The sequence below is a fragment of the Capsella rubella genome, unplaced genomic scaffold (assembly GCF_000375325.1).
Source record: "Capsella rubella cultivar Monte Gargano unplaced genomic scaffold, Caprub1_0 scaffold_4, whole genome shotgun sequence".
In the NCBI taxonomy this organism is placed as follows: Eukaryota; Viridiplantae; Streptophyta; class Magnoliopsida; order Brassicales; family Brassicaceae; genus Capsella; species Capsella rubella.
In genome coordinates, this window is record NW_006238920.1 from 4,575,617 (window position 1) to 4,647,705 (window position 72,089).

At 35.8% G+C, this 72,089-nt stretch overlaps 4 protein-coding genes, 1 non-coding gene and 1 pseudogene across 5 annotated transcripts; 3 read left to right on the top strand and 3 right to left on the bottom strand.

Annotated features, from left to right (window-relative positions):
• Nucleotides 1-6,710: 6,710 nt before the first annotated feature.
• On the bottom strand, nucleotides 6,711-6,817 carry LOC111831283. The gene has a single exon (XR_002834538.1). It is a non-coding gene; the product is annotated as a small nucleolar RNA R71 (small nucleolar RNA).
• A 30,144-nt stretch (nucleotides 6,818-36,961) lies between these two features.
• Nucleotides 36,962-38,236, top strand: LOC111831216. The gene is made up of 2 exons (XM_023785102.1): nucleotides 36,962-37,043; nucleotides 37,357-38,236. The coding sequence occupies exons 1-2, from the start codon at nucleotides 37,039-37,041 to the stop codon at nucleotides 37,808-37,810; spliced, it is 459 nt and encodes a 152-aa protein (XP_023640870.1). The 5' UTR covers nucleotides 36,962-37,038; the 3' UTR covers nucleotides 37,811-38,236.
• Nucleotides 38,237-38,290: 54 nt separating this feature from the next.
• LOC111831051 lies at nucleotides 38,291-39,791 on the bottom strand. Its single transcript, XM_023784561.1, has 2 exons — nucleotides 39,787-39,791; nucleotides 38,291-39,000 (listed from the first exon to the last, which is right to left on the bottom strand). Exons 1-2 carry the CDS (start codon nucleotides 39,789-39,791, stop codon nucleotides 38,409-38,411), a joined length of 597 nt encoding a protein of 198 aa, XP_023640329.1. The 3' UTR covers nucleotides 38,291-38,408.
• A 3,066-nt stretch (nucleotides 39,792-42,857) lies between these two features.
• LOC17888722 (heme oxygenase 1, chloroplastic) lies at nucleotides 42,858-45,194 on the top strand. The gene is made up of 3 exons (XM_006294697.2): nucleotides 42,858-43,396; nucleotides 44,475-44,698; nucleotides 44,773-45,194. Exons 1-3 carry the CDS (start codon nucleotides 42,973-42,975, stop codon nucleotides 44,971-44,973), a joined length of 849 nt encoding a protein of 282 aa, XP_006294759.1. The 5' UTR covers nucleotides 42,858-42,972; the 3' UTR covers nucleotides 44,974-45,194.
• A 210-nt stretch (nucleotides 45,195-45,404) lies between these two features.
• On the bottom strand, nucleotides 45,405-47,227 carry LOC17889887. Its single transcript, XM_006294565.2, has 2 exons — nucleotides 46,440-47,227; nucleotides 45,405-45,991 (listed from the first exon to the last, which is right to left on the bottom strand). The coding sequence occupies exons 1-2, from the start codon at nucleotides 47,034-47,036 to the stop codon at nucleotides 45,632-45,634; spliced, it is 957 nt and encodes a 318-aa protein (XP_006294627.1). The 5' UTR covers nucleotides 47,037-47,227; the 3' UTR covers nucleotides 45,405-45,631.
• A 146-nt stretch (nucleotides 47,228-47,373) lies between these two features.
• Nucleotides 47,374-49,126, top strand: LOC111830995 (annotated as a pseudogene).
• The last annotated feature ends 22,963 nt before the right edge of the window (nucleotides 49,127-72,089 follow it).

Genomic DNA, 72,089 nt, shown 5'->3' on the forward strand with positions numbered 1-72,089 from the left:
ATGCAAAGAATCGGAAAACTCACTCGATCTAGATGCAAAAAAACGAGTTTAACAGATCTAAGGTGGAAGAGATGCAGGCGGAAGCATAAAATACGACAAGACTCGAAACAAGATGCAAAAATACGATTTTTATGGGGTTTTTCTCGATAAAACATGCAAGTGCGCAGAAAAGACTCGATAAAAACGATAGAGGATACATACAACCTAACACGATAGAACCTGGCTCTGATACCAGTTGATGAACCCCCGGGTGCGATGGATATGATCGATGCACGTTCGGTGGTCGTTGACTGGGCTCGACAAACCGTTGGAGCCTTCGATGGAAGGTTTGGGGATGGAGAGTACCCTTCGTACAAATGAAGGAATACTCGGGCTGGGTGTGTGTGGATCGAGTGACGACACGTGAGCTATGGAACGAACTCACGATACGGTCGACTTGAAGATTAACGAAATCCGGTTCGAGAATCTTCAAGGGTTTTCGATCTCTAGCCTTCCCGGCTCGAGAAAACGAAGAGAGACTCGAGAAAAGGAAACATTTTCAGTAGTTCATTCAAGCGTGTCCTTTACAATCGAGAGACTTGCCCTTAAATAGACAAGTGATCGAGAAAGTGAGCTTAAAGTTGCCCTAGACACGTGGGTCTTTAAGCTCCACACAAAGGAAAAGTGAGAAAGCGCGTTTTCTAACGTCTCTCTCGGTCAAAACTAAAAGGATCGAGAAATTCTCGATAAAAAGGTAAAAGGATCGAGAAATTATCGGTAAAAAGTGAAATGACCGAGAATTCTTCGAGAAAATAGAAACGGATCGATAAGGATCAATGGAGAAGGCTTTATTGAAGATGGATGCCTTCTTGGAGATAGGATCTTCACTTCCTCGGCTCCGGAGCTTGTCTACTAACGTTTCCAAGTCATGAGTCGAGTGCGAAGTGGAGATGCATTAGACTTGCTGCCTCGTTAAAACCCCTTCGGTAAACCCATTGGGACAAACCCAGAGTTGGGAAAAAGAGTACAGCTCACCTAACCTCTTAGGGATGCCTTCACTTGGACGTGGAGGTGAAGGCACTCGAGCTAAGCTTCCCAAAGCTTGTCTTGATCGAAGGTTCCTCGGTGGTGATGCGTTCCACGAACCTTCGGTGAGAATAGTTGAAGTTCGGCTTGTCGAAAGGTTGAACGTTGAAGAAGATCATGAGATGACCTCGCCTTGCTCCTCTTGATGATCCTGAAGTCGTCTTGAAGTGTTAAGGCTGAATCGTTGTCGTCGGGATGATCTCTTTGTTGAAGACTTTGCCCGAACGATTGATAGACGCGGCCGGCCGGATGGTGCTCTCGGACGGATGGACGACGGCCTTGGTGACTCGATGTCCGGGGACGCATCAATGAAGCTTTTCTTGTTTAGATAAGATAATCAACTTCAATAAGAAACTTTATAAATGTATTAAGATTCTCTCTAAATATGCCAACTACCAACTCCAGATCAGTTTACCAATCTGATTGAAAATTCCAAATCAATCTCTTTCACCCTGCAAATAAAAAATAACAATCATTAGAAACTAACACGGGACATAAGTTCTAATTCATGTGTTTTACGATTAACATAAAATTTACGATTATTTATTTATTTTAACATACACAACAGATTTCCCTTGTAATATATTTCCAACAATTAATCCATTCTTATTTCTGAAACCGAGACAAGGCACTAAAGAAAGCAACACGGGACATAAGTTGATCTATATGTAATATAAATATATATATATATTTTTTATTTGTCTCGGGAATGCACGAGATAATAAATTTTTCTTTGAAAAGACGTGGCCCGTAGCCTCGGGAAGGCGCAGGTATTTAAACAATGTTTGACAGGAATTGTTTAAGCGTTCAATACCTAAAGTTTTTTTGTTGGAAGAATGATTCCGAATAAATAAAAGTGTGCAACTTATTACCTTGTAACAATAAATATTGTTATTTACATATCCGCATTCTCATAACAAACAAAAAAAATCTGATTTTACCCTTACTCATTCTTATTAATTAAGTATATATATATATATATATATATATATATATATATATATATATATACATATATATAATACAATTTTCCTTTTAAATAATAAAAGGAAATCAATTGGGACTGGTTCAGATTACAAACTAAAATCAAATATCTTATAATACACCACATCTTTTGCTGGAAAAGCTTTCAACATATCACTTTGTCCAAAGCGATGTGTAGAAAGCTTTTCCAGCAAAATATGTGGTGTATTCCGGTTTAGGTTGATTTTGTAAATATTTGATTTTAGTTTGGTGAACAGGAGTGGACCACATATTTTGCTGGAAAAGCTTTCACCACATCGCTTTGGTGAAGATCAAAGCTTTCAAACCCAGAAAGATGATATACAGAAAATCATCATTAGAAGAGTCTTAAACCGACCTGAAGCATTTGAATAGTTAACACGGGAATGTTAAAGAGGTAATTGAGATGACCTCATTTTATATACCCATGTTCGGAAATGGGTGGTGTCGATCGCCACAAACATTTTTTGGTTAGACCAGTTTGATTTGCAAAATTGATTGGGGTTGGGTTGGTTAACCCTAGGTCGTGTTCTAAAAGGAGGAGAAGTCGAATTTTGTTCTTTTCAGCCGCTTTTTAACATTCCAGAGAGAGTGAAGAGTTCTCAAGGTTTCAAAAGTTTTCTGAGGGTTCTGTATCGCTTTTTGGTGGTGTTTGGTGGCTGTACTGTGTGGTGTTACGATAGTCAGATCCATGTTTTTCCTTGTTTTCGTTAATGTTCATTCAATCTCAAGGTGAGTGCATCTCTTTTTGTGATGCAGGTAAAGGAAATGTGTGACCGTGAAATCATGGCGAGGAGAGAAGAATGATCTAGGGGCTCGCTGGTTGTTCTGAATAATTTTAGGAATTGTTTAGGAATTGTTTAGGAATTGTTAGTTCTGGAACTTAGAAACATGATAGGTTGATTATTTTGTTTTCTGGAATGCTTGCTGGATATTTGGTTAATGCAATTGTTTTGCTGGATTGTTGTTTTACTATCTTCCGCTGGTTATATTGTTTATGGTTGGTTCAAATTTGAATTGGATGAAATAAATTAGTTTAGCTAGTTTAGTGGTTTAATTATATGGGTTAATTTGGTTGCATGTTTAAAAATTAAAAAATTTTGGGTTGGGTTTTTTCAATATCCAAGAATTCATCATGAGAAGAGTCTAAAACTGGGCCAAAGCAATTGAAAAGGCAACACTTGACATAATTTCTCAGCCATGCACCAGCAGCAATATGTTTCTGAGTTAGAGACTCATCATTAGAAGAGTCTAAAATAAAACCGAGGCATTTGGATAAATAACACGCGACATAATTTCTCAGTCATGCACCACCATCAATCTGTTTCCGAGTTAGTGACTCATCATAACAAAAATCTAAAACTGACCCAAGGCATTTGTATCAGTAACACGGGATTGTTAAAGTGGTAACTTAGATTACCTTGTTTCATATTTAAGAACTCATCATGAGAAGAGTGTAAAACCGAGCTGAGGCATATGAAAAGGCAACACGAGACATAACTTCTCATTCATGCACTACCAATAATCGGTTTGTATAAGTAACACGAGACATAATTTCTCAACCATGCACTACCATCAATTTGTTCTGATATAGAGACTCATCATTATAAGAATCTAAAACCGACTCGAAACATGTATATAAGTAACACGAGACTGTTAAAGATGTAGTTTAGATTACCTCCTTTCATTGACCAATTTCATAAGAAAAGGACCACCATCAATCTGTTTATGAGTTAAAGACTCGTCGTTAGGATAGTCGAAAACCGAGAGAGGAATTTGTATAAGTAACACGGGACTTAATTTCTTAGTCATGCATGCACTACCATCATTTTGTTTCTGATTTAGAGACTCATCGTTATAAGAGTCTAAACCGAGCCAAGGCATTTGTATAAGTAACACCGAACATAATTTCTTAGGCATGCACCACCATCAATCTGTTTTTATTTAGAGATTCATCGTTATAAGAGTCTAAAGCAAGCTAAGACATTTGTATAAGTAACACTGGTTTGGTAATCTTACGCACTAACATCTACCCATTTTTATTCATACGCTCAACATAAGACGAGTATTAAACCAATATGAGGCATTTGAAAGGCAACACATGACCGTTAAAGAGGTAATTTAGATTACCTCATTTTATATTCATGAAATCATCATAAGTAGAGTCTAAAACTGAGCTGAGGCATTTGAAAAAGCAACATGGGACATAATTTCTCATTCATTCACCACCAACAATATTTTTCTGAGTTAGAGCCTCTTGCTAGAAGAGTCTAAAACCAAGCCGAGTGATTTTAAAAGGCAATGTGGGACGTGATATTTCACTCATGCACCACCACCTATTAATTTCAGATTTAGAGACTCATCGTTATAAGTGTAAACCGAGCCAAGGCATTTGTATAAGTATCACGGGACTGGTAGTTGCATGGACAAACATCTACCCATATTTTATTCATAAACTCATCATAAGCAGAGTATTAAACCGATGAGAGGCATTTGAATAGGCAACACGGTAGTGTTAAAGACGTAATTAAGACAACCTCATTTTATATCCAATTAACTCAGCATGAGAAGATTCTATAACCAGGGCAAGGCATTTAAAAACGTAACACGGGACATAATTTCTCATACACACACCAATTTCAATTTTTTTCTGATTTAGACTCTCATCGTTTGAATAATCTAAATCCAAGCCGAGGCATTGATATATCATGGTTTATACAGGTTTTTAGCCATGATATAAGTCTTATTTATAGAGCTTTTATAGTGTTTTCGAGTCTTTTGAGTCATTTCAAGATTAGGAGCTATTTGGCATGGATTGGAGCTTTTTGAAGCATTTGGGAGCATTTGGAGAAGATGTGCTGAAGGAACGTACCGGGAGAGCATATTTGGTGTGAGTGTCGAGCGTCACAACTTCGGGTGACGATCGACACCAATATCTGACGGTAATTGAATTTCACTCTTAATTGAAGTTCAGAAGATTCGCAGATTCGGCCCAGAAGTTTCCCTTATTTGCAATTAAGCCCAGTTCGTGGTTAAGACATATATATTGAGTTTTTAGGGTTTTGTTAAGACCTAACCTTTATTTTGGAGAGAGAGATTTGTAAAGAGCCAGGAGAGAAGAATCAAAACCTCATTCAGAGAAGATTCATAACTCATTTACTTCTTCTATTGATTTCTTGAATGATATCTATTTTATTCATGATGTTTGTTTCAATCACCATGTCTGAGTAGATTTCTTGTTAGGTTTAGGGTTTTCAAAGGAATTCATGAATTGTTAGGTTGTTAGATTGTTATGATTGAATCAATAGAGTTCTTCATCTAGATTGTGGTTAATTTTTTCTAGAGTAGTGAAAGCAACTTAGAATCTGATCTTAGGTTAATTGGTAGACACGAAAGTGTTATTGATTTCCTGAAAATAATCTAGATGAGCAAAATACATATTCGCAAAGAGATTTGGTTTAGGGATTTTGTGAACTTATCAAACCTGAATTAAAAGCATGTCTTAAACTTATAAATTTGCAAAGAGATTTGGAATTTAGGGTTTTAGACATAGATAGTCTTTGCAACGAAAGTTGATTGATTATATTTTTGTGATTTGAGTTCAAGAACGGTGCTTTATAAATCTTGACAATTCTTTATTTGCAATTCTGAATTTCCTGAGAATATCCCTAGGCCTAGCGTTTCCCCGTTATTGTTTAAAAACAATCTTTATTTTATTTTGCTCTTTTATTTAATTTAAAATCTGCTTGCTTAGCTTAATTTAATACCAATTATTTGTTTTGTAATCGTTGAGTCTCTATGGATTCGATCCCTAAGTACTACAGTGATCTCTTAATTGAGAGAGTAGCTCATGGCAAATTTGAGCTGATCAAATTTTGGCGCCGCTGCCGGGGACTTAATTTTGATTGCCATTAGATTAAGGTTAAAAGTTTAGCCTAAGTTTTTTCTTTTATTTTGTTACTTACGCTTTTCTTTTCTCTTTTCTTTTTGGTGTTTCAGGTTTATGCCTAATACCAGAAGCCAGCAGAACAAAGAGTTAGTTGATCTCAACAATTCAGAAATAGTAGGTTTAGAAAGAGGAATTCGAAAAGCTAGGAAAAAGGCAGCAATGGCAACACCAGTGATTCTAATTCATGATGCTGAGGGTACTCTCAGAGATGGAGATGGTCATGTGAGGAATGCACAAGGGCAGAAGATGAATGCTGACGGGACTGTAATTCCTGAACCAGTCGCCGTCGGTGTCGAGCGACACCAGGCTGGTGTTGCGCAGCAGAGAACAATCAGTTGGCGTTGAATGCTGAAGCACAGGATGAGAACCGTACACTTGGAGAATACAACATGCCTGCTCTGTTCTATTCTAACCGCTCTGCTATACGTCCTCCTGCATTTCAGAGGAACAACTTTGAGTTGAAGCCTGGGTACTACACTCTTGTAGGACAACACTCGTCCCATGGCCACACTCATGAGCACCCGATGGACCATATGGTGTATCTTCGGATTTTCTGCTCTGCAAGCTTTTCCAGCACTCTTTAACTGGAGAAGCACTATGCTGGCTCAAGGAGTTGAAGCCTGCATCTCTTACATGCTGGGAAGATGTGAAAGTTGCGTTCTTGAACAACTTTTATGATGATGCAAGGTCCGAGGATCTGAGGAACAAGATTTCTACTTTCTCTCAAGGAATCTCAGAGACATTTAATATTGCTTGGGTGCGTTTTAAGGGGTATCAGATAGATTATCCACACCATGGGTACGACAAATTTCAGCCTTTGGGCATTTTCTACAAAGGATTGGATTGGAGGTACCAGATGGCTTTAGATGCTGCTAGCAACGGTAACTACAACACAAGATCTTCAGCTCAAGCCACCAAGCTGATTGAGAATTTAGCTGACAGCAATAGTACCAAAGTTGCTGATTTTGAGAGAAAGAAGCTAACTGAAAACATGGAGGGACTTCAACTTGCTGAAGTTAAGGCAAAGCTCGATTCAGTGCATAACCTTCTTATTACTAAGAAGAGTGTTAAGTTTGCTGCTGAGGTTGAGGCTTTTGAACCAGGTGTGGATGAAGAAGAAGGCGTGAACAAGTGTGGATGAAGAAGAAGGCGTGAACAGGTGTGGATGAAGAAAAAGGCGTGAACTACGTCAGTCAAGCTGGATATTTGGGTCAGACGTGTGGTAACACACAGGGTAACCGGTACGACAATGGGCATGGTCAGAAACGCACCAGCAGTTTGTCAGAACCTATGGAAATTCTTCTTACCAGTCACCTCCCTCTCCATCTGCAGACTCTGAGATGAAGTCAATGCTAGAACAGATTTTAGCGGGTCAGCAGAACATGACAGTGGATTTCAACGGGAAGATGGATGCCATGTACACTAACTTCAATTGAAAAATCGAAGCCATGAACACTTATACCAATAAGTTAGAAACTCTTGCTGCATGCACTACTGGATCTATGAAGAAACGAGAAGGGTGTAATGCCATATTGATTAAAGATGGAATAATGTGTGGGAGGAGGAAACAAGTTAAGATGATGAAACCACACTTGCACAGCAGGTGTCGCTCGACACCATCTCACGGTGTCGATCGACACTGACACCAGTTCTCGTGGATTCGGCTTCTCATAGACCGATATCGACCGAACTTGCCAAAAACGGATGGTTTTCGGGTTGATCTTAATGCTGCAAGCTTGAGCCCTGTTCTGAATCGGAAAGCTTCACCACCCATACTCCAGAGACCTCGAGAAAAGCAAAGGTACGCCAATTTTTTACCCAAACCTTCTCATATCATCAATAAGACTTTCAAAGGTACAAAGACTGTTTTGAAGTTAACCAAGCCACGAGATTATCGTAGAGCGCTTGTTGGCTCTTTTGATGATGTTGCAGGTAAAAGAAGTGTCCCACCCATACCTAGATCTTGCCCTGCTGCTGTTCCTCGTGTACTTGGTCGATCTCATACACCTAATGCTTATACACCACCTTGGATGATGAGACACTATTCTCAGAGGTATATACTGCCGCTTCCCGACCCACCGGATGCTTGAGCCCCGACAAAGTCAAGCTAATGACTGAAAACAAGCGCTTACTGGGAGGCAACCCACTTGTGAGTCTTTTTATTTCCTTGCATTTATTTCAGTTTTATTTTATTTTATTCGCCAATCTTAGACTTGGCAACACTGGAGACAATGTTGTTTAAGTCTGGGGGAGGTAGTTACTCACATTGTTTATTATTTTGGAGTTTTATAGAGTCTGTCCAAAATGTTTTTGTTTTATTGAGTCAAAATTTTTGTTGGAAACTATGAACTCAGTCTAACGGTTTCTCTGATTTGGATTAACACTCTTATGACTGTTGATTATGGTTGATCTCAGAACCGAAGTTTGGAATGACTATGAGCTGTATCAACAATCCTGAAAGCCTTTATTCATTGGATATCCAGTTGATCTAACGTTGTCTCTAATTTTAGCAGGACTTAATTGGACTTAGTCTCTTACCTTGGAAGTTGGAATACATTGGACTAGATTTTTTCTTCAAGCCGCACAAGACACTGCACTTCTTCAAAGTATGATTCCTTCCTTCTCTCTTCCCTTCAGCCTTTAAAAGAAACTGTAGAAAAGGCTATAGGTAGAAGTGATATGAGGGGTGTCGCGTAAATCCGTGCATACTTCGGATCTCATGGATACCCGAATAAAGAAAAAAAAAGAGTATGAAAAAAAAAGAAAATTAAAAAGAGAGAAGAAAAAGGAATCGTTGAAAAAATAGAATGATACCCTAGAAAATTAGGGAGATATCGATTACCTTAGAAGTGAGAAAAGGGAGAAGAAGTGAAATCAATCGATGAATGTCTTGGTTTGAGAAGAGTCCATATGCCATTGATCGATATTCCCTCGGTAAGAATTCACCTTTACTTGTGTTAACTTATGTAAAGAAATGACAATGGAGAGACTAGAGATTCCTAAGGATTGTGGGATTAGAGTAAGGAATGTTGATGCTTCTCATAGGAAAAGTACATAAAGTAAGTTCTAGAGTCAAGGCGATGAAGAGTGCAAAGAAGAGTTTTCTGCAGTCGAGTGAGTTCCCGCGTTTTCAAACTTCTTTCACATGTTAAGTTTCTGATTTGCTTGAGGGCAAGCAAAGGCTAAGTCTGGGAGAGTTGATATATCATGGTTTTTACGGGTTTTTGGCCATGATATAAGTCTTATTTATAGAGCTTTTATAGTGTTTTCGAGTCTTTTTGAGTCATTTCAGGATTAGGAGCTATTTGGCATGGATTGGAGCTTTTTGGAGAATTTGGGAGCATTTGGAGAAGATGTGCGAAGGAACATACCATGAGAGCATATTTGGTGTAAGTGTCGAACGTCACAACTTTGGGTGTCGATCGACACCAATATCTGACGGCAATTGAATTTCACGCTTAATTGAAGTTCAGAAGATTAGCCGATTCGGCCCAGAAGTTTCTCTTATTTGCAATTAAGCCCAGATCGTGGTTAAGACATATATATTGAGTTTTTAGGGTTTTGTTAAGACTTAACCTTTATTTTGGAGAGAGAGATTTATAGAGAGCCAGGAGAGAATAATCAAAACCTCCTTCAGAGAAGATTTGTAGAGAGCCAAGAGAGAAGAACTCCTTTACTTCTTCTATTGATTTCTTTAATGATATCTATTTTATTCATGATGTTTGTTTCAATCACCATGTCTGAGTAGATTTCTTGTTAGGTTTAGGGTTTTCAAAGGAATTCATGAATTGTTAGGTTGTTAGATTGTTAGGATTGAATCAAAAGAGTTCTTCATCTAGATTGTGGTTAATTTGTTCTAGAGTAGTGAAAGCAACCTAGAATCGGATATTAGGTTAATTGGTAGATACGAAATTGTTATTGATTTCTTGAAAATAATCTAGATGAGCAAAATACATATTCGCAAAGAGATTTGGTTTAGGGATTTTGTGAAATTATCAAACCTGAATTAAATGCATGTCTTAAACTTATAAATTTGCAAAGAGATTTGGAATTTAGGGTTTTAGACATAGATAGTCTTTGCAACGAAAGTTGATTGATTATATTTTTGTGATTTGGGTTCAAGAACGGTGCTTTATAAATCCTGACAATTCCTTATTTGCAATTCTGAATTTCCTGAGAAAATCTCTAGGCCTAGCGTTTCCCCATTACTGTTTAAAACCAATCTTTATTTTAATTTGCTGTTTTATTTAATTTAAAACCTGCTTGCTTAGCTTAATTTAATACCAATTATTTGTTGGGTAATCGTTGAGTCTCTGTAGATTCGATTCATAAGTACTACAATGATCTCTTAATTGAGAGAGTAGCTCAGGGCAAATTTGAGCTGATCAGGCATTTGTATAGGCACCATGGGATTGTTAAAGAGGTAATTTAGATACCTAATTTCATCTACCCAATTCATATCCAAAAATTTATTATTAGAAGTCTCAAACTGATCCCACAACTGAAGAACCAAAAGAAATTACTAAACCAAGAATTATGGAAGAACCAAAAAGTCAATCTAAGGTATCTCCTAATTATATTTACCTGAACCCATGTTTCTTAACTCAAGCACAAGAACATAAAAGAGCTAGTTATGAATGACAAACAATGGAATTAAGAATGGTAGAGACAGCCAGACACGACACTGAATCTAACCTTATCCATTAAATTGCTCCACTAGTTGTGAATTTAATAGTTTTCTGAATGCTGGAAGGTCCAATAGTACTATGTTTACATGTAAAATCCAAGAGATCATTAAAGCATTGAGCCATGTTTCAATAGAAAGAAAATTAGTTGAATTGCCATTAAATTACTACAAGAGAAAGCCTTCTTTCTTGACTCAAGCATAAAAACGTAAAATAGTCAGTTTTGAATGTCAATAATAAGTATTGGCAGAAACATCACCAAATCTAACCTTTTTTCCTCGATTCCAAGAGATCATCAGAGCACTGAAGATTAGTTGAATTAACACGAATTACCACAAGAGAAAGTTTCAGCACCCTGTATAATAAAGTAGTTTACGAAAAATACTAATACAGAGTCCTAGAAACAATATCATGACATAGGTAGAACAAACAAAAAAATTACATGTGTTGTGAAAAGGCTAACACTTTCTGACATTATATTCACAAACAAAGTAATCTATAAACACAATACTATATATATGTCATACGTAAGTCACGTAATCGATGAACATTTTTGTTTGCTACAGTATTAGTAACAAATGAGCATATAATAAAAATATAGAAAATGAAAAAACAACTTATTGATAAAGAAACATAAAATGTTTAGGTTTTATTTCATAATTTTGTTGGCTTATTAAATAATAATACTAGTAATAAAAAGAAAAGAAAAAAGTACTAATGATTTAAATAATAATAAAATTGTTTGTCACATATAAAATAGAATCAAGTTTCGTCGGAAATTGGACATAACTTTCCTACCAAATTCTATAAGCGCGTTTTCCTTCACTTTTCTTTTCCCTTTCCTACGAAAATATTATTTAAATTTCCTTCTTTTTTCCTACCTGTTGTTGTTTTTGTAATAAATGCGAAATGTTTTGGTAGGAAATTTTTCCTTCCAAAATATTTGTAGGATTTTTCGTAGGAAATCTCCATGTCTTCTTGTATAATTCTGCTTTCCCACAAAGTTTCCCTTGATAATTATTTTTGAATAATTTTTCTAGGAAATATCCTTTGAAATTTTCATACTATTCTTCGTAGGAAATTTCATTCCTATTTCCTACAAACACTGCTACACAAGTTATGTTTTGAGATGGTGACATTCACATCAAAAGATTTGAGCTTTCTTGATTAAAAAAAAAAGGAACGAAAGAACCTTGAACGAGGAGGTTTAATACACAAACTCGTCATTGTTTTGCTTACACACAGAATCGAACAATCACGCGTACAAAAGTACATTAATTCAAAACATCTGAAAGTACATTAATTCAAAATGGCCGATATGAATTGTCTGAGAGAAATCAACACCCAAATCAAAACCCACAATCGTAAGATTAGCAAAGCAATAGATTAGAAACATGTTAGTAGAGACGTAGTTGACGAATCAAATCCTTCATTGAGCGATGTAAAACGCGGAGGGGTAGAATCTCTTCGGGTGAAACAAGGCCAGAAATTTCATACATATAGCGCGCACACACACACACACACACTCTCTCTCTCACTCTCTCTCTCACTCTCTCTCTCTCTCTCTCTCTCTCTCTCTCTCTCTCTCTCTCTCTCTCTCTCTCTCTCTCTCTCTCTCTCTCTCTCTCTCTCTCTCTCTCTCTCTCTCTCTCTCTCTCTCTCTCTCTCTCTCTCTCTCTCTCTCTCTCTCTCTCTCTCTCTCTCTCTCTCTCTCTCTCTCTCTCTCATTTTGTCTACGGTTTATATTGGAGATGGAGAAGAGATAAGAAAAAACTGCAAACCCTAATTAGAGAAATTAAGATTTCATATAAGAATACGCTTAAAACACGTGAAATAAAGTAAAAACTACGTCGTAATAAAATTGACGGTAATTAATATAATTTGGAAAACAATTAATCTAATTTCCTTTGAAATGATGTCGTTTCAACTTCATGGTAAATAAAGGAAAAGTCCCAACAAAATACCTCATATAATTTTTATTGGGGAATTCTCTTAAATACATCTGCCTGTATGATATGTATTTCACGAAGTGTTGCCTTTGGTTTCCCCTAGCCAAGCTGTTATCGTTGTATGTACATCATTGACATTTGGCGATCTCCCAACTCGCACCCGCTATTATTTGCAACGTCGTCGGCCGTGGTCAGAGTCAAGGTTGGTGTATCATGCTTTGAGGAGATGACATGTCTCAAAGCATCCGGGGTTCGTGGAAATTTTGTGGTGAATATGTGGAAGAAACATAACGTTTTGCCCGGTGCCCAAGTTAGTTTCTTTTATGCCCGAGCAAACTATTTTTCCGCTGAGAATTCTTTTCCGGGTACAACCCTTTTTTACCCTATTCTTTCCGCCGTTCTGACCACAACTTTATCTAGGTTTTCCTGCTTAGTTCGCCCACGGCCGAGAAAAGCTGCTTACCTGTTCTAATCGCACGTGGATTAACTTATCAGGTAAAAGAGTTGAAAGAGCAATGGGTAAAATTCCAATACATTATCCCAACTTTGCACAGGTCCTTGCCGGATCGTCCGTGGGAAAATCAGGCACTTCAAAGGCCGCCCTTCAGGATTTCGATGTGGTTTCAAAGGCTGTTTCTGCGAATGATGTCCCAAAGGTAGGGGATACTGAGGTTGCTGCAGTGGAACCGGTCATTGTCTAGCTGGAAGATGTTGGCGAAGAGGTCGTCGCTCCTGAAGGCGGGTTGGCGGAGCGAAAGAAAAGAAAGAGCAGCAAGGTCAAAGGTTTGGTCCTGTAATTTGATGACCCGAGCGGCCTCAAGATATCAGCCAAGGATGACGGCTTGAAAGAATCGGAGCTGTTTCGGTTGTCTAGGAAGGATAATAAGACCGATAAGTTATGCTTTGATTACTTCGGGAAAGGTCCTCTTGTGACGGATCGCTGCGCTTTGGGCCAACTATGTCGGAACCTAAAGATTTATTCCAAGCTCCTCCCTTCTCCTGAAGCCATGGAAATCAGAGAGGATTACCTGACATTTACCATGTCGACCCTGAAGATTGGTGCTTACGCCAAACTTTTGCAGTTTTTACTTCAAGTTCCTTTATTATCCGGAGGTGGTTAAGCTAGCCATTTATTTTGAAGTCTTGCATGTGCCAATGATGTCTTTATGAAGTACGAGAAGAGGCTGCAATCGAGGTCCAACACGAACCACGCCTTCAAGATGATGGAGAAATGCGTCAAGAATGGTCGGGCCACTCATATGATGCTCCGGAAGCGGGTTGAAACTCTGGAGGAAGATGCCAAGGTACGCGAGGGAGTTGTGGCCTCGCTGGAGAAAACTGTCTCCGAACTGTGCTCAAAGAACGAACCTCTTAAAGCAGAAAAGGCTAAACTGCAAGGTAACCTTGGTGCTCTTCAGGCACATATTGACTACGAACTTCTAATTTGCTTTGAAAAAAACATTGAGGCACTTAGAGCAGCTCCAAAGGGCAGTTTTTGTAAGTTGCTTATGTGATAAGTGGGCCACAAATTAATGCAAATTTAGTTAAAGGGCGTAAATGAAGAAGAAAGGTTGCTTATGCTGGCCAAGGAAGAATCGCATGCGACGTGGCTTATTTTGGTTGGTTGATGAGTAAATATATAAAAAAAAATTATTTTTTCCTCTTTCTTTCTTTTTGGCCGATGAACCTCTCTCTTTTCTCTCTACGAGAAACGGCAAAAATGTGTGAGATTCACTCCGATCGAGAGCGGGAGTAGGTTTGAAAAATTGAGTAATCCAGTAGTTACCTGACATCGGGTCCTCTGACGAAGGATGAAGAATGCTAAGGCGTCCCAACGGCGTGGGATTGAAAGAACTTGACGGAATGGTGGTGTAATGTGACGGAACGGCAATTAGGGTTTTTACGGTCGAGGGATTGATATTTGGGGTTCTTCTTTCTTAACGTTTGGTAAATAAATGAAAAAAAATTATATTTACCGATTCATAAAAGAAGTTTAGTCGTTTCCTTTGGGTTGGAAGTCTGGTTTGGTTAGTTAAAGGGTAAAACAAATAAAAGACATAGGGAAAAGGTATGAGTGTCGCAAACGGTGTTAAACTGCTACAACAAAGACAATAATGGTGTCCCATTGTTATTTTATCTTTATCTAACCAAACAAAGGTACTACAGCCATATCCTATAGACTTCATCAAGCCTTTGACCAGCAGTTCATGACCAAAGTTGATGCTTTCTGCAGGCATAAGACGGCCGTGTCCCCAAGTGAGCATCAAGAAAGTGATATCCTAGGAAAAATTTACCTTTAAAGATGCTGGCTAGCAAAGACTGTGGAGAGTCCAAAAGACACCATGCTTATTTAGTAAGCAAAGCTTGGTTATAGCGGCACATATCCCTAAAACCCAGACAACCATTGTCCTTAGCTTTACAAAGCTTCTCCCAAGAGACCCAATGCATTTTGTTTTTATTTTCACTTGCATTCCACTAGAAACTTGACATTACACTTGTAAGATTTTTATATTGCTGCTTGCGTAGCCATAACAGGACATAGCAAAGACAGGTAAAGCCATTGCGACAGATTTTAATAACATCTCTTTACCGCCCAAGGATAGAACACTCTCATACCAACCACTTAAGCGAGACTTCAAGTGATCACTTATGTAGTTGAGAAGATCTGTTTTAGAACCACTAAAGCATTGTGGTAAATCCAAGTATTTACAAGCACCACCAACTTACTAAATGCCGGCAAATAAGCAGATTAACTGGCTCTTGTAAGGGTCCATCTTCTTGCCAAATGTGATAGAGGCTTTCTAAAAATTAATCTCCTGATCAGAAGCTTTGCCGTATATCTGAAGGCACCAAATAAGTTCTGAACATTCACGGAAAGTAGCCTGACAAAGAAATAAACTGTCGTCCGCAAAAAGCAAATGTTGTATTGACGGGCATGACGAGAGAGAGTCTCATCCCTGTTAGACGACCATCACTCTCTGCTGTATTCATTATGTGCACCAACACCTCAGCACAAAGAATAAATAGAGACGGTGACAGTGGATCGCCTTGACATAAGACCTTGGACATGATCTTGTATACAACGTAGTAAAGGCAAACCGGTACATAAACGATCTCTTTTGTTTGCAAGTCCATCGTTGCCTGTTCGAGAGCCATCGATAATTACTCAAGCTCTCAAAGATGAATACTGGCGACGAGCATGTTCTAAGGAGTATGATGCTCAAATTGTTAATCACACTTGGGATTTGGTACCACCACATCAGTCTCAAAATTTAGTTGGATGTCATTGGGTTTTTACAACCAAATATCTCTCCAATGGTGTTTTCAAGAGACACAAAGCACGACTCGTTGCCAAAGGCTATACACAACAGTATGGTCTTTCATTATAAGGAAATATTCAGTCCGGTAATTAAGATGATAACTACAGGTGGTTTTGTCGAAGAAGCTACAAGGAAGTCATGGCGTATTAAGCAACTAGGTGTTAATAATGCTTCCTTACTCTGCGATTTTGTCTCCTCTCTCGCTGATACATCTCTATTTGACAATGATATTTATGGCATCATCACTTATATTTTGGTCTATGTTGATGACATCATTGTCACTGGGAATAATGATGTGCGGGTTCCACATATGTTACGCGTTAGATTATCAATTCTTCCGAAATCAAAATCAAGGCAGAATGTTACGCGTTTCATATGTATCAAATCAAGATCAACTCGCATACACGTTAAAGAATCCTCTTTTACAGTCTCGTTTTCATCAAGCATGTTCCACGATTGGAGTTTTCCAGAAACCTCCATCTTGAGGGGGAGTATTAGCCAAATATGAATACTATATATATTTAGTCATTATTATGATTTTTGATTCTCTGTAATTACGTATAACATGTTTTTAGGATTGATGATGATTAGGTTTACAAAAGTTAACTATTGCTAGTTTGTATAAATAGGTTGTATATTCTCATTAATAAAATCATCACCTTAAACACTTACAAATGATAGATAAGCACCAAAGAGAAGAACTCTCATAAAACATTCAAGGGAAAATAATAAAAATACACAAAACATATAAACCAATTTTAATCATCCCATGACTAACTTTGATCCCAAACACATATGAGAAAAGAAGAAAATTAAGAGATCGAAGAGAATTCTTACTTCACTTTTCTCATAAGTGCATATAAACGAGCTGATCTTTTCCTTGCTCCAAGATCCATTACATAAGGCACATTCGATTTTCCAGTTTCATCAAGCTTTTCTTGTTTAAATAAGATAATCAAGTTCAATAAGTAGCTTTATAATTGTACTAAGACTCTCTCTAAATATGCCAACTACCAACTCCAGATCAGTTTACCAATCTGATTGAAAATTCAAAATCAATCTCTTTCACCCTACAAATAAAAAATAACAATCATTAGAAACCAACACTGGACATACTACTAATTCATGTGTTTTACGATTAACATAAAAGTTACGAATATTTTTTTTTTAACATACACAACAGATTTCCCATGTAATATATTATCAACAATTAATCCATTCTTATTTCTGAAACCGAGACGAGGCACTAAAGAAAGCACCACGGAACATAAGTTGATCCGTATGTATTGGTATATGTATATATATATATATATATATATATATTTTTTTTTTTTCTATTGGTCTCGGGAAGGTGCGAGATAATAAATTTTTCCTTGAAAAGACGTGGCTCTTGGGCTCGGGAAGGTGCATGCATTTAAACACTGTTTGACTGGAATTATTTAAGCGTTCAATACCTAAAGTTTTTTTGTCGAAAGAATAATTCCAGAATAAATAAAAGTGTGCAACTTACTAGAAAAAATAAATTTTATTATTTACATACATGTATTCTCAAAACAAATAACCCTTACTCATTCTTATTAATTATGAATATATTTATATAATACAATTTTTCTTTTAAATAATAAAAGAAAATTTAATGGGACTGGCTTAGATTACAAACTAAAATCAAATATCTTAAAATCAACCTAAACAGGAAAACACCACATCTTTTGCTGGAAAAGAATTGAACATATCACTTTGTCCAAAGCGATGTGTAGAAAGCTTATCCAGCAAAATATGTGGTGTATTCTGGTTTATTGATTTTGTAAATATTTGATTTTAGTTTGGTGAACCGGAGTAGACCACATATTTTGCTGGAAAAGCTTTCACCACATCGCTTTGGGGAATATCAAAGCTGAAAAGACCTTACCCGTTTTTAAAAAAAAAAAATCATTAATTAATAGTCCTATACCTACTAACTAATCTAACCAAATAAATCCAACAATAAACCATCATGCACAGCGGAAACATAATAAACTAACATCAATTAATCATAATATTAATTAACCAATTATTCAATAACCACAATTTACACCAGCAACCTAACATGCCTCAGCCAATAACCACGATCTCAGCCACCCAAGGATCTTAATAGGACCATCACACAACCTCCCACGATGAGACAACCAAAAAACAGTCACACAAGGCTACACAAACACCAGAAAACATCACAAACACAAAGGATTCAAATCACACATCACATAAACAGAAATCACACAATCTCAACGCTTAGATAAGCCATAGTCACGCACTCACCTTGGTACAAGAGGATCTGTGGACTCAAGACCACACACAGAGCCACAACAACCTCCTAAACACCATAGCCACGAACTCTCCTTGATCTCTTCTTGAAGACACCAGAAACCAACCTTCCTGATCCTCCAAACTCTCCCAAAGTCTCTCTCCAAGCCTCTGGATCCTCACTTAGAACTCTCTCCCTCTTCCTCTTTAGTTTCAAGAAGCGACAAAACCCAAAACTAAAAAGAAAAGAAGCTGCCACAAGTTTAAGTCGACCTAGGGTTGCTTCCAAACAAAAATTGAGCCAACCCGACGATTTAAAAGCTAAACCGTCTAACCAAAGTTTTTTTGTTGTCGATCGACACCCAACACTGGTGTCGGTCGGCACCACCAAAATTTCAGACATGGGTGTTACAATTCTCCCCCACTAACATGGATTCGTCCTCGAATCCTTCAACACCGTCTATTTGTAACATGCAATTCACCACTATCGCAAAGGTTCGCCTAACAACCTGACCATCCGTTCGACACAAACCTGGCCCACCGGCCAATACCAACCTTGGCCCACCTGCCAACACAACCCTAGCCCACAGGCCAACACAACCCTGACCCCACCGGTCAGCACAACCAAAACCTAAGATTGAAACACCATCAACCTCTAAGGTTTATATCTAGTCGTTATGCTTATACCAACGCTCTAAAAATTATTTGCTCCCAACTTATCCACTCTCATGTCACGACCTTAGAGCCATACCGATATCAGGGGAACCACCATCCCGTTAGGAGAACCACAATCCCCTCTAGGAGAACCACCATCTCCTATGCCACTCTCAGGACAACAGCCCTTCAAGCTTTCGGTTTCTAGGAGAACCACCATTCCCTCAGGAAAACCACCATCTCCTCTGCCACTCTCAGGACCAGAGCCCTTCAAGCTTTCGGTTTCTAGGAGAACCACCATCCCCTCAGGAGAACCATTATCTCCTTATGAGTTGTTCAGGACCCACCGTCCTAAGAGCAAACAAACCATAACGTCTCTAAGCATATCTCGACTAGAAATACTCACATAGTCCAAGTACAACATGGCAATGTTATACTCCATGACAATGCTTCAGGTCAACTCCCAAACCATCCTGTCACTCAGGGTGTTCACAAAATACTTTCCAACTTAAATTCTCCGAAATCCATTTCAACCAAAACCACCACCGAATATCCGCGCTCCGGACCACGACCACCACGGCCACCACAACTATTGCAATCATCACACTCGCAACCTCTAGCCTTCTACACTTCCACATGCAGAAACTAGGAACACAAACGACTAGAGAAAACACAACACATAACATTTTACCGTGGAATCTCATTAAAGGCTCGAAGAGAATGATACTAGGTCTCCATGCTCAATCAATTGACTAATTCATAATCAATTCTACAATGCTACCACCAAGCATCTTACAACAGTTCACAAACATGCACCACGTAACCGGAAAATAATTCACCAATTATATTCCTAACCCATTCTAAACATCAATCTTTAAACCATGAATTCACAAACCATCCATAACCACCCATTTAACCAGCCCTAGAACCGTAAGGGCTCTGATACCAAATTGAAAAGACTCGACCCGTTTTTTTAATTCATTAATTAATAATCCCATACCTATTAATTAATCTAACCGAATTAACCCAACAATAAACCATCATGCACAGCGGAAACATAATTAACCAACACCAATTAATCATAATATTAATTAACCAATTATTCAATAACCACAATTTACACCAGCAACCTAACATGTCTCTAAACCAGGTTCCAACAACAATTAAACATATTCATAAACATAACAACCGAGACCCTAGATCATCCTCCCCCTCATTGCCATGATTCCACGTCACACTTTACCTGTACCACAAACATAATGAGATGCGTGAGTATTATCACAAATACTCAGTGAAGCGATCCTCCCATCCACTGGGCTATACACACAAGCATTTAAGATCACATCCATACATCAACAATGTAACAAACAGCCAAAAGAGGCAATCAAAAGCACAATTATTGCTCACAGAAAACTAGTGTCGGTACCAAAAACTGGTGTCGGTCGACAATTTAAACTGGTGTCGGTCGACACCACCAAGCTGCACTGCGATCAACCGAATGGTGTCGATCGCCACCCGCCTGGTGCCGGTCGACATCCACACCCTGAAACGCATCCAACGACGATATCAGCCACCCAAGAATCTTAATAGGACCATCACATCACCTCCCACGATGACACAACCCAAAAATAGTCACACAAGACCACACAATCACCCGAAAACATCGCAAACACAAAGAATTCAAATCACACATCACATAAACACAAATCACGCAATCTTAACGCTTAGATAAGCCATAGTCACGCACTCACCTTGATACAAGAGGATCTGTGGACTCAACACCACACACAGAGCCACAACATCCTCCTAAACACCATACCCACGAACTCTCCTTGATCTCTTCTTGAAGCCACCATAAACCAGCCTTCCTGATCCTCCAAACTCTCCCAAAGTCTCTCTCCAAGCCTCTGGATCCACACTTAGAACTCTCTCCCTCTTCCTCTTCAGTTTCAAGAAGCGACAAAACCCAAAACTAAAAAGAAAAGAGGCTGCCATGAGTTTAAGTCGACCTAGGGTTGCCTTCAAACCAAAATTGAGCCAAACCGACGATTTAAAAGCTAAACCGTCTAACCCAATTTTGTTGGTGTCGATCGAAGGGGAGGAAGTGGCGAACCATGGGGAACAAGAAGAGGACAAGACTACCTTTTCATTTATATCTCTCTAGGATTTTCCCTAATTAAATGGATATGAGTTCAAAGCCCAACAGAGCCCAAGAGAAAAATATTTTATTATAAATGTAAATTTATTATATGAATCAGTTATTATGATATAAAAATTATAAATAATAATTATATCATTAAAGTGTGTTAAGAATTTATAATAAGTATACTGAAAATGAAAAAAAACAAAATATTCATAAAGAAACATAAAATTTGATTCTAGGTTTTATTTCATAATTTTGTTGGCTTGATAAATAATAATAATAGTGCTAAAGAAAAAGAGAAAAAATACTAATGATAAATAATAATAAAATTGTTTGTCACAAATAACATAGATTCTAGTTTCGTGGGAACTAAGATAGTAATTTCATACCAAATTCTTACTACAAAGTTTCTTAGCATATTATTTTCAAAATTCAACGAAATTTCCTGCGACTACGTTTTTAAAGAAAAACTAAGGTAAATTTCATACCATACTAGGTGTTTTCCCATGTGGGTTGTTACATCTTATTTGTTTGTTTATTATTTTTTGTTTTTTTAATTTGTTGTTGTTTTAAAAAAAAAAAATATATATATAGTTTGTGGCTCCTTTTCTTTTTTAATATTTTTATAATACTTTTGCTTCTATTCCGGTCTTATGTGTTTGCTTTTGTTTTCAAAATTCTGGTTTCGTGTAATTTTTACTTTATTTAGTGATATAGTTGACATGTATCTAGAATCAAAGATTAAGAAGATCAAGCTCAAATAAAAGAATCACTCTCTTTATTTCTTTAGGAAAATCTCTCAAAACCTAAAGCTCTCAATCTCTCAATCTTAATTCTCACAAGTTATGTCACACCTTGACATCTCCTTATATAAGAAAAGTACTAGACTATAACTCCTATTCCTATTAGGAGAAACACACAAAATATATTTAGATAAACTCCTAAATATAAAAGCCTAATCCTAATCTTCTTATGCTTGCTCTCCAAGCTTACTTCAAGCTTAAGTCAACATTCTCCCCTTTAAGCTTGAACTCATCACTCTTCAAATCTTGAACACCAATGAGATCTCTCATCTCCTTGAACTTGATCCTTCCAAGTGCTTTAGTCAGAATGTCAGCCTTTTGATCACTCCCCGGAACATGTTCCACATCAATTTGGCCATTTTCAATACACTCCCTTATAAAGTGATAACGTCGATGAATGTGCTTACTACGACCGTGAAACACTGGATTCTTGGTGAGGGCAATGGCGGAGCGATTGTCTATACATATTGTAACCTTCTCACATACATCTCCCGTGATTTCACTTAGAAGATCTCCGAGCCAAATGGCCTGTTTTGCAGCCTCAGTTCCTCCCATGAATTCCGCTTCACATGAGCTTAATGCGACAGTCTCTTGCTTTTGCGAGCACCATGATATCGGACTATCTTCAAAATAAAACACATGTCCGGCTGTACTCTTACCATCATCCGGATCAACATTATGACTGCTATCACTGTAGCCAATGAGTTTAGGTACACTCGTGCACTTCTTGTAGATTAAACCGAGAGATGCTGTTCCTTTTAGGTATCTAAGACAATGCTTCATTGCAGCTGAATGTGACTCTCTAGGGCTCTACATATATCTACTTAAGACTCCCACAGCATATGACAAATCCGGTCTTCTATGCAACAAGTATCTAAAGCAACCAACATTTTTCCGATAGGCTGTTGCATCGACTTCTCTCTCGTGGTGCGATTTGGACAACTTCAAACCAACTTCCATTGGAGTATGCACCAAGTTACACTCTTTCATACCGGCTTCTTCTAAGATCTTGAGTGCATATCGAGTTTGGTTTAAGGTAATTCCGTCACTGTTTTGCATCACTTCGATTCCTAAGTAATATGATAATACTCCAAGATCACTCATTTCAAAGCTAGATGACATCTCTGTTTTGAACTGATTAATCACATCCAAGCTTGTACCTGTGACCAAGAGATCATCAACAGACACAGCCACAATTAAGAGATGCTCACAAACCTTCTTTTGATAGACAGTAGGCTCCTTGTTACACTTGGTGAATTTGAGTTCTAAAAGAAGCTTGTTAAGCTTGTTATTCCACGCCCTTGGTGCTTGTCGTAAGCCATACAATGCATTGTTAAGCTTATACACCTTATCTTCACTCCCTTTGATCTCAAATCCTTCTGGTTGGTAGACATAAACGTTTTCCTTAAGCTCACCATGAAGAAAAGCTGTCTTCACGTCGAGGTGGTGTATCTGCCATCCATGTGCGGCTGCGAGCTTGATGAGAAGCCTTATTGTTTCGACTCTTGCTACAGGAGGAAACACTTCGTCAAAGTCGACTCCATACTGCTGAACATACCCTTTAGCCACCAATCGAGCCTTGTATTTGTTAATGCTCCCATCCGAATTCCTTTTAAGTTTGAAAACCCATTTCAATCCAATTGGCTTGACTCCTATTGGCATGTCCACAAGATTCCATACTTTAAACTTCTCTATGGAGTTTAATTCTTCTTCACAAGCATGTAGCCACTCCTTAGAATCTCTAGCTTCTGCAAAATTCCTTGGCTCATCATTGAGAGTAAACAACATCAATTCTCCTTCTTTCTCAGCAAGTAATGCATAATCTTTGAGATATGTTGGCATTCTTCTCTCCCTTTGCGATCTTCTTAGCACTGGTTAGAGTATGTTACTTGTATCCGCAACTTCTTCTTTACGATCCTCATCCTCGATATCATGATCCTCTTCTTCTAGACGTTCTTCTGTTTCTTCTCTTGCTTCAATTTGATCACTAGTACTACTTCTTTCTCCAAAGTCTCGAAGACCATGATTTCCTGTTTTAGTAAGAGTAACCGTAAAGCTTCCATTACCATCTCTACTCGCATCACTATGGTTCCATTCCCAGCCTTTTGACTCATCAAACACCACATCACGACTAACCACAATTCTTCTTGCTTTAGGATCAAGCAAGCGATATGCCTTTGATTCCGGCTCGGTCCCTAGATGTATGAGAATACGCGTTCGGTCCTCCAATTTCTTCAAGTGTGGCTTATAAACCTTCGCATATGCGATGCACCCGAAGATTCGTACATGCTCAACATCGGGTTTCTTGGATCGAAAGCATTCGTATGGGGTTTGTTCCTTAAGTCTCGTGTCAATACCCGATTCAATAGGTAAGTCGTGTGTCGAATGGCTTCTCCCCAAAGGTAGTTTGGCATATGCATATGTTTAAGCATGCTTCTTGTCATCTCCATCATTGTTCTGTTTCTTCTCTCTACTACTCCGTTTTGCTGTGGGGTATAAGGAGCAGTCAGATGACGTTTGATGCCATGCTCTTCACAATATGCATTAAATTCAAGTGACACAAACTCCCCTCCTCGATCCGTTCTAAAGGTCTGTATCTTCTCTCCACACTCTTTTTCCACCATGATCTTAAAGTTCTTGAACTTTGAAAAAGCTTCTCCTTTTTCTTTTAGTAGGATGGTCCACATATAGCGGGAGTGATCATCAATATACCTATTTCCAGCACTTGTACCTATTTCCAGCACTTGTACTTGGTGATATTGGACCACATAGATCACCATGGATAAGTTCAAGAAGTTTCGTCGCTCTATAGGTGGTTGCTTGTGGGAAGACTTGTCGAGTTTATTTCCCAAGAAGACATGAACTACACACTTCTTTATCAATGGCAATGTTTGGAACTCCTAGGACCAACTCCTTGTCTAGCATTGCCTTTAAAGTGGTGAGATTCACATGACGCATACGAGCGTGCCATCTACTAGTCTCAGTCATGCTTGTTAGATATAAACACGCATTGTCTCGCAACATCATCCGGACTTTATACAAACGGTTCTTGGATCTCTTTGCTTTCACAAGAAGTTTTCCCTCACGATCAAGCATAGTTAGGTATTCTCCTATGAGTTGTATGTTGCACCCGGATTCCGTAGCTTGTCCAAGACTAACAATATTGCTTTTGAGATCGGCTATAAAGTATACATCTGTCAATGTTCTTGAGGTTCCATGTAGATCGACAAAAGTGATTGTCCCTTTGCCTTTGATGTCGATTCTTGAATCGTCTCCAAACCTCACTTTTCCAGTGATTGAGCCATCTAGTGTATCAAAATACCGTCGATCTCCAGTCATATGGTTACTTGCCCCGTTGTCAAGATACCACACGTTTTCTTCATCCAAACTTGTTTCAAACTTGCTAGGCACGCAATGTTTTTCATTCAAGTAAACTGCAACATGAGTTCATCAGCTACTTGTGTGTCTTTAGGGTCCACCTTCTCGCTATCTTGAGTTTCCTGCAGTTTAAGTAGACGATCGGGACACGAGGATGCATAGTGCCCAAGTTTATCGCACCGAAAACAAGTTATTTGCGACAGATCTCTTCCACCATTCCGTCCACGACCTCGACCTTTGGATGCACTACGGCCTCCTCGTCCACGTCCTCTTGTATCTCCGCTTCCATCTAGTTAATAGTATGTGTTATCCGATTTTGAATACATAAGCTTGCTCTGTTCGTCTTGGTCAATGTCTTCATCTTTCACTCTTTCTTCATAGACCTTAAGACGACCAACAATCTCCTCAAAGCTAGTCTTATTCAAGTCGAGAACTTGTTCAAGAGAGGCAACAATGTGAATATACTTCCTGCAAGGGATACTCTTTAGAAATTTCTTCACAATTTTCGGCTCTTCAATGATTTCTACCAGGGCCGATGATTTTGAAGCAATCTTGGCAATTTTGTCACTAAAATCATCGATGCTCTCTGTCTCCTTCATTGTGAGCTGATCGAACTCAGCCAGAAGAGTCTGTAAACGTGCCTCTCTGACTCTCTCTGCTCCAACATACTTTGTTTGGATTGATTCCCAGACTTGCTTCGTCGATGTAAGTCCACCAAATTGAAGAACAAGCGACTCAAGTATAGATTGGAATAGCAAAGCTATTGCCATATCGTTTTTCTCAACATCTTATGTCACAGTTTCAATTATTTCCCAAGCTTTGTGTACCTTGAGACAAGACTTCATCCGGATGGCCCAAACTGTATAGTTTGCTGAAGAGAGCATGGGACATTGGATGGAAGAAGAGCTTCCGCTTGATTTCACAACAGGGACAATCTCACTCATGGTTTCAAAGTTGTGTTTGTGTTGGTGTTTTGTTTTGTTTGCTCTGATACCAAATCTAGAATCAAAGATTAAGAAGATCAAGCTCAAATAAAAGAATCACTCTCTTTATTTCTTTAGGAAAATCTCTCAAAACCTAAAGTTCTCAATCTCTCAATCTTAATTCTCACAAGTTATGTCACACGTTGACATGTCCTTATATAAGAAAAGAACTAGACTATAACTTCTATTCCTATTAGGAGAAACACACAAAATATTTTTAGATAAACTCCTAAATATTAAAGCCTAATCCTAATCTTTTTATGCTTGCTCTCCAAGCTTACTTCAAGCTTAAGTCAACAATGTAATGTTAAGAATCGTTTTATTTTAATTTATATGAAGTTGACTTTTATCATTTTTTGTGGTATACATTATACGGCAGACGTATTGTCTTAGTATTATTGTTTTATCACTTGGTAATTAATGTGTATTTGTTTGGGTATTTAAGAATTTGATGTTGGGATTAATTACATTAAATTATAGTCATAATCATTTGTGAGTTAATGTGATTTTAATACGTGGGTACAATTTTGTTTGCATTCAATTCAATATTAATTGTAATATATGTTTGGACGTTTCCGTTTAAACATGAATGTAATCAAATATAGCGTGTATAGTTTCACATGTATATATATCATTGCGTTAACATTGTAGATTTCACTTGTCTCAGTAATTTTTTATATTATTTTCCTCTCTTTCTATGTTTTTTTACAACCACTCAATAATGCCTCATGTTTCTGAGTTAAAACTATCTTTTTTGTTGTAAAATAGATAATTACATTTGTGATTATCCATCACATACTTTCCTTCTAAATAACTTGGGCACCAAGTAGTTTAGTTACTCTTATCCTCTTATCTTTTAACTTCCCTATAAATAGCTTTGTACATGTAAATGAGAAATATAAGTGAATACGAAGAAGAAGCATAAGTTCTCTTCTTCCACATACCTCTCTCGTTCTCCTCCTCCTTTATTTGTATTATTATTACTTTTATTATAATATAATACATACATACACATATATATATAATACAATAATATTATATGATTTGGGTTATATTTCGTAACAGTTTTCATCTATCGGGGAAAAGTATTGTTTTTTGTACAATGATGAAGATGTAGATACTCTCACCATAAGGGATACTAATGATGATTCAATGTTCATTTCTTAGTTGAATCTGAATAAGTTGAATTCAGATTCTAGGCAGTTGACATATGCTCAAATTCATGGTGATTTTACTTGGAATTGTAAAGAGAAACAATTTAAAGAAAAGAAAAGAATGAACCAAATAGGGAAGCTTAATTATGTTCCTCCGATAATGGGAGAGTTATAATATTTGAGAATTCTTTTATCTATTGTAAGAGGTCCTACAAGCTATGATGATAATCGAACTTATGAAGGTGTTATTTACCAAACATTCAAAGAAGCATGTTTGGCACGTGGTGTACTGGAAGAATGATTAGTCATATATTTAAAATAAGAATAGCCTATAAAATTTTAATATGCGCTGGTTGTTCTATAATAATGTAAGTTAATTTATTTGATGATTATATTTTTGAAAATAACAGAATAGATAATTCAATATCAATAACATTTTTTTAGAATTTTATTTATTCAAATCATAAAATAGAATCAGACATCCATATTTTTTGAATTTATTCGCTTATTTAATGTTCAGTTTTGATAGTAATTTTCTTTAGTAGTTTTGAGCATTTTAGGTAAAACAATAAATTTACTATAATGTTCAAAAACTTTTATTTAAGTTTTTTCATATATTAAAAAATAACCTAAACATATTTTGTAATTTAAAACTAAATTATTTTGAAAGTAACAAATTATATATATATATATATATATATATATATATATTTCCTATAACATCATATGAAATGAAATCAAATTTTTTTTTTAAATTTCCTAAAGAATGATTTTTCTTTTCTAATCTCTTTTTTATATTCCTCTTAATTTAAGTTATGTTTCTAAGTTGATTATAATTGTTTCAACTTTGTAGTACAAGATAGATAGAAATTAAATATCAAATTTTTTTTATATAGAAAATCAAGTAAAATTTGAAGTTAATAAAGATAGTAAAGATCTTTATATATTATTATATGTTGCATCCCAAACTAATTATAATGATTGTGGTTGTAAAAAAAACTATTATATTTTTTAGGAGGTAAGATAGAGTTAAGAACAATTGATTTGATAATTATATAACAAAAATGTTCGTTTGCTAAAAACAATACATACTTTTTAAAATAAAATATAAACATGTATGTGTATATGTAAATAATAAACATACATCTAAAGTAAAAATTGAAGATGGATTCTTTAGCCTGATTTTCTTATTGTGCGATGGTAAGAACAATAATTTTGAATCTCCATCGACAAAATAATTTTAAATATACTCTTATTTTACATATGTATTATATACATTCAAAAATATAATAAAACAATGGATAAAGGAAGAAGTACATTACAAAACAAAGAAGAAATAAAATTGGAAAAAATGAACTATAGTTAAACCAAAATCAATCTCTTACAATGATATCTTAATTGAGTCTTCAACCCATGCAAGAAGCCAAAAACGTTAAAGAAAAATACAAAGTAAATAATTAGTATATGAAATATGGTCGAGAAGGATTGAGAATATCCCACTGATAAAATAATTTTCTTATAGCCATAAAATATATTATTATACATATGTATTATATATTTAAAAATATAAGAAAACAATGAAGAAATGAAGAATAAAAACAAAGAAGAAGTAAAATTGAAAACAAAAGTTTCAAAAAAGAATAAATCCAACTCTTACAATGATATCTTAATTGAGTTTTCACCCCATACAAGAACATTTAAAAAAAAAAAATTATAAGATATGAGATATGAGAGATGGTGGAGAAGGATTGAGAATGGTTATTTATAGAATAAAAATTGATGTAAGTTACATTTCTAAAATAATAAAATTAGAGGAGTCATAATCATGTTTTATAGTGTGTCAAATTGAAATTGAATGGAGAAAACCAATAGTCAAGTCAAATTTTATATCATTTTCAGTTATATCTTAGTATTAAAAGGTGGATTTAAAGTATAAGTTTTTTTTTTGGTAGGAGGAGGGAGGCTAGCCTCCCTCAAATTTTATTAACGAAAAAATAAAAATTACAACCGGACTTGCCGAGGAAACGTCATTCCCCCAACATCCTCCAAAAAAATATCCTTAACAGAATCCGGAACCAACTCAAACGGATGAAATCCTAACGGTAAAGAAAATGCATAGTTCGCTAATCCATCGGTTAGACGATTAGCTTCCCTATACACGTGCGAAACACGGACTATCCAGTCCCTTGATATAAAGCCATGGCACAGGCGTACCAGGAACGACAGCGGATGAGCCTCACTAATCCCTGTCTTGAGAAATCCCACAACAATCTCCGAATCCACCTCAATCTCCACTCTTCTCACTCGGCGTTCCCAAGCAACATACAAACCATAATAAACACCCCATAACTCTGCCAACGGAGCCGAGCAAATACCAATATTTAGCGCAAATCCCCCACACCATTGACCTTCCTCGTCACGCATGGCACCCCCAGCTGTTGCCAAGCCCGGATTACCTCTCGAAGCACCATCTGTATTCAGCCGCATCCAACCACTCGCAGGCTTCGTCCAAGAGATCATCTGCTCCACTCTCACAACCCTAGTACACGTTTGAGTCAATAACCTCTCATTAGCTCGAGCCACCTCAGCCGCCAAGTCCTTAAGAAATTGAACCCGATCTCGGCATTTTTGGTTCGACCCAAATACATTGCCACATCTCTACTTCCACCCCCACCAAACCGATATTGCAAACAAGGTGGACCAAGCACTTTCTCCTACCCGCGTTTGCTCGCCCAAGTTTGTGTATAACCACTCGAGAAGCGTTTGCTGAAAAAACTCTCGTCTCTGACTTGGTCGTAATAGCCGATTCCAAACTCCTCTCATCGCTGGGCAATCCCTTAGAATGTGAAGAATAGACTCTTCCCCCCCCCCCTTTACACACTTGACAAAGTCCTGAAACACACAAATGGCGCCGCATCCTCTCCACATTTGTCATCAATACTCGATTCATGCTCAGCCAAAGGAAGACCCGAAATCTCTCCGGTGCTAACACTTTCCAAACACGCGAGAAAAGATTACTGAGGTCCTGTCTCACACTCGTATCCCGCGTCAATAAGTCGTACGCAGAACTAACCGTAAACCTCCCATCCTGAGTACCTCCCCATGATAAACGATCTCGTGCACCTGTGACCCGATCTACAACCATTGATCTCAACTGCAAAGTGCACTCTTGTGACACATAAGGTTCTATTTGCTGCAAAGACCAGCCGCCTCCCTCCTGCCATAAATCGCGAATGTGAACCAATTCATACCCTGCAGGTAAGTCCACAATACTTCTCTCTACAAGAGGTGGATTTAAAGTATAAGTTAATGGATATAATTAAATGTGTTACATTTTTGGTTTAATTAAAAATAAATATTATGTTTTAAAAAATTAAATACCAAGTGGACCAATAAGGAGAGAGTGAAACCTTACTTTTATATATATGATTCCTTCTATGTTTAAACCTTTCATTTCCCTTTTGTTTGCTCAAAGATTTCGACTACGTCTGGAGGAGGAGCTAGATCGAAAAGACCACAAAATTAGATCCAGATTTCGAGCTCTTTTTTGTGTTTTACAATTTCCTTTTATCTGTTTGTTGAATTATTTTTAAAACCGTTAATTATGTTTATTTTAGTCTTTGCACGTTTTTGCTGGCATAGGGATGTATAACTGGCATGACATATTGTTTTCCCAAATTTATGGTATTTTGGATCGTTACCCGTCCTGGAGTGTAATTCATTATTGAGTTTGAGGATTTTTCCACTTAGATAACAAAAAACAATGACACAAATGTATTGAACATTTAAGTACAATAAATTCCTTAAACTTTAAACGTATATTGAATTATACCTTCATGATTAATGTTTTTTCAATCCTTAATTTGAACATTTAAGGATCTTTATACAATACTCTCTAGTTTTTAGCTCACTGATTATATAATCCGTATGCATTAGCTCCTAATTACCAATATACGGAGGGCGGGTGCATCAAAGCTTCTTATGGGAATCAAGGTGGCAAGGATGTGCCCTTCGATAAAGCATCTATTATATGCTGATGATAATTTTCCTTTGTCAAGCTAAAAAGGAATAATGTGAGGTTATTTTACGAATTATGAAATAGTATGAAAAGGTCTCTGGCCAACAAAAAAAAATTTATGAAGTCTTTAATACAATTTGGTCATAATGTCGAGAATTCCCTACGAATGAAAATGATGTCAGTCCTAGGCATTACAAATCTGGAAGGTATGGGATCATATCTAGCTTTACCGGAGAGTTTGGGGGGTGGGGTCAAAAACTAGGGTATTCTCATTTGTTCGAGATAGACTCCATACTAGGAGAAATGCTCGGTCGGCAAAATTATTGTCGAAAGGTGGGAAAGCGGTAATGATAAAATCAGTTTCGTCAGCATTGTCCACCCCTATAATGTCTTGCATTCAGCTACCAAAGATAGTGACTTCTAAACTTACAAGTGCGGTTGCAAAGTATTGGTGGACTTTAATTGGTGAGACATGAGGGATGCATTGGTTGGCTAAGGAGAAGGTTTGCATTAGCAAATCCCAGGGGAGTATGGGATTTTGAAATGTTAAGGAATATAACATGGCATTATTGGCTAAACAACTTTGGCGTTTGATTGCAGACCCAAACTCCTTGTTTGCCAATGTGTTTTTAATGGAATTTACTATAGAAACTCAATTCCAATGGAAACGATTAAATCATATTCCTCATCTTATGTCTGGCGTAGTATTGTCTCTACTAGACCTCTGGTTACCAAAAGACTTATTAAATTAAAGAGTTGGTTCTGGTGAATCTATCTCAGTATGGAAGGATCATTGGATACCAGCTCAATTCCCGAGGCAGATTTATGAAATGGTTCACTTGATGAATCAACTTTTAAATTTAACAATTAATTAGTTGATGGATTCTTCGACAAACTCATGGAACATGAAACTCCTTTAAGAACTCATTGTTCAAGAGGATGTCTCATTGATAAGTTTATTCTGCTGAGGGTTCCTAAAGGACATGATTCTATGTTTTGGCATTTTACAAAATCAAACAAGTACACGGTTAAATCAAGATACCTTGCATCACGTGGGGTGAATCACAACAGTATGCATGCTCGGTCATCTAGGCCGAATATACAACCATTGCAAGCTTTTGTTTGGATGGTCAAATGCCCTCCTAAGTTAGGACATTTTATGTGATAGGTGCTCACTGAGTGCATGTTGGTTACAAAATTTTGTTCACTAGTGGTTTAAATTGTGATTTATAATATAATAGATGTGGCAATTTGAAATCCATTAATCATGGTTTATTTCAATGTTCACCGGCAATTCAGACTTGGGCCTTATCTCAAGTTCCTACGGCGTTAGGATGTTTCTATCATATTCGATTCATGCAAATATGGATTATCTAGTCTAGCGAACACCTCTAGGTTCAAACATTTTAATGTATCCATAAATATTATGGTTTATATGGAAAGCTAGGAATGAAAAAGTTTTTGACAATGTTGATAAGGACCAAAAAGAGGTGTTGTGGTTGGCTGAAAATTAAATGTGGCACAATCATGGACGATCCGACAATCATAGGGTCTTATCAAAGACGAAAATAATGCGCTACGAGGTATTATTCAACTATTGGAGGCTTATGTGAAATCATTTTCAGGATCCACATGCTTTTTTTATGGCTCATGGAAGGAAGGCGACAAATATTTTAGATGGTATTGTACTACGCCAAATGGACGATCAACAATGGCTGCACCAATTTAAGGAGAAGTCTCTCGTCATTGCATACGGAGAGGTAAAATCCATGCTCAAAGCATCTAGTAGAGAGGTGACTTTCATCACAGACAGTTAAGATTTTGTGGAGATAGTGTCTTCCCCAGAAGAATGACCAGCATTTGACACGTACTTAGAAGAAATTCAAGCAGATAAGGGAGTTTTTTCTTCTTTTAAGTTAGTTAAAATCTCTCGTTGTTCTAATATTAAAGCGGATTCGTTGACAAGCAAAGTGCGTTATGAATTGCTACTAAGTCTTTCTGTAAATAATATTCAATGTTCTTGGGTCGTTTGAGTCTTTAAATTAAAATGATGATGACAAAACAAAGTTAAAAAAAAAAATCAATTTTGAAACTTTTAATAATGGCAAAACGTAAATATTTTCCTAGAGGATCCTATCACGAGTTTTAGTTACCAACTCTTAACTAAATACTTGAGGAATGAAATTGGATCCCAAAGTCTTGCTTTGTGGTTGCTTTGATGTAAATATTAATCATGTTATATTCACTTGCCTTTTTGTAATCATGTATAGGAGATTATCTAATGTATCGTTAACATCTTTACAGTCATCATCGCATGATTGTGAATAAAATATATCAAACATTCTTGATTTCCAGAATATTCAAGGGATTTCTTTGAAAGAAATTTTCTCCCTTGTTGTGTGTGACGGCGTCTTTGTAAAGACAACTTGGTCTTTAACCAAATACGAATTAGTCTTACGAGCATAGTTATCAAAGATTAAGTCGAAGCCAGAGACTGGACAGCTACAATTGTTTCTGACCAAGGGAGGAGTTCTGAGCCTGCAACAACTATACCTTCGGTTATACAATAGACCAATTAATATTCTTATTTTACGAGATGCAATTTTGATGTTTGGTACGAACCATAAACATAGTCATTGGATGATGGATTGTACGCGATCTTAATGGGTTATCTAAATGTTGTGGAGAATCATCTCTTAATCATGTCAATTCATCTTTCAAAACGAAGGCTAAATCTTTACCAGATTCAATAAAATAAAGAGAAATATGGCTTAAGAGTTTGAAAGTAATTTACTTTGAAGAAAATATTGAGGCACTTAGAGCAGCTCCAGTAGACAGTTTTTGTAAGTTGCTTATGTGATAAGTGAACCACAAACGTTGCTTATGTCGGCGATGGAAGAATCGCATAAGCAACGCAACATGGCTAATTTTTGGTTTGTTGATGAGTAAATATAAAAAAAATTGATTTTTTTCCTTTTTCTTTCTTTTTGGCTGATGAATCTTTCTCTTCTCTCCCGACAAGAAACAGCGAAAACATGTGTGATTCACTCCGATTTCGGCGAAAACACGACAGCGACGTGTCGGAGAGCGATAACGACGATATGAATCGGTTGATTTGTGTTCTGTACACTTTGAATCGGTTGATTTGTGTTCAGATTTTGTTCGAAACGAAACATGATCGATGATGGTTCCTTGATGGCCTTAAGGTGACGGCGAGGTCCACCGGCGAGTGAATCAGCCACAAAAGGTTCGTCTTCTCATGTCTGCTATTCTGCATGTTCTTGTAATTTATCTCGGTGTTCCCAGCATGAATCCGAAGTTAGTGAGGCAAAGACATATATGGATTATTGTTCGTTTGGTCAGCTGAATAAGTCATATGATTTGAATTAGTGTTTAGTTTATCTTGTTGCAGAGTCAAATAAGGCCACGTCTTTAAGAGAAGTTGAGCCACGTGAGTAGTGAGTTTCTTTCCGTTTAATTAGCATTTCTTGTTATCATTGTAAGGCTACTAATATTTTTCATTGAATGAAGTATCTCTTTCAGCTTATTTGTGTGTGATATCAAAGTACTTTTCACCGGGATCATGTAACATTTGTACTCTCCCATCATTTAGAGATACTAGGTTGATGCTAAGTCTTGACTCTCTCTCTCTTTCTCTCTCTCTTGGACAGGCTACATCACTCTGCTACCATTCACGTTTCTCCTCGTGTTCTTGGTTCATTGGTAACAAACTTATATATGTTCTTTGGTCTCTTTCTTGTAGACTGTTTAAATCTGTGTGTAATCAAGAAGTCAATCTCTGAGATTAATTTTGTCAATCTCCAATAAAGACATGGGAGAAACGTTAAGTATTGTTCCTACTAGTGCAATTAGGTATAAATCTCTGTTTAGTGTTTGTAATTCACTGCATAACAGACAAGTTATTCATTTGAAATAGTTGGGTAACATTAGTTCTTGATATTTCAGTGGGGAAGGGGTTCCAGATCTCTTGATGTGGTTGGTTCAATGGGTTCAGAAAACAATGGTTGAGAAACTTACATATGTAGACGAAGTAGAGGTCTTTCTCCTTTCTAATTTAGGTAACACTTGTTTCTGCAATACTTCATCATTAGGATTCTGATCCTTTCTTGAAATTGTTCAACAGTGTACTGTCCTTGAGGTCAAAGTTATGGAAGGCCATGGAACAACGATGTTTTGTTGATAAATGGTGAACTCCATGAAGGTGATCAAATCATCGTTTGTGGCTACAAGCAAGTAAATACTTATGTTCCAAACCTAAACAAGTAATACTTATGGTATATATAGAACTTAGAAAATATGTGATATCTTCCTCGTATTTCAAGGACCTATTGTCACAATGATTAGAGCATTACTGACTCCTGATCCAATGAAGGAGTTACGGGTGAACGTATTCTTGATTTCCACTTCATGTGTCTTGTTTATGTGGTTCCTCCAGAAATATGGTCATGCATATAGCTTTCTATGTTCCTTTTCTATAAACAATGAGAATTACTCTATTGCAATTTTATGTCCTTTTTTCTCAATTTTGTATCATTTTTCTAATTTATGAATTATGTAAAATATTTTCCTTCCTTTTTAATGTAATATATGTAATAAATTTTGTCATTTTCGATTATTTACTTATTTATTTATATTTGATATAAATATAATATATTAATACCTTGATAAGGTTTCTCTAGTGGAAGGTTAATTATGTTTAAAGTTGTTAATATGTTGATTTGATTAATTTAATGACATTATATTATTAATTAAATTTTAAGTACTTTTGATGGGTTACTTGAGTGGAGATGGTCTTATACACATCATTCACAGTCGTACTCATGACAAGTCTATTGTAGATTTTTAGTTCAAGTTATTTTCCATTGGCAAGTCAGTTTTAGGAAGTAGTGTTTGTTCACACCAAAGGAATGTGTAACAAATAACGGGAAAACGGCATATTCCCCCATAAACTTGGTTGCTTTATCGTATTCATACACAAAATTTTGAGTCGTTCTTATAACTATACGAACTTAACTAAAATTTGAATTTCTAACACAAACAAGTCAAAACCGGCCAAAACATCAAATCGATAAACGACGTTACTACTCCGTTAATAAATGCTAACTAGGATGTCGTATTTACTGTTTAAAATGCCACGTTATATCACTGAACGACGTCGTGTTAGTCATTTAGAAAAAACAATAGATTTCAAGTTTCTTCCTTTTTGACAATTTTCATTTTTCGATTGGGAAAAAAGTTTTTTTAATTCGCCAATCTATTTTTATTTTGGCCGTTTAATACCTGTAGTTTTTGAATTGGATTAAAAATACTTGTGTTATTTAATTTTGTTCAGAAAATTGTTCGTTTATTATAACGTTGGTCGAATCGTACCCAAGAGTTAACTGCCGTTTACGGCGTTAACGGAACCGCTAATTGGGGTTAACTCTTAACCTCACGTGGTAATTAGAGTAAACGAAAGACACTGTTGTCCTTTTCACATTTCCCCAAATCAATTTTGACTAAGAACCCTAAATCTCTCTCTTTTCCTCTATTCTTCTTCAGTTTTCTTGGATGATGTTGGGTGTTTGATAGCTTATCGATTGGTTGTTATTGGTGGTTTCTTCGTCGACGGTGACTTCGTTTTGTCTCGGAGAGATGAGGTATGTATTCGGCGATTCAATTTCACCTTTTAGGGTTAGCGATTTTTATTTGAGATGGGGTGAAAATCAATTTTTTGGGGATATCGATATGAGTTTTGTAGTGATTACAGACCTAATCACTTAATTTTCGTCGATTCAATTACTTCTTTTAGGGTTCATGAATTTTCTGGGTTGGGGATGGATTTCGATTTTCTGGGTTGGGGATGGATTTCGATTTTCTAGGTTGGGGATGGATTTCGATTTCTGGGGTGGGCAAAATCAAAAGTCTTTTTACTTGATTACTTGGCTAATAACTTACATCATCAACGTGCAGTGCTTTCGAGTTATTGAAACTCAATATACACTTTGGAGGAGATGTATCATTCAAGGATGAGAAGTTTGCTTACATAAGAGGAACTGAGGAGAAAGATGTGTTGATGGACCCAGATTTGATGACTTGGTCTATCTTTGACGAATTCTGCTCAGAGAAAGGAGTGTATGGTGTAGTTGAGGAAGTATGGTACAAGCTTCCAGAAGAAGACATAGCTCTAGTAAGAGTTATCAAAGAAGACAAAGACAGTGGGATTCGGAAGTTGTATAGTGAAGCTTCAACTGGAGGTGAAGTTGATATATACATTCAACAAGGTGTGTCTGAACCTATACCTTTTCCTCTATCCCAGCCTGGTGAGGAGTGTGTTCTTGAAGAGGAAGATGATCGAGCTGAAGAAGTAGAAGAGGAGGGAGATGTTGATGAGGCTGCGGCTGCTGATTTTGTCCTTCAACTATGATCTCAGTTTCATCAACCAGAGTTATTACAGGATAATGATGATCCATGGAGTATCCACAATGCTCCAAAGAGGTGGAAAACTGCTCAAGCCAATCCACACCACCACCTGCTGCTCAAAGTCAGTCATAGAATCCGCAACATTCAAGTGCACCAGCAGCTAATCCAAGTGGTAAGGGACGTGCACGTGGACGTCCTCCTGGCACTAAAAATGGTTGTGGCAAGGGTCGTGGAAAGGGTTGTGGTAGAGGATCCGCAGCTCCTAAACCGCCAGTGTTTTTTTTTATCTCCTTGGACTGACAAGGTCTTTGACGTTTGGCGACCAGAGAAGAAGTAGGAGTAACATGAGTAATATCTTTTGTGTGCTTAATGACTTTGTAGGATGATTTCTATGTAGGATGCTTGATGCTTTGTTTTGGTAGGATCCATATATTTTTTTGGGTGGAATCCTTGTAATTGCAAACCAATATGCTATTTCGGATGAATGAAGTTTGACAACTTAGGATAAACAAGATTACATTTCACAAAGTTCCCATTTTCACAGCCATACAACATGAACACCAACTAAGTAACCAACTTCTAACAACATAACAATACGTAATTTACTTCTTTCCCATTACAAGTATCATTGCAATAACAACAATGAAACCTCCCCAAGACATCACCACAAACTGCCGAAGCAATTTTTCCCTCTCATTAGCTCTCATAACTTCATTTTCAAGCTTCTTGTTCTCCTCATTAGCTCTCATCACTTCAATTTCAAGCTTCATCTTTTCTTCCTCATGTTTCTTTACTAGGTCAGTGGAGAATGTGGTGGAACCTATCCCAATTTGTTCATTCATGATCTTTAAAGATTCTTTTAGTGCCTTGATCTCATCTCTCGCCTCGAGTAATCTCACCTTCTGCCAACCGTGTGGCTTATCTTCATCTACCCAATTGAGGAAACCATGTACAACACATCTGAAGAATCTTCTACCCAGATTCTTATTTGTCCATGCCTTCACAATACTTGTCGCTCTACCACAATTGCAAAGAGGACCACGGCTCTGTTTTGAATTTGCATCAGATCCGGAACTTGAGCTGAGTATTCTCTCAATGAAAGGAGAAAAGAAGAAAATAGATTTTAGGGTTCTACAATGGAAAAAATCAATCCCCCAGTCGATGTAGAAGAAGAATGGAAAAGGGCAACAATGTCTTTAGTTTACTCTAATTAACCACGTTAGCGGTTCTGTCAACGCCGTAAACGGCAGTTAACTCTTGGGTCCGATTCCACCAACGTTTTAATACACGAACAATTTTACGAACAAATTTAAATAACACAAGTATTTTTAGTCCAATTCAAAAACTGCAGGTATTAAACGGCCAAAATAAAAATAGATGGCGAATTAAAAAGCTTTTTTCCCTTTTTCGATTTGATACAACAGTTTTTATCTTTTGGATCGATATTTAGGTTATATAGGCAGATTCATAATCATGTAAATTTTGGGTCTGATTTTTAATTGATGGATTGATCTGATTCTGGGTATTAATGAAGAGAAAGATAGAAAAGAGAACGCAAGAAGAAAAAAAATGACTTTTGTGATATATTAATTTATTATTTAATTTATACGATGTTAATATGTCTAAATATATCCGAATGCATTTGATAGCAACGAAGTTTCCTCGGCTGAGTTGGCTGGATGTGTAGATGTTTTCATTGTAATTTTTATTTACATAAAGCTTATCCCCTTCGTGGATAATAAAAAATTGTATAATGACCTTTAAAATTTAGATTAACAAATTTTAATTTTTGACAAAAAAAAAACCATTAATAATTTGACAAAAAGGCATCATTTTTTGTGTGAAAGACGTCAATATTGTATATAATCAATTAATTAATATTTTGTTGAAAGATTTAAAGGAAAAAGCCGAAAACTACGCCATCTATTTTTTTATTTGGACGTTTAATACCCCGTTCTTTTTTTATTGGAATAAAAATACCTCATTTATTTAACGTTGGTTTAAAAAATAATTGTTTACATACTCTTTAGTAGATTCCTACCTTACAGATTACAGCCGTTTACCCGGTAACGGAATCATTTAACAGGTTAGACTTTAATTTCACGTGTTTAAATGATATATATTATTTAGTTATAACCACCCATGGTAGAATTGTTGTGGCCTGGTGGTAACATGTTAATTAAGGTGCTTGTAGGTTTTGGGTTTGATTAACATCCAAATTTCTTTTCTTTTTTTTACTCTCTTTTTTCTTCTTCTTCTTCTTCTCTGTTGTCGCCACTAAGAACATATCAGAACTTCTCTCTAATGGCTTTCTCTTAAGGCGGATCTTTCGTACTTTTCTATAACCACATTCTATATATATACTAGCAGTTGACCCGCGCTACGCGCGGGAGGTTTATAATTTTTTTGTTAATTTTTTATTTATATTGTGATCTTTTAATTATTTTAATTGATTTTCAAAACATATTATAGTTATTTTCTCTTGAATTATTATCTTTCAATATTTAAATTTGGATTAAAAGCATTTTCTTTTTGATCATGTTATAAACTAATATTTCACTTTCAGTTTTATTTTTCCCCTTTAAAATTTTATATATACAATTACATTAATGTTGTTTTTATTCTACCATAAATTTAAAATTTACTTACATTCTTAAACTCAGTAACACATTTAAAATTTTAAACTATGATCAATTTAAAATGAAAGTTGAATTATATTATTACTACTAACTAAGAAAAAATGAAAGTATTTCTTATTTAACATTTCATTTATTTACATAATTTATTTTTATTTATATAAATTTTCTATTAATTAAATAAGTAGCATAAATATGCACTAAATGAATGTTTTAAATTTATTTTAATGTAAAAAAATGTGGCTTAGGTGGATGCTTAGGTGGCATCATGAGAAGAGAGAAAAGGCTAACTTTATATATATAGATCATTTAACAACATGGAATTAAAGTTTACTTATGTTAAACAATACCGTCAACCGCGTAAACGGCGGTTAACTGTAAAGTAGGAATCTACTAACGAGTATATAAACGATTTTTTTAGAATAACCTTAAATAAATGAGGTATGTTTATTTCAATAAAAAAGACGGAGTATTAAACGTCCAAATAAAAAATAGTTGGCATATTTTTCGGCTTTTTTCCCAAATATTTAATAAAGAGAAAATTATATCCTATGCCCTATACAATAGTCAAAATTATAAGCATTGCTATTTTATTTAATGTCTTCTCCCGCCTGCCATAAAGGCCAAATAAAAAGACATTTTTACTCTCATCATATTGATTCTTGTGCAGAGTAAAAAGCTGGGTTGGTTTATTTTTTCCTGCGACGTTTAGAATTTTCTTCCCCATATTTGATTTTTCACATTCTGCAGACCCATAATATTTAATAAATAGAAAACGCTAAACTTTTACTCTCCAAGACTAAGGGTAAAATCGTCTAATAACTCCTCAATGTGACATGTTTTGAAAAGTGTTTTTGATAATGACAAGTTAACAATTTTGAGTTTACAAATGGCATAACCCATAATATTCTTTTTAATAAATTGATTTGTTTTACACTTTTAATATTAACTCAATAATAAATTGATTTATTTTCCTTTTTATTAAAAAGCTACTACAAGTTATTACTTTTTAATCACCCGCACCATTATTGTAGGAAAAAAAAAAAAAATCACCCGCACCATTATTTTCACTGAATCAGCTCTCAGGCAGTGAATGGCGACCACTAAAAGGCGTATTTGTAAGTGCGTATTTATAAAACTCATATTATACACCATTCATGATTTCATTTGTTATTAGCGTTTTTCAAGAAAAAATGTAAAGTAACTGTTGCGTTTTTAAAAGCTGGACTAGTAACTCATGGACCGCTTCTTTTAGCTCTTCTACCTATTATCCAGTGGTTTTCGTCAAAAACGCACTGGACAATGATATTTTTTTCTTCTTTTTTTTTTCTTTTTATCAGTATGATGAATAAATAAAGTTAAATCATCAACATGTATTTCAATAAATGAATAGATGCTAAATTATTCTTTAGTTCATGTTTTATAAATGATATACTTTAATAAATGATAAATTTTTGCAAATGTGAAACCAAAAAAATTAAAAAATTTGCAATAACTCATTGAGTAAAATAAAATTCTGCTTTATGTTTTGATTTTTTGTGACTAATAAAAAATAGTAATAATCAACATATATTAACAAGTTACTTATGCTAAATAAGTTCTTTAATTTACAATTTAAATATTCTTATAAATAATTTAAATTTTGAAAAACAAAATATTTTATTATTTCTTCACAAATGATAATATAATTAATTTGAACTTTTAACATTAAATACATGTTCATAAAAAACTAAAACTGTAGTCAACTTTTTGTTCAAAAATATGATTAAATTATATCATATATATTACTTAAAACTTAACAATTTTAAAATGAAATTATAGTTTCAGTTATAACAAATCATTTTAAGAAATATGTATTCTCACTATTTTAATAAAGAAAATTTACATATACTTCAAGCTTAAATTTTGTTTTTAAAAGTTTATAAAGAATAGATGAAAATACTATTTCATTGAGAAAAAATCAAATAATATGAAATCCGCACTTCAAATCATTTTTCACCAATCAAATATTATTTGTACCGCTTATTTTGCATTTACCGCACTTGTCCCGCTAATATATTTGTCCCGCACGTACCGCATTTGAACCGTACCGCACTATCAAATCGCTTATCCCGCACAACCAAATCCGCTGTTACCATTCGGACCCTCAGTGTCGGACTCTCGACCCATACAGAATAAAGGTGACATTGTGACATGTACACGATCAACACAATTGTCGACAAATACATCAACCCGAAATAATAGCTCCGTTGTTAAATAAACAATTCACCTCTCATCGACATCGTTATCTTCGTTTTAGAAACTCGTCAGCCGAGGAAAACAATTATTTATTTTTATTATATCTTTTTTTATTAATAATCTTAAATCACTAAAACAGTGTTCACTATTTTATCATTACCCTAATTTTAAAAATTTCAGTTGGACTTTGTGTATCCTTCTTCTCCATTCCTTCAAGGCAACTAAAACTACATTGCGTGACTTCTTCTGAAACCCATCTCTGTATTTGTGTGTGTTTCTCCGATCAAAAACTATGGCTTATTTAACTTCGATTTCTTCATCGTTATCCATATTCAAAAATCCCCAACTCTCAAGATTCCAATTTGCTTTCTCCCCACCAAACCCACTTGCTCTACGCCCTAGAGTTCAGATTCTGAGTATGCCCATGAACAAGTCACCGTCTTTAGTGGTGGTTGCGGCTACTACGGCGGCTGAGAAGCAGAAGAAGAGGTATCCTGGAGAATCGAAGGGTTTTGTTGAGGAGATGAGGTTTGTGGCTATGAGACTTCATACTAAAGATCAAGCTAAGGAAGGTGAGAAAGAGACTAAATCTATTGAGGAACGTCCTGTGGCTAAATGGGAACCTAGTGTTGAAGGTTACTTGAAGTTTCTTGTGGACAGTAAATTGGTTTATGATACTCTTGAACAGATTATTCAAGATTCCAATTTCCCAACTTGTGAGTTATTTTTCCTCTCCTTCTCCTCTTCTTTGAATGGGTTTGATTTGGTCATCTTTAGAACTTATTTTTAGATGGAAGAGTTGAAGTGATTTGAGTAATAGATTTTTGTATCTGCCCATTTGATAAAGTTGATTCCTTTGCCTCATATCTTATGTTGTTTGTAATTTAATTCATTCTGAGTTTTTGGTTGTCGTGATGGTTTGTATGAATTGAAGTATTCTTAGGATGATACTCTATTTATGGGTCGATGCTGAGTTTCAGAACTGATTTTAGATGGAATGGTTAAACTGATTTGGAGTGTTTGAGATCTTAGTATCTACCCATTTGATCAAGATCGCTCCTTTGCCTGACTTGTAATCTTGTTTTTGGAGTTGATTCTTAGGATTATAGTTCTGTTTGATATGTTTTGCATAGTGGAAAAGTTTTAAGTGATTTGGAGAGTACTTCTATGCGTTGGAGTGTGTTAATCTTACTTATCTACCCATTAGATATAAGATGATTTCCTTGCCTCTTATCTTGTTGTGGAGTTGATTTGTTCAGATTTTTTGGGAACTTAGTTTTGTTTTCTCTTGTATTGAGTTGGTTATATTGATGGTCTGTATGAATGATTTGGAGCATACTTCTATATGTTTGGAGTATTTAGATCTTAGTGTTTACTCATTTGATAAAGATGATTCCTTTGCTCCATTTCTTAATGGATTTAATTCGTTTATAATTTTTGGTCATTTAGTTTTGTACTCTTTGGATTTAGTTGGTTATAGTGGTGCTTTGTATGAATGGCGTATATTTTGATATCTCTTGCATGGTGGTTTAAGGTTGAATATATGTACAACTTGTGAATCTAATCTTTGTGTTGTCTCGTATTCTTGGTCATTATGTGTCCTCACAAACCTTACGTAGAATAAGAGTCTTCAAATAATCTATGAGGGATTATGGTTGTGTTAGCTAGTAGAGACTGAGTTTTCTATGTTTTGGAAACATACACCAGTTTGTGAAATATCTTTACACAGAGGCTGATTTTTTTTTCTAGCATAACCCACTGAGGTTCTAATTCCGCAAAATATATTTTCTGCAGATACTGAATTCAAGAACACAGGACTGGAAAGGTCGGATAAATTAGCCACAGATTTGGAGTGGTTCAAGGAACAAGGTTATGAGATTCCAGAACCAACTGCTCCTGGTAAAACATATTCTCAGTATTTAAAGGATTTAGCAGAGAAGGACCCTCAAGCATTCATTTGTCACTTCTACAACATCTACTTTGCCCATAGCGCTGGTGGACGAATGATTGGCAGAAAGGTAAAAAACTTTGAGCAGTAAAATCACTCGGAAAATTAGCTAAGACTTCTTCTGAAGCTTGCCAAATTTTGCAGGTAGCAGAGAAAATACTCGACAATAAAGAACTCGAGTTCTACAAATGGGATGGCGAACTATCCCAATTGTTGCAGAACGTAAGGGAAAAACTGAACAAGGTGGCCGAGGAGTGGACGAGAGAAGAAAAGAATCATTGTTTGGAAGAGACTGAGAAATCTTTCAAGTATTCTGGTGAGATACTTCGTCTTGTATTGTCATGATTTGGTTCGCATGCAGTCTCTCTAGATCTCTCAATACGTCTTGTGGAAATTAAATTCCTGCACATTGTTTATATTCCTGTATAATATTAATTATCGTCCGCTTGTATTAAACTCTTCTTTGCTTCAAAACTATTACTAAGTTCAAGGTTGACTTAGGTGATGTCTTTTTCAATTATGCTTCTGCCATTTATGGCTTAAATAAAAGTTCAATGATAAGTGTACATCTGATCTAGCCAGAGGACTGATTCTTCTATATCAAAGTGCAACTGCAAAAGTTAGTGAACATCTGATTCTATTGGATAGTTGGTTGCTAAGCTAAAGCAACACTGATGCTAAGGGTAGTTTATGTTTATGGTTGGTCGATTAATGGTGATGGTTCACTTTATCTATATGGAATCTGTCACTAACATAGTGGCAAAGAAGAGTCAATGGATCATCAACAACAGATGTTTACTAGTTAGAGCTGATTGTAGATATGCATCACTGAAATGTACCAAAAGAATTGAGTACATATTACAAGGAGAAACAAACATGACTGACCAAATTTGGCAACTTATAACTAAATGTTTTTTCTCTTCAAATATGAAAAACCTATTGCTCATATGATACTTATATTCCTCAACTCGTATGTCAACTTTTTCGGTAAGTCTGGTGTCATTCACTCCTTCGTGCAATGTGCATCTGTGCCATGCTGGCTACATTTGTTATATCCAACACTTTTAAGGAAATCACGTATCTCTTTGGAGCTACTATTACTTGCCTTGAGCAATCTCTCATCTTCCTCATAGATTAGATAAGGAGCTTCTGCTGGTTTCCTTGAGAGTAGCTTCTTTGCACCCTTTAAGACATGGTATTCCCAACCTTGAACATCGATCTTGAGAAGAAGAACAGGTTGAGAAGGTGTGATGAGTTTGTCAAGAGGTATGGATTTCACTTGGACTGCTATTTCTTTGTTTGACTTGAAAGCAAGTCTTGCTCCCACCTCCGAGACAGCACTGTTGTCAAGCCGTCCCACCAACTGTTAAAACAACAATGGAATCAACATTTAGCAACATCCAATAAACAAGATGAGTGGAACCGTAAAACCAAGTCTTGTTGGTTGTTCGTTAACATTCAGTTTCATCTATAGCCGCCGACCATGTCTATATGCATAAAAGGTACATCTTTGTATAGTTCTTTGACATTTATCTAATACGAAAAATCATTCAACATATTGCTCCCTCTGGATTGCGACATTTATCTAATACTAAAATCATCCGACATATTGCTCCCTCTCGATTGCTGACATTTCATCTTCTTACTTCATTGATTTTTCACCTCTGTATTCGACTAATCTGATTCCCAAGGTAGTCTCTCAAAGGCAGCAATAAGAAACAAGGCAATCCACAATTCTATACTAATCTATCTAAAACAGAAACAATGCTATGTTCTCACTTCACTAATCACAGATTATAGAAATATGATACCTTATGAAACGTAATGTCCCCAGTTCTGTCTGAAGCAGCAGCTTCAAACACTGTAACCAAAGAAGCAACTCTATTGAACCAAATCCCATCACAGATTCTTTGTAAATTCTCAAATACAGGCTCAAAGGCAAGCACTTTAAACCCCATAGCAGCCGCAGCAAAGCTAGCCATACCAACATTAGCTCCAACATCAACAACTAACCCATTTTTACCACTAGCTCTCATACTCTCCAAAACCTCCTGAATCGTAGCTGAGATGTCTGGTTTCCTAAAGGGCTTACCTTTAAGCAACCTAACAATGTTCTTGTGTGGTTTCTCCGGGAGATTACCAAGATCCGCAAGGGAATAGACAAAAGGGTACTTGAGATTCTCAACAACGTTTGCGATTATGGGTTTTGATTGGGGACATTTGAAGCAATCAAAAGGAGGGATTGGGAATGTTGTATCGATTGAGAGATTGGGATTGGTGTATTGGAGAGTGGAGCCGGAGAAGAAGAATAGAGAAGAGAGGAAGATGATGGAGAGGACAAGAAGTGAGATTAGTATCTTTGGTGATAAAAGCTTCTGGGTCTTGTCCCTTTTCCAGGCGTTCGCCATGGAAATGGATCCAGATGTATTGTTCCGAATCTGAGTGAAAATATAGGTAAGGTGTTTTCTTTTTAATTTACAGATCTGAGGAAACAAGAAGGAGAGATCTTTGGGTGGGAAAGCTGGATTCCTCGTATCAAGCCGTTAAAAAAACACAAGGAGAAGCTCCGAGGTTTGCAATTTCCGGTCAAGACACTGGATTACAAGCTCATAGAGACACATCGGCACGTGTCTTTAAGACCATCTCCGCTACAGTATTAAAAATTAAACTTATAATATAATTAAAATTTTGCCCAAAAAAAATAATACAATTAAAATTAAACTAAAATTGTATAAAAAACGACCAGACGAGAAAAGAAAAAAACAATGTTTTGTCTGAGTGCGATTCAAAAGACGATTCTGGAAACTTGGTGGTTTCTTCTTTTTGCCTCTTCTGAGGCGGTTACCAGCGGTTGCGCCGACGTCGTGGGGAGTTCCACTTCTCTGGATCGTGTGGCGAATATCTCCGTGGTGTGTCTTCCCCCACTTCGTGATGCTCCTGCAACGGTTACTGATCGATTGCTCTTTAAAAGCAGATCCCTTGAATTGTTTTTTCGTCAAGTTTTCTCGGTCAATTCTTTTGCAATAATTTTTCCTACTCGTTTCTATTTGACTATTGCAAAAATGGCTGATAATCTCAGGAGAGCGGTTCAAGATATTAATATGGGTGCGGATGATGTTCCTATGGCGATTCCGGCGGATCTGGTAGCCAATGCTGTTGCTGAAAACCGTTTTGTCCTCATGGGCCGACCGGTTTTACCAAGGCGTCAAAATCTTAGAGCAATCATTGCCTCTATGCCGCGTGTTTGGGGCCAATCGGGTCTGGTTCATGGTCGTCTGTTGGGGGGAAACCAGTTTAGTTCATCTTCCCCTCTGAGGAGTCTCTTGAGATGGTGCTCCGTCGTAGTCCCTGGGCTTTTAACGACAGAATGTTGGTCCTTCAGAGATGGTTTCCTTTGGAGAATCCTCCGTTAATCAACTTCATTCCTTTTTGGATCCAAATTCGTGGGATACCTCTCCAATTCCTCAACCGTGAAGTTATATCTCACATTGGTCGCTCGATTGGACCTCTTCTTGATGTTGACTATGATGCTTAGGCAGCGGCTAGAGTGGCGTTTGTCCGTGTCCAGATTCATTGGGATATCCAACTCCCTCTGCGATTCCAAAGACAAATCCAATTTCAAGAAGGAGTCAACACTCTATTGCGTTTTCGTTACGAGCGTCTCCGTGGTTTTTGTGAAGTCTGTGGTATATTGACTCATAATACCGGTGCCTGTGTGCTTCAGAATGGGGTTGAAGATCAAGTTGCTAATGCTGATGATGATGAAGAGATGCCTCCTCTGGAACGTCAAAACCATGGTGTTATCATCCGTGAAATTGATGTTGATCCTCTCCCGGATGTTAATGAAGTTGTGGGCTCTGATGATGATGCGGCTCTTGACGACCTCGATCCTAATCATGATGCTTTGGCTCATATTGAAGATCTTCCTGCTGATCCACTTGAGAATTTTTCGACAAACCCTTTGATTCATCCTAATTTACCTCCTCTTTCTGTTTCCGATGTTGCTGAAATGTTGGTGGCTTCTAATTCAGAGTGTGGTAAACGTAAGCGTGAGTTTCCTTCTGAGTTTGCAGGTGATCAGATGAATGCAAAAGTTCTTATTAGGGAAGGTGGTGATGGTAGTGGTTGCTCGGGTGAGGCTATTCATCCAAATCGACTTGAAAGAGGCGCGGTGGGCCCACAACCACCTCTTCCTCCATGAGGACAGCCGCTTGGAACTGTAGAGGATTAGGCAATGACCTCGCAGTTCGACGTCTGAAGGAGATGAAGAGGATTTTCTCTCCGGACATCATTTGCCTTTGGGACACGAAGCAGCATGATGCAGTTATCAAGGATATTAGTGCTGATCTTGGTTATGTCAATGTTGTAACTGTCCCTCATGTTGGCTTAAGTGGTGGTATTGCTTTGATGTGGAATAGTTGTGTTTATGTTTCAGTTCTTTCCCTTTCCCCAAACCTTGTAGATACGTATGTTGAACTTAATGGATTTGGTTTCTATTTGTCTTCTGTGTATGGCAATCCAAATCCATCTTATCGTCATCTGGTTTGGGAGAGATTAGAAAGACTAGCTGTTACCAGAAATGGTCCTTGGATGGCTATAGGGGATTTTAATGAAATTAAGAGTAACGCAGAAAAGAAAGGAGGTCCTCTACGCCCTGAAAGCTCCTTTACTGGTTTCAGAAATATGCTCCATACTTGTGACTTTAAAGATCTAAAGTATATTTGTGATCCTTTTAGCTGGGTGGGTAAAAGATATTCCCATGATGTTGCTTGCTGCTTGGACAGAACTTTAGTTAACAGTGAATGGTCTGCTCAATTTCCGGCTTCTCATTCTGAATTTTTAGAGTTGATTGAATCTGATCATCGTCCACTTATCACCACCATAACTAATGATTTTGTTCCCCATAAAGGTCAGTTTTGTTTTGATTAAAGACTGGTTGATAGAGATGGTTTTAAAGCGGCTATTCAGAGGGGTTGGAATGGTATTGGTTCTAGAAATGAAGAAGGTCTTGCTGCTCGTCTTAGCTCTTGTCGGAAAGAGATCTCTTCTTGGAAGCGCCAAAACAGATTTAATGCGAAAGAAGATATTGCTATTCTTCAACACCGCATTAATACGGCTTATACAGATGGCTCTCCTTCTTCTTTTATCCAGGATTTGAGAAATAAGCTTCGTCGTGCTTATGATGATGAAGAAGAGTTTTGGAGATTGAAAAGCCGTAAAGTTTGGCTTTCTAAAGGAGACATGAATACAAAGTTCTTTTTTTGCCTCAACAAAGAATAGAGAGAATCGCAAAAAAATATTTTCCATTATTGATGATGAGGGTAATGAGCACCGTGGTATTTCTCAGATGGGTGTTGTGGCTGCTGATTACTTCACCAAGCTGTACAGATCTGAATTATCCTATCAAAATAATCATTATCATGTTTTTAATGAGTTTCAGCTAAGAGTTACTGCTGCTATCAATACTGATTTGACTAGAACAGTTTCTGAGGATGAAGTTAAACGTGCTGTTTTTTCCATTGGAGCTACTAAAGCTCCGGGTCCCGATGGTTTCACAGGTGCTTTCTATCAGACTTATTCGGAAGATTTCAAATCTGATCTTCTTGTGGCTGTAAGGAGTTTTTTTGAGGATAATAAGTTTGATAGCTCTTTGAATCATACAAATATTTGCTTGATTCCAAAGACGGATGGAGCAAGACATTTAAGTGAGTTTCATCCTATAGCTCTCTGTAATGTTAGCTATAAAATCATCTCAAAAATCCTGGTGGATAGATTGAAAAACCATCTTAATAGCATTATCTCAGAAGAACAGGCTGCATTTATCCCTGGTCGTATTATCACTGATAATGTTCTTATTGCTCATGAATTGCTTCATGCTCTAAAAGTTAAGCGTCGTTGTGCAAATTCGTTCATGGCTATCAAAACTGATATCACTAAAGCGTATGATAGTATTGAATGGGATTTCCTTCAAGTAACTATGGTCAGATTTGGTTTTGATCCTAAATGGGTTGAGTGGGTTATGACTTGTGTTCGATCTGTCTCCTTCTCGGTCAATATAAATGGTGCTCCTCAGGGAAAGATTCATCCTGCGAGAGGTATACAACAAGGTAATCCCATGTCCCCTTATTTATTCATCCTTTGTGCCAAAGTTCTCAGCCATATGTTGAAACGTGTAGAAGCTAATGGTTTGATTAAGGGTATTAAAATCAGTAATGGTAGCCCTTCTATTATTCATTTGTTGTTTGCAGATGACTCTCTTTTCTTTTGCCAAGCTAATATGGCTTCCTGTGCTGCAATTTCTAACATCCTCCTTCAATATGAATTGGCTTCTAGGCAGAAAGTTAATCCTCGTAAGTCATGCAATCACTTTTGGTAAAAGAGTCCAAGCTACAACCATATCCCAAATCCGTCGCCACTTACAAATTTTCAATGATGGAGGTTGTAGTAAGTATCTGGGTTTACCTGAGCAATTTGGGAGGAAAATAAGTGGAGTTATTTCAATTTATAGTGGAGAAGGTTAAGCAGAAAACTGCAAGTTGGGGTAATAAATATCTCTCTCATGGTGGTAAGGAGATTCTGTTAAAATCTATTGCTCTTGCAATGCCTGTCTATGCTATGAATTGTTTTAAATTGCCTAAAGGTATTTGTGAAGATATTCAGCGCATTATGGCAAATTATTGGTGGAATTTACAAGGGCAAGAAAGTTCAATTCATTGGGTCGCTTGGAACCGTATGAAGTATCTGAAGAAAGAAGGGGGGCTTGGTTTTAGGGATATTGAAAAATTTAATGATGCTATGCTCGCAAAACAAGTTTGGCGTATTCTTCAAAATCCTGATTGCTTATTGGCTCGTACTCTTCCTGTGCTGCAATTTCTAACATCCTCTCCTCCATGGTCAGAAGTTATTAAAGGCTGGTCTTCGGTTTACTGTTGGTGATGGTATTAATATTCAGACATGGTTGGATCCTTGGCTGCCCATTCACCCTCCCCGCCCGCCTCGAAGACTTGTCCAAAGTCAAGAGATTCACCACCCTTTGAGTCTGTTTTTTCTCCCAGATAAAATTAGTTGGAACGAACAGTTATTGTGAGATTTAGTTCATCCTGATGACGTTTCGAAAATTCTCTCCATTAAGATTAGTCCCTACCAAAAAGATGATTTGTTGGGTTGGCATTATACTGAGAATGGTAAATACACAGTTAAGTCTGGGTATTGGTTGGCTACTCATCTACTACATGCTGCTTGGAACTTTAGTCCTCCTTATGGTGATCCTATTCTTAAGAATGATATTTGGAAATCTCGCACGGCTCCAAAATTGAAACACTTTTTATGGCGTATGCTTTCTCGAGCTCTGGCTACGGGAGATGAATTAAATTGACGCCATATCAGTTCTGATAGCCTTTGTAAAAGGTGTGACTCTGCTTCTGAATCCATTGAGCACCTCTTTTTTAACTCCCCTCATGTTTCACAGATTTGGAGAGCTTCTCAAATTCCTATCCAGAGTCTTACTAATCCGCAAGCAAATTTGGAAATGAAAATGAGAGATATTTTGAACTTTCATAAGTAAAAAGGGATGTTTGATTTGCTTGCTCATTTGCCGTTTTAGATTCTTTGGAAAATTTGGAAGAGTCGTAATCGTCTAGTTTTTGAACGGAAGCAAAATAATTGGCAGAAAGATTTTAGAGAAGCAAGGCAATAGGCAGAGGAATGGGTTGTAGCTGATAAGTCTATCAGAAATAGCTCTAGTAATAATACTAGCAATCAGACTTCTTCTTCTGCAATTCGACGGGGTTGTTGTAAACCTGGTATTCATTGGGTTAAATGTAATTATGATGGAGGTTTTACTGCTACTCAGATCAAATCTACAATGGGTTGGTTAATTCGTGATGACAATGGGATTTTTAAGGAAGCAGCTCATGCAACTGGTTCTGCTGTTTCTTCTGCTATTGAGGCTGAATGTCAAAGTTTAGTTTGTGCAATGAGGTATTCTTGGTTTCGTGGTTACAATAAGGTGATTTTTGAAGGTGACAATCTCTTGCTCGTTCGTATTCTAAAGTCGAGTGTTGTGAGATATGATATTCTTAATTGGATCCATGAGATTAAGGGTTGGGAACCTAAATTTGATTATGTGGAATATACTTGGGTTCCAAGGTCTACGAATATTCCGGCAGATATTTTAACTAAACTACAACGTTTGAATAATTCTATGTTTAATATGTTTACCTCTCCTCCCTTTGGAATTTCATCTGCTTTGTATAACGATTTAGTTTCTTTTGCCTAATAAAGTTTTTCAGTGTAAAAAAAAAAATTAAATTAAACTAAACAAATTAACCTATTAATAATTTGGAAAAATTCCATAAAAATTCTCTATCGAATTTTAATTTGGAAGTTTAATACCCAATGTTATTTGGTTGGAAACAAAATGCATGATTTATTAATTTGTTGTCTATTAATACATCAAGTATATAAAAATTGTCGAACCGAAGAAACCACCATTACACTAGAGAATCCGGACTAAAATCTATAATACCCTTTGACTGATTTTCTTATTCTTATAAGGGTTTGACCAAAAAGAAAAAAATAATAATTTAATTAAAAAAATCGAAAATTGGTAAAAATAGAAACTCATTCTCACTAAAATAAAAAATTTACAGATCCAACCACCCTATATCCGAAAACCCATTTCAGTATCGGATAACCATCGGATCTTTTACCTTTTTGTCTTCTTTTTTATCGTTTGAAAAATCAAAAATCCCCCAAACCCTAAGTGTTTTGAAAAATCTGAAAATCACAAGCAGTTCGAATATAACTAAGGACAACTCGAGATAAGGTAAGTCAAATCGATAATTTTATGGGTATTTTATGTTAGATTCGCTTGAATGTTAACGATTTAGGTGTTCTCGATTTAGGTTTTGTCGATTTAGGTGTTGATTTCGTTTATTACTCGAGTATGTTGTAATTTGCGGTTGTTGGTTTTGTTTGAAGGAGAAGAGACTGGTGCGTACAAAGAACGCAAGCTTTATTAAAGACACAAATCCAGTAGGTGAAGTCGAAAAGGCAACATATGCAATCATAGAAGAAGATGGGACTCGTCGAGATGATTCAAAAGAAACATAGTCAAATCCGAAATCAGATTCTGGGGATTCAACGGTGTGTACAACTTGGATAGAATAGTACAACTTGGATAAAATAGTACAACTTAGGAGAACTTGGTATAACTAGTTTATTTTCAATTCGAAATGCAAAAGGTACAACTTGGGAAAACTTATTATAACTGAGAAATCCGAGGAGGGAACAGAAGTAATGCAACCGTTGAAAATGTACTTCAATCTGTCCGAGTACATGAAGCCATTCAAGCTATCTGCTAAGTGTTATATCACAAGAACAATGAACTTGTTGAGAGCTCACCTTAAGTCCCGAGTTGGACTGGCTCTTAGAACACCCACAGTTCAAACACTTCTTCCATATGCCGAAGGATGCCAATCACAAATTGATGGGTATGTGGATGTTGCTTCTCTCGACGGCGTCTTTAGAGAAGAAAGAGAAATGTTTGTTCATAGTAAATGGTACTCCCATAAGATATTCTCTCAAAGAATTTAAAGCAAGTAAAATGAAAGGGTTTTCAAGATGAAATTTGAGTCATTTTATATGTGAACACTTTGTATTGGTTTATGGATTGATGTATTTTTGGATGTGTTTTGAACTATTCTAGTAAGTTATATGTTGTTTGTTAAGTTTCTGAGTTCCCATTATACAACTACATTCAAAATTACAAAATACTAGTTTTACAACCAAAATTACAACCCGAATACACAACGTAAGTTATAAGTTACCAACAAATCTAAGCCAATAAGGAAAGGGGAAAGTTACAATCAAACCAAGGAAATCAACAAACTAGTTTTATACTTAGTTGTACCACTACGAAGAACACGTTATACTTAGTTGTACAACTACGAAGAACAAGTTACACTTGATTGTACTATATTCCCAGCCCTATCACAAGAAGACACCCATAGAAAACAACCCACAATGACATTTTTTGGGAATTCCAGGGAACCTTCGTCGGTTGGAAGAATTCCAACATAAGATTCCGATGGTCCAGATTCGCAGCTCATTCTCAGAAATCGCAAACCCAAAATAAAAAAGACGAAATCGCAAACCAACCCAGAATGAAAGAAGGAGAAGAAGTGAAGAGAGTAAAAGAAAGGACCGACAGTAAACCCTAACTATACCCGATTCCCGATTCCCTCTTTTAATTTCAATTTAAAATTGAAATTTTTAGAAAATTCGTAAGTGTAGGAAAAATAAAAATAAAAATAAAAATGGACCAAACAACAAACACGTGATCCACATTAGACACGTGTAACCGCCAAAAGACACATGTGTAGCCGCCAAAATGCACTAGTTGTACCAAAATTATAAGTTGTACTCGTTTTGGCAAGTTGTACTTTTTCACTTTTTTGGGTTCTAATTAGTTATACAATGTTTAAAAGAAGTATTTTTAGTTGTACACATGATTTTAATTAATTGAGGTACGTATACCACATGTACATGCCTAAATATTTTTGAAAACATTTGTTTTTTAGCTTTTCTAATTATATGTTGTTTGCAATGAGAAAGTGACCTTTAATGTGTAATGTATTTCTTGATAAACTTAGAATATGATGATATCTATAGTGAAGTATAATAATAAAAATCATTATTTCTTATTATATATATATATTGGATAACATGATGAAATTATAATTCAATTCATATTTATATTTATTAAGTTTTCTATATTTAATCCCAATTCATGTTTATAAAAAATTCAAATAAATCCTGATTATTTGATTAATTAAAGTAAATCCTTATTTTTCGATTATTTAAATATTTTGTAAATATAACAATATAGACTTTTATTTTAAAATATATATTAATTTAAATATCATTAAAACAAGTTGACTTAAGAAAGTCCGAAAATCAAATTCAAATTATTCAAGTTGTACCATAACAAAAACAAGTTGTACCTAATTGTTCAAATATGATATTACATCAAGATACAATCAATCAACTTCGGGAACCATGACTCTCAAACCAGCTCGCGATGGTAGATTTCTTCTTCTGGCGTCCATGTTCTCCTGTTGATTTCTGACATATCTTGTTCACCACTGTAGAATAAGTGACATCCTATGTCTCCATTATAAGAAAATGATGAACTTTATCTCTTGAATTCCATCTTGGTTCATTTTCTCTTGTTGCATAATATCCCCCATAATCATATATTATGATTTTTTGATGGTTTTTACTCATTGTGCCCTGAAATAGAATAGGAAAACTAACATTATAATCTCTGTCGTGTTTATAGTTATACCAAGTTATACCAAGTTATACCAAAGAGTACCATTTGTAATACTAGTTTTACCATTATAGTTATCCCAAGTTGTGCCCGAATAATTATACCAAGTTCTATCAGTTGTATTACAACGTATATCACTACTTATTTTCGAATACATTCATACGATTCAATTCGATTGAACTATTACAATGCACACATTATTAAAAATAGTCGACCCAATTCGACTCATATCCCTAATTAACAATGAGGATAAGAAAAATCAGATCAAATCTAAATGTACAATGTTAATAGTAATAGGGATGAACAAAATACTATCCACAACAACTCTACTTCATGCCAACAAGTTATGAATTTAACAATGGGTATGAATAAGTGTATTACCTTAGTTGTTGGGTTGCTTTTCGTGTTGATGAGAGAGATGATGGAGTTTAATGGAGGAGGAGCTCGTCGAGTTAGCTATGGAGGAGGATGATTGGGATTCCGGTGGAGATCGGGTTTGAAGGAGAGAGAGGATGAAGATTTCGAGTGGGGTCCATGCCCATTTTTCTTTTTCTTTTTTTTTTTGTTTAAATTAAATAAAATAATAAGATGGGTAAAATATGACATTATTTAAGTCAACATATGGTACAAGGGGAGTTAGAATATAGAAAGGTATGAAAGTATATAGATTTTAGTCCAGAGAATCCCTATCAAATGGACTAAAATCTATGATACCCTTTGACTGATTTTCTTATTCTTCTAAGGGATTGACCAAAAGGAAAAAAATTAATTTAATTAAAAAAAATTGAAAATTGGTAAAAATACAAACTCATCCTCACTAAAGTAAAACAATTACAGATTCAACCACCCTATATCCGAAAACCCATTTCAGTATCGGATATCCATCGGATCTTTTACCTTTTTGTCTTCTTTTTCATCGTTTGAAAAATAAAAAATCCCCCAAACCCTAAGTGTTTTGAAAAATCTGAAAATCACAAGCAGTTCGAGTATAACTAAGGACAACTCGAGATAGGGTAAGTCAAATCGATAATTTTATGGGTATTTTATGTTAGATCCGCTTGAATGTTAACGATTTAGGTATTCTCGATTTAGGTTTTGTCGATTTAGGTTTTGATTTCGTTTATTACTCGAGTATGTTGTAATTTGCGGTTGTTGGTTTTGTTTGAAGGAGAAGAGAATGGTGCGTACAAAGAACGCAAGCTTTATTAAAGAGACAAATCCAGTAGGTGAAGTCTAAAAGGCAACAGATGCTATCATAGAAGAAGATGAGACTCGTCGAGATGACTCAGAAGAAACATAGTCAAATCCGAAAACAGATTATGGGGATTCAACGGTGTGTACAACTTGGATAGAATAGTACAACTTGTATAAAATAGTACGACTTAGGAGAACTTGATATAACTAGTTTATTTCAATTCGAAATTCAAAAGGTACAACTTGGGAAAACTTAGTATAACTGAGAAATCCGAGGAGGGAACATAAGTAATACAACCGTTGAAAATGTACTTCAATATGTCCGAGTACATGAAGCCATTCAAGCTATCTGCTAAGTGTTATATCACAAGAACAATGAACTTGTTGAGAGCTCACCTTAAGTTCCGAGTTGGACTGGTTCTTAGGACACCCACAGTTCAAACACTTCTTCCATATGCCGAACGATGCCAATCACAAATTGATGGGTATGTGGATGTTGCTTCTCCCGACGGCGTCTTTAGAGAAGAAAGAGCAATGTTTGTTCATAGTAAATGGTACTCCCATAAGATGTTCTCTCAAAGAATTTAAAGCAAGTAAAATGAAAGGGTTTTCAAGATGAAATTGAAGTCATTTTATATGTGAACTCTTTGTATTGGTTTATGGATTGATGTGTTTTTGGATGTGTTTTGAACTATTCTGGTAAGTTATATGTTGTTTGTTAAGTTTCTGAGTTCCCATTATACAACTGCATTCAAAATATCAACTTGGTAAAACTAAATAGTAGTTGTACCATTACAAAATACTAGTTTTACAACCAAAATTATAACCCGAATACACAAAGTAAGTTATAAGTTACCAACAAATCTAAGCCAATAAGGAAAGGGGAAAGTTACAATCAAACCAAGGAAATCAACAAACTAGTTTTATACTTAGTTGTACCACTACGAAGAACACGTTATACTTAGTTGTACAACTACGAAGAACAAGTTACACTTGATTGTACTATATTCCCAGCCCTATCACAAGAAAACAACCACAGAAAACAAAAACCCACAATGGCACTTGTTTTGTTGTTCTTAAATAATCGAAAATAAAAAACAAGTATTTCAATTGTACTTATATTACATTATTACAGAAACAAAAATATATTACATAATATAGAAACTTTAAACATCTTTTACAAATTCAAAAAATTTAAACATATATTACAAAAAAGGATACAAACAAGTTTCACAACCAATACCAAAGAGATCCAAAAAACAGGTTCAAAATACCTTAGATTCACCAACAAAAAGTGAGAATTACGAGAGCATGTAAACTCCAAACCAAGAAACCTTCAACTTTCAACCAACCAGATTGCTCATTGAGTAGGGTTTACCTATGGGATGTCCCAAATTTTTTTCTGACCACTGAAAAGTTGTATTATTGAAATGGTTGTGTTTTAGCTCTCAAGAGCTTTAGCTGTTCTTCTACGTTATCCTTTTTCGCTAAAGTATATGGCAATCCACTTTTAATGCTTAAGCCCTTCCTCTGTTTCTATACAAACATCGACCTGCAATATAATCAACAAATGGACACATGATCTATCAAGAAATTAAATAGATCTTATATTGTCGGGATAGGCATTATTTCCGTGAGCGCTTCAGAGATAGGCATTTGCTACAATTACTAATTGATGTACATGAAGATTTATATTTTATGGACGATTTTAACCTCTGAGCAATGAGCGGGAAAGTTGAAGCTAAGTTTTGTTAGTGGGGTGATGACGTCATTCTGTTAATTAACTAAATTACAATTATCGGAAAAAATATGTCGATGTAACGTAACATGTGTACTACAATACACATGTATTGAGGCTAATTGTATGGATAAGAAATTAGTTACGGGATTTGGTTTGGTTTACAAGGGTTCTTAGATTACGTTGAATAGATGTTCTTCGGTAAAGGGGAATCAGCAGAGAAGAATTCATAAGATACAACAACACAAACATTGTTGTATGGTAGAGTCGCGAGGAAGAAGTTAATGTTTTCTGGGAAAGAGGTAACTTTCAGTAATAACGTTATTATGTAGGTTAAAATATCTTAGATTATTTCTTTTGTCGCTGTCGGTGAATCGTTGATTATTTTTCGTTAAGTGATTATAATGGAGTTAAATAGAAGCGGTAGTGTTAAATATAGTAACTGTTTACTCTTAACCGGTGGTAACGTAGAAAGGAACGTCTTTGGTGAAAGTATGGTGAACCAAAATTCGATATTATGGTCCACCATGGTTGACTGTTCTTGACTGCAAATTTTTTTCATTTACTCCTAAACAGTGACACTTAAACCATGTATGTTTTTACAGGTTATGGATACTGCATTAGTTGTTGTAGTTGGGGAATGGTTGAATTCAACAGATCAAGGGTGGGAGTTTGTCGTACATAACAATTGTACGACACAATGTGTTATGGTTTCAGAGGAGATGAGCTACAACAGGCTGAAGACTGTTATGCAGCACGAATTTGAGAAGGATACCGAAGGTGCTCTTAGAAGGATAACATACTACCCACCAATCGAGATGTCAATGTTTGCATCAGGTAGAACTCCTCCCGTGTCAATCAACACAGATTTAGGCCTCAAAACATTGTTCAAACTTAGAGCGACAATAAAACATCTGAATTTGCTGGCTACATTTGAAATAGTTCTCAAACAGAGGCATTTGCTAGAATGGAGACAGAAGTCCACACTCGTCCACGAATAATTCGTCTAGATGACGGGACACCATATTTAGGGAGTGAAGACGTTGTTGCATCAACCTATGACCATGCTGGTAATGAGATAACGGCATGGCAGGGCAGGATCCGTGAGATGGATCTTACAAAAAGAAGTCATGGTATAGACTTGAACAACATTTATTATTTTGAGGTGCAGGCACAACTGGATAGAGTAGAAGATTTGTCAAGAGAGGCTCAAGGTTATAGTAGTAGGAAAGGAAAAGAGAAGGTCACATATGAAGATAGTGGAGGAGGATATCCTCCTAACAGTCAACAATGGCAAGGTAATGGCGGTGGGGATGAAGAAGCTTATGCTGACCATTTTTGGCAAGCAATTGTTAACAAATAATACATACCACTCCCAGTAGTAGACGATATGGAAGAAGGGGAGACATCAAATGTGGTGAGATCAGTCTCTCTCCCTCACATTCTGACTGATGATTTGGGAACAAAAGGCGAGATTGCTGCATTTTTGGAGAACATGTCTGTTGACCACGAAGAAGCAGTTGGGGAAGAACCCGTTGAAGAAATTATCACAGCTGCAATGAATTTGGAGGTGAGGGATGTAGAAGTTGAGGAGATTCAGCTTAGCCTGGCTAATATCTACAATGAAATAATCGAGACTGATGTCGTCCCAACTCATGACTGTTCTCCTTGTTTTGAAGATGACTTCATTCACACACAAGAACTCCCTAACGGTATATGTGATCCTGAGGATGATGCAATATTCATAGGGAGGAACAAAGTTGAAAGGATGAAAAAAACATATGATTCTTCATTCGAGAGGTTGAAGGCGCTTGTGACTGAACTACAATCATTTCTTCTGTCGGCCAAGTGTGTGACGTGCAATAGGGATGTCAGTCGCCGTGTCTCTGTGCCACCTACGCGGGAGGATTGTGGAGATAATCCTGAAAAAGCTGTTGCTGACACCCACTAATAGTCATTATCTTCCTTGTGACGTTGATAAGTTAGTAACTATAAGTGAACCTGAGGAAAATAATAAAACTTTAGGGGTTGTTAAACAAGTTGGTGACACATTGAGTTCAATGATCTCCATGACGAAGGTTGCATATTCTCTCTCTCTTCCCTCAGTTTATTAAATATATAGCCATTTGAATGTTTATTAATGTTGTTGTATTTTTCACCACGAAGTTGGTGCTTCTAATCAGCAACTAAATGCAGATTTTCCTTCTTCAGAGCTAAAGGGAGAAGATGTTGGCGTTAGGGAAGTCCATGTAAGCTGAGAAATTTTTTTTGAAAGAAGACAGTATGGACATTGATAGGAGACGTACTGTTTCATGTGGTACTAATAATACTTACTCTCATCCTTCTTTATGTCCTCCAACACAGGCTACTAATAAGAGACGTACGGTTTCATGTGGTACCAAGATGGTGATGAAACCGCCCAAGTGGTCTAAACTATCTCCTAGGGATAATGGTGACTACATCCCCTTCTGTCCAATATCCGAAAGAGTTATTGTAAGATTCAAAGAGAGGCTTAAGGCGTACTGCAAATCGTTAGTACAGTAAAACCTCTATAAATTAATAATGTTGGGACTATGAAAATTTATTAATTTATAGAGGTTTTAATTTATCTATAAGTTAATAATTATTAAATTATAGAAAGATTTTCCTAGTTTGGAAAGTTTTTTCAAAAAAATATTTAAAAATAAGATTTAATCATGATAATTAGTATTTTATATAATCATTAACAAAGAAAATAATTATTATTATGTCTTGAAAGAGAATTCTAACAATTTTTTATATAGTAAAATATTAGAAACAAACTCCAACAAAAAATAATGTATTTATATATAAATATAATTTGAAAATTTTACCTAATTATTAATTTATAATATTGATGGGACCATATATTTACAAAGGATTTTCAAAAAATTATTATCTTATTATTTTATCGAAATGTGTCTAAAATTACACTGGTCCCAACTTGGGACCGGAGAAATTTATTAATTTATAGAGATTATTAATTTATAGAGATTTTATAATTGCAAATTTCTTTACGTTAGTAAGTGTCCTGTATAACTGCCATTTCAATGGATGATAACCTCCTACTATCGAAGAAATTTACACCCCTGAATAATGGCTATTTAAAACTGTGAGTATCTCTTTAACCAGGGTTTCTGATTTATGTTATTTTTTGTACGGATTTCCTTGTTGGGAAAAACACTACACACATCACTAATTTTTGTAATTATCTATTACTCAAGTTTTGTAATTAATAAGCAATAACACACTAAACACATCATTACAACACTTGTCTACATGACAGTTCAAATGGTTTTAAGAGCTTCTTTATACGTTGCTTCTTGTTGTATAAGTTGTTTGGTTTGAGTAGTCCCAAACCTAGGGTATAGTAACCCTTATGTCGTGAACATATTCTTATACCCAGCTTCTGTTTAAACCTCTATTCTTATGAATAAAATTTCGTAGCAACATAATAGATTCTTAAATATTTTCCTTACAACAATATGTTTTATACGTTTTATGTTCATATCCTCCAATTTTTATAACTTTCTTTGTTTTGTATAATTTGCTTTAGGTTGATAAGTCCAAAACCTAGGGTATAGTAAGCCTTATGTAGTCAGTGAAATAGTTTCGTCAGCTTCTGTATAGACCACTGTGCTTATGATTAGAAATTACTATCACCTTCATAACTGATGAACAAATTTTGTAACAACCACTTCTTGTATACGATTTGTGTTCATTGCTGATTTTTGTTTTACTTCCTTTTTTATGTTCATATCCCCCAATTTGTATAACTTTTTTGGTTTTGTATAATTTGATTGGGTTGACAAGTCCAAACCTAGGGTATAGTAAGCCTTATGTTGTCAATGAAGTAGTTTTGCCAGCATCTGTACAGTCCATTGTGCTTATGATTGGAAATTCCTAACTCCTTCATAACTGATGAACAAATTTTGTTACAACCTCTTTTTCTATACGATTTGTGTTCATTGCTGAATTTTATTTTATTTCCTTGTTTTTGTATAGTTTGCTTGGGTTGACTAGTTCCAAACCTAGGGTATAGTAAGCCTTATGGTGGGAACAAATTCTAAGGCAAACGATTTCTGTTCATATCCTGCAATTTATATCATTTCCATGGGTTAAGAACTCCCAACGCATGTGTATAGTCATGTGTTGAAAACGCGGATAATCATAATAGCCGTCGTTTATACGAGTTTCTTAATACTCCTCATTACAAACTGCATACATCATTACAACACTTTCTTACAAGATTTGAGAACAGACCTACCCGTCTATAACACCAAAACAATACAAAGTCCTTTCCAAATATTCTACACACACTTCTGTTCTTACGAAACTAATTTCGTAAAAACTTTATAACTTCTTAACACAACAAAATACAAGAATTACAGACATGGGTAGATATATATATATATATATATATATATATATATATCTTATTATATAAACCTTGGTTTTCAAAGTCAGCCATTAACAAGATCGTGACATGTGTTCATTATAACGATAGGATGTTGACACGTGTCGATTCTGATTTTGTTAATGTTAAGATAAAAATATATAGAAATATTCTTAATCATATCAAAAAAGGAAATTTATAAAATAAGTAGTATAAAGAGTTATATGTTAAAAATATTTTGGAAAAATTAAACAAATTATTTAGTAGTAATCCTAAAGGAAAAAATGATAGTAATTATAGAATATAATTATTAATAAAAATGATTAAAATTAGGTCTAACGAATGAAAAAGTTAACAAATAAAGAAAACTATAATAGTTATTCAACTATAAGTTAATCTTAGAAATTATTTGCAATATCGTGAATATTATGTAATATTTAAATATTTTTATTCAATAAGTTAATCTAAATAAGTTAGTCATTAATGTGACATGTGTCAATTGTATCTATAGGATATTGACATGTGTAAATTTAAGATATATTAAAATATTTTATAATCAAATTTATAAACCGATCATAAACAAATTATACATAAGCAATACATATAAAAGTATACCTAATTATAATGGATTTTTTATGTTAATTCAAAATTTCTTATTATGTACAACTTGCTTTTCAGAGTTTCTCACGTGATTGTTATATATGTCAAGTAAAACATTAAATGCCGGAATGTAACAAATTTTGTTAAACAATAGATAAACATAGACAAACTTTTTTAAAAATATATTCAGAAATTTATTATTTAGAATTAAATCATTAACCTAATTTTTAGTTATGTCGGTTTGGGTTTATCAAAGAGATTAGAGTTTACTATTTACAATTAAACAAGATTATATGTCGATTTTAGTTTATAAAGAAGGATTAAAGTTTAGTTTTTACGATTAAACATGTTATATGGTTGCCTGGATTTATAAATGAGGATTATGGTTTAGATTTTACAATTTAATAAGGTTTTATGTCAATTTAGGTTAATAAATAAGGAGTAGAGTTTAGATTACACAATTTATACAAGGTTATTTATCTATTTCGATTTACAAAACAAAATTAAGATTTAAATGGTACAATAAAACGAGATTATGGGTTTAACAAAATAAATGTGTTTATGAAATGTTTTTAATTTTTGTTTGACAAAAAAAAAAGTTTTTAATTTTTGTAGTATGTTATAACTGTTTAATTTTCAAATTATATTTAAATGTCATATTTTATAGTGCAATATCATTGGCTAAGGATAACAGAAGTCATTGATGTTAATTTGTAAGAACTTTACCATCAAATTTTGTAATAATTAATTAACTTTAAGAAATACAATTGCAAAGTAAAAAAATATGCAGGAATAGTTTGTTAAAAAAACTGGAAGTTAGGAAATAACATTTTTTAAGATATTGGTATAATCATGTTTGGGGTATAATATCGAAATTTTGGTTATAGTAATATTATGAAAAATGGTAAATAGCTCACAAATGTTTTGGTGATTGATAATTTAACATTACTAGATTTTTATAATGAATGTTTAATAACGATTTTTAAATATGTATGATATATAAATAATTTTGGTCGACAAAAGAAAATGTACTAACTTAATTTTTTTTTTTGAATACTTTCGATATAACATTCTTACAATAAAACTTTAATTTTAATTTATTTTGAAAATAAATAACCCGTCTATTAAACGGGTCCTAATCTATATTCTAAACTAAATTAAAAATTATGATATTCAATTAATATTGATTAAATGTTTTTTGTTAGTGTTAAGATTTTCCAAAGTTTAATACATGCAATATTCTTAGTACATACGTGGTTAAAAATTTTAACCCGTGTTTTTACGCGGGCCATTATCTAGTATACATATATAGCCATGTTACATATCTGATATTTATATTTAAAGGCTGCATTGTTCATTTCAGCATAGAGAGCATACTTTGCGAGCATACCAGTAGCTGATGCATTCAAAGCAGACATCTTCCATAGTACATGCAAAATGGACAAAAATTGGAACATCACCTGTTGGGTATCTGAAAATTGCACTGTACCTACTAGACATTGGAGGCTCGATGTCAGCAATCAGACTCATCACCGTGTTACCTATGTCCACCCATAATGTTTCACATACCAAATGAGTTACTTGTCGACATTTGCAGCCGTGCTGGCTGATTTGGGTTTCGGTCACTGGGTCTCTTCCTAGCATCTTCGAAGGAGAAAAAAAAATGTTGTCTTTACTCCCCTGGTGTTGCGTAATGTCGATCTCTCTAAGTTCTTGCTTGACTTCGCCATGGCAAACGAAGATTCAGTTTACTGTTCCTTTTTCAGTAGCTGCATTGAGCATGGTAATATTACTGCAAATGAAATTGAAGCTCTCTGTATTCTTTGTCAAGAGTGGCCTTCTGAGAATGCGTTAGCGATGTTGTCTCTATCGCCCCCCACCAGAATCTCTTTTTGAAACATTTGTGCCGGTGAATATTAAACCAAAATGGGTAAAATTTCAACGATTTGGGAACTTGTTGATCACTGGGAACAACCAGTTACTATTGCTGATATGGTGGTGGAGCAAACTGTTCATCTTGGTCCTGCCGGCACAGGTATTTACTTACAGTCCCACAAGTACCCCATAAATATAAATAAATATTTATGCGACATATGTAATAATGTAAAAAAAATTAAATAGTTATAAAAAATATTTTATGTGACATATGTAATAATGTTTAAAAAATAAAATATTTGTAAAAAATAGTAATTTAAAAGTTATTGAAAATTTTTAAATTGATAATTTAATTTCCGTTGCGGGCAGGCCTAGATGGACGCGGGCCAGCCCGTCTGACACCTCTATCCCTCATTGCACCTACATCAATTGTGTTGTGGATAACGTCTGTAAGGAGTGTTTTGCTTTCTGGTATTCTCTAATCATCCGTTCTATCTGTTGAATGCTGTTGGGACCTATATTCATGTATCATATTATTCTATCTGTTGTGTTTTGTACTAATTTGAACGTTCTAATGTAGAAGAACTCCACTTTGTAGAATATTATTATTATCTGGTACGTTATGATAGTTGTGTAAGAGGGAAAAATGCGTATTTCTTGTTAAATATGAACTTTTCTGTACGAGGGAGCGATGATGGTCTTGAATTTGTAATATTATTAGTATTATGGATGATGTTCTCCATCCATACTTGTATTTCCGATGAAGCTTTTGTATCAAATTTGTATTATTTGTCCATTATTGTTCCACTTTTTTTATTTGGCTAAAAGTTTTGTTCTATTTAAGTTGAAGTAACCTACATAAGAGGGGAAGTCAGAGATGATAAGTAGATGCTTTAATAGTAGTTCATTTTCACACTTGGGACTTGTAGTTCTCATCAACCATTTGTGTTATTGGAGTTCCATTTGGCCTTGCTGCTGCCAATGCGTGTGATCCAGGAATACTAATTGTTTCAAAAACTTTGTAGGTACATGTCTTTCTCTCTTGATCAACCGAAAAAGATATACCATTGCTGTTCTAACTTGATATATGTCTTCGTTGACGCCTACAACCCTATAACCATAGAAATTAGAAAGATGTCTCATTAGTAAGTTCTCAACCTCAGGTGTCACCAGGCTCAGATGCTTGTTGGCCTTTGAACGTCTATAGCAGAGCCATCGCATCAATATCATCTTGATTGTTTCGACCATTTAAACAATAGGAAACTCCAACGCTTTAGCCATTGCATCATTAAGACTCTCTACTATGTTACTACTCATGATGTTGTATCTTTTTCCTTGGAAATAAACTCGTGACCAGTGCGAGATACCAATACCTCTTAGATAATTAGCACACAATGGACTCCTCTCTATTTCATCGAACTTCTGTCGCAACTCTCTAACAGTGTACGCAGCAGCTATGCTGTACCTACTTTTGACGTTTCTGTAGAGTTGAACAGAGCAAACGGCATGCTTAGCCAGAGGATATACTTTCCTTAAGAATGCGTAGATTGGGTTATGCCTATTAGAGACAAATACTATGCCATCACTATGAGGCACTATGGAAACAAGCTGTTTAAAAAACTACGTCCATGCCGGGTCATTTTCACAATCAACCACACCACAGGCCAATGGCATAATCTGGAAATTTCCATCTTGAACGCTAATAGTCAGCAAACATCCATGGAAACTTTGCGTTGATTGTTGTTGCATCAATAACCACGACTCTCCTCATGAACTTGCAAGCCCCTATAGCAAAGAAAAAATATTTAAATCTGCATTTTACTGTTCCAGTTCTCGTGCTAACAACATCATACTGTACCCGGAATTGTTTTTTCAGAAGGAACAAATACACCAACAACAGCTTATAACTCTATTATGCGCTCCCTCTTGCAGTTAATACAGCCCTTTCCCTTGAATGCCATGCCTTCATGTAATTGATCGAAACCAAAAGTTCATCAAGTACAATATAAGGGATGTCAACAGCCCTTGGTCATAGCTTCTCGTTTGCATACTTTGATTTCAAGACTTCTGTAATTACTTTACAAGTCGCCAATTTCCCTTATTGGGACCGTGTTGTGATGTCGCAAGTATGTGTAAATGTGGCTGTCCTGACTACCATGTTCTTTGAAGTTTCTCCCAACAGTGTGACCATATACTCTCCATGGACAGTTTGAATCCACACATCGCAATAGGCCTGGGGAAAATACCCAAACCCAAAGCCTCAGTCACCAACAACACTTCTCAATAGTCTTACTTTGGAGGAGTTGCTGGAAAGCCCTAAGTGAGCAGGTTTAATGAGACTAGATCCTAAAAGCCCACCGGGAACTTTCTGGTAATCAAACTAATCCAATTTTCTTGTCCTAATTCTGTTTTTCAATATACATAAATAAAACTTGCTTTTGTTTTGTAGGTTTGATGATGATCCTACAGTTGCAGCTAGTGTCCGTAGCATCTTTGAGAGAGATTTCAAAGAGCCTCATGCTAATTGGACACAAACGCTAGGTCCAGTTGTTAACTGTTGGTATGAAACATTTGCGGTAAGCAAACTGTGTGTTGATGTGTTTGATTCTTTCTTTTTCCAAGCATCTTTTGTGTTGATGTTAATGTCTGATTCTTTTTGTTTCAAGCAAACATATAACTGGGATTGTTCCATCAATAGGAGAGTTAGGGAAGAGTTTGAAAAATATTGAATGGTCGGATGACTGATCAAATGTCTCGTTGGAAGTCAAAGTGGAAGCTAAAAGGTGATGACGGAAAGCTGCGGTGGCTTGATACAAAGGTATGGGAAGGACTCGTTAAGTTTTGGAGTTATCCAAAATCAGAATAAAAGAGTATCAACAGTCGCAATGCAAGGGATAGTGATCCCGATGGCACTAGAATTTATATGCATCGTTCTGGACATACCTCTTTCAAAGCTCGTGCCCGTAAACATGTAAGTTTAATGAGGTTTGTTTCACACCATTGCTTTATGAGTATTGATGTGTTGAACATATTTAATATTTGTAACAGTCTGAGAAGACTGGTGAGCAAGTTCCTGATTTACTTTTAGTCTTAGAAGAGACTTATAGAAAGCCTGATGATTCTTTTGTGGATGGGAAGTCTGAAAAAGTCTACAATGAAGTGTCATCAAAGATAGTTGAGGCTGAAGCTGATAGTTCTTCTGGTGGGTTGTCTCTTCATGACAAGAACAAAATTTTTGTTGAGGTAAATTTATTGTGTTGTGACTGTTTTTATGTTGTTGTTCATTGTGTTCTGGCTGATTTTATGTTGTTGTGTTGTATTGTTGTGTCTCTTTTATGTTGTTTTTCATTGTGTTGTGTCTGTTTTGATGTTGTTGTGTTATACAATATTGATTATGTCTATTTTTGTGACATGTTGCTCCAAAGAAAAAGAACCGGATGTATGGTGTTTGTTCAATGCAACATGAAGCATCCTCCATGTGGTTAAGCTAGCTGAGAAGCTTGCTGAATCTGAAGCCTCTCATGCAGCTACCACTTCTCTCTTTCTACAAAGTGTTGAGAAGATAAACTGCTTAACAGCCTATTTTGAATACATTGCTGAGAAGGATCCTGATTTTGTTGCAAGGTTAATAGCAACAAACACTAATGCAGAGGGGACTGCAGCCGCCGAGACCAGAGTCGACGAGACCAGAGCCGCAGCGGCCGAGACAGGAGCCACCGAGACTGTAACCTCTTTCTCACAAACATTTTAATCAAGTTAATGTAACACTTTTTGAAACTTGTTTAATCATAATTTGATTTTAAAACAATTAATTTCTAACTTAAATATTATTTCCCAGTTTTAATCATAGCATTATAATTCACAATTACAAAAATGCAGAAGAATAAGAAACAACAAAATGCCATAATTTTGGTGCTAATAATAGTGATTATAAGATGTACTATACAACGGTTGCAACGGATATAAACATCGCAAACGCATCGCAAATATTTGCTGGGAACTATCGCAAATAATGCGAGGGTTGAAGTTCCCAGCAAATATTTGCAACGTAGTTGCTACGGAAATGGTCCTCGCAATTTGCGAATATTTTGTGAGGGAATCGATACATAGCAAAATTTGCGAGAGATTTGCAGCGTTGACCATTTTGCGAGAAGCGACTTGCGAGGAAGTGCCTTCCGTCGCAAATCCCTTGTTTTAGTCATTTTGTGAGGGAATAAGTATGTTTTCGTCCCTCATTAAACGTGTGTTTTTTTGTAGTGTGCAAAACTTCATAATTTTTTTGATTTTTCAAAGTTTTCATCCTTTTTTGTTTTTTCTCAAATCAAAGCTATTCACAATGCAAGACTCAAAGAAATGAATAAAATAAAACAAAACACATCATTAGATACCTAACAAAAAAAAAGATAATAGAAAAAGACTAAAAACGGTATTTACAATAGAAAAGAAGTGGTACCTTGGATATTTGCAGCGTTGACATTTTGCGAGAAGCGACTTGCGAGGAAGTGCCTTCCGTCGCAAATCCCTTGTTTTAGTCATTTTGTGAGGGAATAGCTATGTTTTCGTCCCTCGCTAAACGTGTGTTTTCTTGTAGTGTCAAAACTACATGATTTTTTGGCTTTTTCAAAATTTTCAACTTTTTTTGTTTTCTCTCAAATCAAAGCTATTCACAATGCAAGACTCAAAGAAATGAAAAAATAAAACAGAACATATCAGTAGATTCCTAACAAAAAAAAAAGAGAATAGAAAAAGACTAAAAACGATATTTACAATGGAAAAGAAGTAGTACCTTGGAAATTAGTGAAGTTTGGTAGGCTTGTTCCGCCTATAGGTCCTTGGACCTTGAAGGGAGAGGCGGGGAGGATCAATGACGGTGTGAGCACTAGAGGAGCATCCACAGTGGAGTGGCATGCTTCTTCTCCTTGTCCCGCATCACCATCTGCTTCCTCAATGTCCTCTTCCTCATTGTAGCCCTCATTTGCATGAGCAAATTTGCGACGTGTTTACAAGGACATTGCTACAGCCGCTATGTGTATAGCGAATCCCTCGCAAAACATCGAGGGAAACAGTCTTCGCAAAGCAGTTTCAAAATTTCGACGGATTTGTGAGAAATTTCTATGAAACTCATCTCTCCTCGCAAATCAGAAGCAACTTTGCAACGGATTTGCAAGAATGAATTCTTAGCAAAATTTGCGAGAGGAGTGCGATGTTTTTACAAGTGCCAATGCAAGTATATATTGTTGGTTCATTTATTGAGAGTAATGAACATTTCCTTATAGTAAAAAGGTATTTTGACTAAAAATAAATGTGTTATTTTGTTGATTTTTGAAAATCTAGATCTTCTCTTTTTGCGATAGAATTGCTACAACTAGTAGCAAGTCCCTCACACATCTGTTGCAAACTGTGTTGCAAGGGATTTGCGAGTGAACTGCGATGTATACGTCTTTAGGGTAGAGAGTTTAGGGTAAAGGGTTTAAGGTTTTAGGGTTTAGGATGTTAGATTTTTAGGGTTTAGGGATTCATAAGATGTATAACAGTCTTCTAAATCTTTGAACTCTTTGAATTTTTCAAATTTGATGCTTTTAATGATTCTTCTAACATATATCTATATAAAATAGATGAATGATCTAGTAGACTTAGATTGATCTAAGATATAACAGAATTTGAAATTCTAAAGATTTTTGAAAATGGAAATGACTATAGTGAGAGTACGAAACATTACCTGGGTGTAAAAAATGTATTTTAACTAAAGCTTATTACTTCTTTTTGTTCCTTTCTAAAATTATAAATATTGTCATTTTGCGATGGCATTGCTACGAAACGTAGCGAATCCCTCTCAAATCTTTTGCAACTTAGTTTAAGGTTTAGGGTTTAGGGTATTAGGATGTTAAGTTTTAGGGTTTAGGATGTTAGGTTTTGGGGTTTAGGATATCCAATTTAATTAAAATATATTAAAAAACTCAATTGTTAATTTTAAAAAAAAATATTTAATTTCTTTGTGACGGAGTTGCGAGTGTCTGTAGCATATCTCTCGCAAATTTGAAAGGATTTGATTGGCTGTTTAGCGGTGAAGTTTGCAACTAGTTTTCGAGGGATAGCTTTGCTAGGGATTTGCAACGCTCTTATTTTTCTATATATTAACCATCACCTAGTTTGAGCGAAGCTCAAACCATTCACTAATTGTCTTCTCATCTTCTTCTTCTCTAATCGTCTTCTTCTCTGTTCCTAAACGCCGTAACTCCGGCGATTAACCTTCCCCGGCGATTAAACCTAAGCCCGACGATTATCCCTCTTCTTCTCTATTCCTC

What these genes read in the sequence shown, in the direction of transcription:
- LOC17889887 (XM_006294565.2), bottom strand. Translation starts at nt 47,036, where the DNA reads ATGGCGAACGCCTGGAAAAGGGACAAGACCCAGAAGCTTTTATCACCA. An exon ending in GGGACATTACGTTTCATAAG is followed by an intron (nt 45,992 to 46,439) that starts GTATCATATTTC and finishes TTGTTTTAACAG; the next exon opens with TTGGTGGGACGGCTTGACAA.
- LOC17888722 (XM_006294697.2), top strand. Translation starts at nt 42,973, where the DNA reads ATGGCTTATTTAACTTCGATTTCTTCATCGTTATCCATATTCAAAAAT. An exon ending in AGATTCCAATTTCCCAACTT is followed by an intron (nt 43,397 to 44,474) that starts GTGAGTTATTTT and finishes TATTTTCTGCAG; the next exon opens with ATACTGAATTCAAGAACACA. An exon ending in GACGAATGATTGGCAGAAAG is followed by an intron (nt 44,699 to 44,772) that starts GTAAAAAACTTT and finishes CAAATTTTGCAG; the next exon opens with GTAGCAGAGAAAATACTCGA.